The sequence below is a fragment of the Pantherophis guttatus genome, chromosome 3 (genome assembly GCF_059756535.1).
Source record: "Pantherophis guttatus breed Tessera chromosome 3, ASM5975653v1, whole genome shotgun sequence".
Classification (NCBI taxonomy): domain Eukaryota; kingdom Metazoa; phylum Chordata; class Lepidosauria; order Squamata; family Colubridae; genus Pantherophis; species Pantherophis guttatus.
This window is the reverse complement of record NC_142065.1, coordinates 55037161-55098108: the sequence shown is the minus strand read 5'-3', so window position 1 is coordinate 55098108 and position 60948 is coordinate 55037161. Positions and strand designations below refer to the sequence as shown.

General features: G+C 38.1%; 1 protein-coding gene across 11 annotated transcripts; it reads left to right on the top strand.

Annotated features, from left to right (window-relative positions):
* The first annotated feature begins 6191 nt into the window (after nucleotides 1-6191).
* Nucleotides 6192-40631, top strand: LOC117664069 (potassium voltage-gated channel subfamily A member 3). Of its 11 annotated transcripts, none has more exons than XM_034414813.3 (6): nucleotides 6192-11937; nucleotides 14781-14859; nucleotides 15252-15323; nucleotides 29930-29947; nucleotides 38000-38096; nucleotides 40222-40631. In XM_034414813.3, the coding sequence occupies exon 1, from the start codon at nucleotides 8421-8423 to the stop codon at nucleotides 10257-10259; it is 1839 nt and encodes a 612-aa protein (XP_034270704.2). In that variant the 5' UTR covers nucleotides 6192-8420; the 3' UTR covers nucleotides 10260-11937; nucleotides 14781-14859; nucleotides 15252-15323; nucleotides 29930-29947; nucleotides 38000-38096; nucleotides 40222-40631. The 11 variants fall into 11 exon arrangements, 9 of the variants coding, with proteins under 9 accessions (XP_034270704.2, XP_034270703.2, XP_087745737.1 ...); XM_034414812.3 differs by having other exon boundaries at nucleotides 29930-30016; XM_087889611.1 differs by lacking the exon at nucleotides 29930-29947.
* The last annotated feature ends 20317 nt before the right edge of the window (nucleotides 40632-60948 follow it).

The following is a 60948-nucleotide window of genomic DNA, read 5'->3' as shown; positions in this document are numbered from 1 at the left end:
TTGAAAGAGCTTGATACATGGAAGTAAAGTCATGGCACTTCCTGAGCCTTTCCAGATGAGCCAGTTTAAGGCAACAGAAGTGAATAAGCAGTTCTTGTCAATGTTTTTATGTTCCCTTAGCAATGGATGGAATTTGTTGTATCAACTTTAAATTGGTATGGGGAGAAGATCCAATCTTGGGGCTTCTCCAGCATTTATAGATGAAAGGAACACTTTGAATGCTCTTTGATGTTTATTTAGGCAAAAGCACAGTTAATGGGAGAGGAAATGAAGAGATCACAGATATTGAAAGTGCAAATAAGAACATTCTATTCTGTCTATTTGCCTTCATGTGTTATTGTGCTTCTTATCCTTATTGTTTTGCTTCTAATGCTATATTCAGCAAGGCAGTGACTGGACTCAATGTTTAATTACTTGATTCCACCTTGCATTGTGAAGCTAGGCTGCAAATGGCAGTGTGGAAAGAGCAACTATTTTCAGAATAAGGGTAGGAGCTAACATCTGTGCTTAAGACAATATGCATATGCACACACAGTTTGCTCAAATGAAAAAAAATGTAGAAACACATCATTGGCAATTAAAATACATGACTCTTATGTATTTAGTCTAGTCACCTCTAGCGTTCCATCTCAGCTGGTGGTGATGATTATGGGAATTGTAGTGATTGTGCCAGTTGAAGACAATGGGACTCACATTCTAATAGATTATAAAAGCAGCCGGCTAGGAAAGCCTGGATTAATGTAAGTACGAGTTTGTAACTTCAGAACATACATCATTAACATGACAACCTTTAGAAAAAGTTCACTTTGCTTTCTGATTCCATCTTTGTCAGCTGGTGACACAATAAGATTGAAACAAAGAAGACAGGATGGTGGATAGATCTAAGGAAGGGTGAGTGTTGGAAGATAATGATGGTTCAGAATGAATGTGACAGTGGCAAACTACTCTGATATATGTGCAAGAACTACAAGTAGTCCTTGACTTACTACCACTAAAGCAAAATGGTTGTTAAGTGAGTTTTGCCCATTTTACGACCTTGCTATAGTTAAGAGAATCACTGCAGTTAGGTTAGTAACACAATTGTTAAGTGAATCTGACTTCCACATTGCTTGTTAGAAGGTCACAAAAGATGATCATATGACATTGGCACACTGCAACTATTATAAATGAATGCCAGTTGCCAAGTGTCCGGAATTTGATCATGTGACCATGGGGATGCTGAATTGGTCATAAGTGTGAAAAATGGTTATAAGCCATTTTTTCAGTGCCGTTGTAACTTTGAATGGTCACTCAACAAATGATTGTAAGTCAAGGACTACCTGTATATGGACAAGAGTTGAACTTAAGTCAGGAAAATGTTTAGCTTTTTCATTAATATAAAAGAAAAATTTCCAGTGGATTGAAGAATATGACTTTTCTACTTTTGCAAATGAAATGGGGTTCCTGGCAAAAAGTCCTGCAGTCCTGGGCAAAAGCACTCTGCAAAAATTAAAAAGGAGTGAGAAGCATTTCCTGCAATCTAGGATTTCTCCATTTCTTTTATTCCTCTTGTCTCTCCAATCCTAGAATAGCTGTAATGGATTTTAGAACAAGGTGATTGTTCCTGAATGAATGTTCTGGTTGCTGGCTATTTGTGCAAAGTCCCCCTTTTTTTAAGTTTCCCAAAGGTCCATTTGTAGATTTATACAAATGTGTTGACTGAATAATGTAATCCCACGTTACATGAGGTGTCTTTTTTAGTTGGGTCTTAGATATTCTTAGTCTTAGTTAGGATTGTACTTGCCAAACACTGGAAAGAAAAAGAGATCCTGACTGTGGAAGAATGGATTTTGACATTGCCAGAATTAGCAGAGATGGTGACATTAACTACTTTGATTAGACAGCTTTATAAAAGACTGGAAACAGTTTGTGGACTTTCTATGTGCTAAACATAATAACAGATGTTTAACAGAGGGATTTGAAGTTTAGTGTTAGCTCAACCTGTTGACTGCTTTTTCTTCTTTTATATATACCTGTATATGTATTTGTAAAAGGGGCGGACAATTTATTGTCTTTTCTTTTCTTTCAGCATCCAGCCAGGGTTGATCCTACTTGTTAAATGTTAAATTTAATTGACCATTTTTTCCTCTTTTTTTGTACACTATGTTTTCTTTTTGTTATTGTTGTTGTTGAATATATGTTTTTGTTTTGTTTTTTCATTTTATTTGTTTTACTGTTTTGTATTTGTATTTTATTTTCTATTATAAATTTAAATGATATTTTTAGTCTGGTTTCAGGACTATCTATACCTGTGATCCTACCCTTCATTCTTTTTATTCAGTTGATTACTTCCCTAAATTTTCTAAGCATGCTGCATAATGCAAATCTCATTAGCAAAATAAATAAAAGCTTATTACCATTTTTTTTTAAATGTGAGAAAATCTTTCTAAAAACAAGGCACCGTTTTCTTTTGCTTCTCTTTGAAGAGAGGATAATTACATTTCAGAGTCATGCTCTATTTTTGTATGTCATCTGAATGCCCTTGGTGATGACATGAAGGATATTGAAGACACAATAAATCATTTGCTGTTGTGCACAATTGTCCAACTACAGATTGTATCAGGTTGTACACAAGAGAGGTGTTCATCTCACAAACTAGAATAAAGACAAAATAGTTATAGACAGGGAATATGAAAATAATAAGGTGTTATTCTCTCTTTTATTAATAGGTTATTCTCAAATACCTTGCATTCATACGACAATATCCTTTCTTTGTCTATGCACAGGAACAAACATTTTCCAAAGTGTTACAAGATGTATCAATATGGTTTAGACTTCTAAGTAAAAGTAAAATAATAAATATTTTAAAACAATTAGTAAATAACGTACTTATCAGTTATTTACACTATGGTTATAGTCCTTCCAGAACTGAGTGGGTTTCAAATCATCAAAAGAAAAGACATTGCAAATGAATGATTTCATATATCCAATTGGTGAATTTGTCATTTATCTGATCCTTTGCCAGAGTAACATCAACTTTCAATCTGAACATTGTAATAACAGCCTAAACATACTGAACAATATTTTGTCAATTTTATACTGTTGTGGTCACACTTGAGAATCATTCCAATAAACTTTAAAAATATTTGTCTGAACATTGTTTCAAGGTCAACATAATCATTATATGAAATGCTTTTACATTAGATTGAATGCATAAACTATGGCAAAGCTGTGGATTAGTGATTAAATTGCTTTGCAAACATGATATTTTATCTTATGATAAAATAATGGTATGTAACAGGAGCTTTGCAGATGGGTAACTGTGTATCTTTTGTTGCTATTGTAATAGTTCCTACAACATGATCTCTATTATGGCGGAATATGAATTAACATTGTTTGGCAAGCATAATCCCATGCTTTAATCATACTTTTAAAGTATTAAAATAGATCTTCTTGTACTGTGAGTTGCAACTTTCTACATATCTACAGGATGGTTAGGATTTAGCTAGATGCTTCATCAATGTCAGTGGAGTCATTTAGCTTGAATAACCCAATGTAATTTGAGAGGAGTAAGGGCTGATCCTGTTTAGATGCCAAATCTCATTGTTCAGTGGTAAAGTATTACATTTACTGTTATATTCTTAGGATGATCTTTCAAAGCATTATGAAAAGTAGTTGTTTTGCATTTAAAATACCAATTAAACTTTAAACTAAATGCTTCCAGTCTTTTAACCAGTTAAATGAATTTATTGTGCAATCTCTCTGACATAATAATAATGCTCATGCAGAGTGTATTTTGTATCTAATTAATATCAGTTTAATCCTATCCATATATATTCAGAAGTCCATTCTATGTATGTGTGTGTACACACACACACACACAAACACACAGAGGGAGGGAGGGAGGGAGGGAGAGGGGGAGAGAGGGAGAGAGGGAGGGGGGGAATCTACACCTGAAGGAGTTTCCATTGATTTCTGCCCTATTGAAGATGCCATTGAAAATAAACAAATAATTTTTGTTGACTATTATTAATGGACAGATTAAGAGATTTACTCTATATTGAAGTATTATAAATGCAGCTAGATCTTTGCATTGAAAGCAGAACAACTTGTACGTGTGCATGGTTGTTTAATAGACATAATGATAAATGATGCTTTTATTTTCAGTTCTCTTTCCCTTGGCTGGGAAGTTGTCTGCTGTGTGCAATCTATCACCCCATGTTGATGGAATGTCTATCTAGAAATGTCCACATATGTGGCTTCTAATGCCAATTACCTGCTTCTCCCCCCAGTAAATTGAGGGAGGCTTTTCCAGCCTCTTATTTCTTTTCTTCTGAATTTTAAACTCATTTTGATCCTTCCTTGTGTGCTTTCCATCAACTCTCTGCTCAGTGCAAAGTTTAGCTGTCCTAATGGATGGCCAAGGTCTGCTTGAAAATCTCCAAATAACAGAAGTCTCACTACTTTACTAGATACTTGATTGTAACTGTTAAGATTCCCCCCCCCCCGCCGCCATAATGTTCAGGAGAAATCTACCTGATTATTTATTTATTTATTTTATTCAATTTGTATACTGCCCTTCTCCTAGTGTACTCAGGGCGGTGCACAGCCAGAACTAAAACACATACCAATACAAAATTTAAAATTATTAAAAGAATTACATACTTTGGCCCAAATTTAAAACAATTTGAATTAAAACCCATTGACAGATTAAAAGCTAAAAAGCTAAAAAACTAAAAAGGTAAACTAAAAAGGGTTTTACCTTATAAAAACTTATAAGGTAAGACTACTAGAACTTCTGCTGCCCCTTTCTAATTACAGCTATTCAAGTCCCTGGACAGTGCTATCATGTTCTCTCTCAATCTTTTGATGTTGTCTAGTTTCTTCAATTTTTTCTTATGGCATTTATTCTCCATAGTTCTAATAATCTTTGTTCCTGTCTTGTCATTAAGTGAATCTGATTTTCCCATTGACTTTGCTTGATGGAAGCCAGATGAGAAGATCGCCAATGGGCCTTCACAGGATACTGCAAACATTGTAAATATGTGTTGGCTGCCAAGTGCCCAAATTTTGATCAAGTGAACCCAGGGATGCTGTCACAATGGTAAATGCAGAGGCTGGTCATAAGTCACTTTTTTTCAGTACCACAGTCGCTAAACAAATGGCTGTAAATTGAGGACTACCTTTATCCAAATTACATGACTCTATCTTTATTTACAAGTCTGCAGGTTAAATGGGAATTTAAGTGATACGAGACTGTTCCTGTCCATTATTTCTTATTTCCAGAATGTAATTCACTGAAAACAATGACCTTTTTATATATTAACTTGTTCTTGTAATCAGAGTTAAGAACCTAAGCTCGTGATGGCAAACCTATGGCACGCGTGTCACAGGTGGCACGTGGAGCCATATTTGTGAATGTTGCCCTAGCTCAGCTCCAGCACGCATGTATGCACCGGCCAGCTGATTTTTGGGCCTTTCAGGCCCACTGGAAGTCAAGAAACAGGCCATTTCCAGCCTCTGGAGGGCCTCCGGGGTGGGGTGGGGTGGAGAAGGCTGTTTTCACTCTCTCCAGGCTCCTAGAAAGCCTCTGGAGCCTGGGGAGGGCAAAAAGCAGACCTACCGGGCCCACTGTGCTATCATGTGCCAAAAGCAGGGGGAGGGGGTCATGCGTGCATGTACGGGGGGGCAGGGTGCATTGAATTATGGGTATGGGCACACACGGACGTGACCTTCCTGCGCTCCCCCCCACTTTTGGCACGTGGCGGCAAAAAGGTTAGCCATCATTGACCTAGGCTACAAAAAGAAGCTGGTATAATTCAGATGTATTGTTCATGGCAGTCATGGCAAGTACTTATTCTACAATACTATTAGAAAAATATAATATAACCTATGATAGAGATACCCAATGCTGATAGTCCTTGATTAGTTTGTGTGCAGCGAAGATGATCACACTTCCAGTCTTCTGATGGAGAAGAGGGTCATATCTTCTCAAACTAAGCCAAAGGAAGAAACTGATTGTGGGAGAGTTCTCACTGAAGAAATAGTATCATCTTGAATCAATACAATTTGACCTGAATCAATGCAATTCTTTTTTTTGTTTGTTTTACCTCTGTACTAAAGTTTAGATGATTCTGAGTGTGATATCAGTTTTTAAAAGGTAATTAGAATGGTTCCAGAAAATTACAGATTGGCACGCATACGGCTCGTTCTGAATTGCTATGACTGAAAAGTTTTATTAAAGACTGAATGATCAAACATACAGAAAAACAAATCTTATTGAAGAATCAACATGAATTTGCCAAGGTAAGACCTGCCCCAGTAGCCTTTTAGAGTTCTTTAAAATCCTAAGAAACAGAATAGCCTGTGATGATCCAATCCATTTTATTTATTTCAATTTTGATAACAGTATATCTGCTGGATAAAGTCTTCAGCATCTTCCCTCCAGCATTCTGTTGCCATGGGGGTCTAAAGGGCATCCACCAGTTGAACATAATTTCAATATTTCCTACCTACTCACAGTATATCAAGAGACCTTCAATTCTCATAATGGAGGTAATTTAGATTCATTCTGACCAATAGTAACTTCTAATCTTATTTGCCATGAATGTGTCTGATCCCCTCTTAAAAATAGCCCTGGTAGCAGCAATCATTATTATCTTGCAATAGGGATTTTTTCTGTTTAAGTAAAATTAAAATTGAATTAACATTGTTTTGAATTTGCTTTTCCCATTCTTCATATTTCAGTGTTATAAGAGAGAACCTTTCCTGATCCACTTCTCCACACTTTATATAATTTATCTTGTTTCTTCTTATCTACCTTTCCTTATTAAGCTAAAACATATCTGGTAGTCATGGATATCATAATTTTTCTCCATGCTCTCAAATTAATAGTTCTGCCAGGTGTATAAATTTTCTTTTATCAGCAAGTTCTCACCAATTATAGATTAATCTAAAAAAACAGGAGAGGCCAGTGGGTGCTTATTTTTACCCCAAACGTGGAGAAGATGTGAGGAAAACATTTATTACAAAAGCTTTAGGCAAAAACCTCACACTAAATGATAGTTTCTAGCTCACGTTGGCTGATAGCTAAAAGGATAAGGGTTAGATCTGATTAATACTTTCTTTGATGATTAAGAAAAGTAATCTGGAACAAGGCAATGGATTTTAAGACAGCTACATGGTTAGAAAAAATAGACCCTAAATTGGGGCAGTCTTTACCTTTAAGACAAGAGATGCACTTATTAATCATGAGTAAAATAGGATTCTGAATAGGCTGCCTTCCCATCACAACAATGTATTTTTAGCCTATCTACAATAGGGTAACACAGGCACTGTGTTTGGACCATAAATTACACACACAGCCTTGGTTCTTACAATAACAGGCTAGAATATCTTTGGCTGTTCTATTCTGATTCAATCCGCTGTGCAAACATAGCCAGACAGTCAGCCAACTCTGAGTCTTTTGAACCAATCCGTGTATCATTTAGAGATGATGGATCAGAGTCAGTAGCCCCACAAACCACGATGCTGATTGGAGGAAGCGTATTTTTTGTAACAGGTGGGGACGAAAGAGCAATGTGCTGGGAGAGAGCCTGCAGTGCAAGACGGGTCCCCCCCTCCCCTCCCCTCCTGGAGACTGTGTGACCTTGCAAGGGTCGTTGCCTGCCCATCCAGCTCTGACAAACCTTGCAAAGAAGCTGCCCCAAGGACAAACGCCTCATCGTCCTTGTCTCCAGCCAGATCCTATTGTGTTACAGCTGTTGGGCAACAAGCAGGCTTGGGCTAAGCTTCTTGTAGAAGACAACTCCGAGAAGGTGTGAACCGCTGTTCCTCAACCCGCCCGTTGTTTCCCACGTCCCCTAGATGGAAGGAAACACCCAAGCCGATGCGCGGGAAGGGGACGCTTTCCCCCTACGCGATCCTGCGCGCCTATATTTGGAGGCAATCCTTTCTGGGCACCGAGACCGAGAGGGGTTTACTGCAAAATAAGGATTACAATCGCAGTCGCCGCCCACGGGATGGACTCTTGCATTCTTCCCTCTTGCGCCTGCTCTCTCAGTAACGTGTTGCTCCTTTGCTTTGACCTGTATAGCAGCCAAGCGGGTGGCCGGGCCGGTTCTCCCTGTTGTTGCTAGCCCAGCAAGGCTGCTTGCTCGGGGCTCTCACGAAGGGAAAGAGACCCCTCCTTCGTTCCAGAACAGCGCGCTCCCCTCGCTCGTCTCCTTCTCCTCGCTCCTGACAGGAGGGCAACCGCGTGGGCGATGGCGGCGCCGACGGACTGACTGGAAAGGCGGGAGAGGCGGCATCCAGCCTGAGAGAGGATGTTTTGAGCCAGGCGGTGGCCGTGGAGCTGGGCGGGTCGCTCTGGCCGTCCGCCTGGGGTCTCGCTTGGTCAGCCGCCGGGGAAACGGGCTCCCCTCCGCGCTCTTGTCACATTTATGGACGAGCACCTGAGCCTTCTGCGCTCGCCGGCCACCCCGTCTTCCTGCAAGCATTCGAGGGGCGGCGGCAGCAGCAGCAGCGTCGGCGGCGTCGTGGGAAGCAGCCACCATAACTTGGGCTACAGCGAGCAGCTCTTCCCCGAAGGCGCGCTTTCCGCCCCTGAGGAAGGGCAGGAAAAAGAGGAGGGCGACGCCGGCGACGAGGAGGAGGAAGAAAAGGAAGAAGAAGACGAGGAGGACGGGGAGCTGGAGGGTGGCATGACTGTAGTGGGTGGAGAGGACCCTCTTATCGATGAAAACCAACATCCCCATGCCCTGCTGGGCGGGGAGCGCTATGACCACCCTCTTGCCCATACCCTGCCTCCCCACAGTCATCACCAAGTGGGCACCGGTGGAGAGGAGCATGAGTGTTGTGAGAGGGTCATGATCAACATCTCAGGTCTGCGCTTTGAGACCCAGCTCAAGACACTGGCCCAGTTCCCAGAGACGCTGCTGGGCGATCCCCGCAAGAGGATGCGCTACTTCGACCCTCTTCGCAACGAGTACTTTTTTGACCGCAATCGGCCCAGCTTTGATGCCATCCTTTACTATTACCAATCTGGAGGCCGTATCCGCCGCCCTGTTAATGTGCCCATTGATATCTTTTCGGAAGAAATACGTTTCTATCAGTTAGGTGAAGAGGCCATGGAAAAATTTCGGGAAGATGAAGGTTTCATCCGTGAGGAGCAGAGACCTCTGCCTGAGAAGGAGTTTCAGCGCCAGGTGTGGCTCCTTTTCGAGTACCCAGAGAGTTCCGGACCAGCTCGGGGCATTGCTATTGTGTCTGTTTTAGTCATCCTCATCTCCATTGTCATATTTTGTTTAGAAACCTTACCTGAGTTCAGAGATGACCGTGACTATGATAGTACTTCAGGAACGTTTGGTACTGGGAGTAGTCCTTTTGGGACTGATGTTTTCACCAATACTTCTTCCCCAGCTACATCTATGGTGTCATCCTTCACTGACCCTTTTTTTGTGGTGGAGACTCTGTGCATTATCTGGTTCTCCTTTGAGCTGCTTGTCCGCTTCTTTGCTTGTCCCAGCAAGCCCACCTTCTCTAAGAACATTATGAACATAATTGACATTGTGGCCATTATACCTTACTTCATCACCTTGGGCACTGAACTGGCCGAGAGGCAGGGGAATGGTCAACAAGCAATGTCTCTGGCTATTCTCAGAGTCATCCGGCTAGTTAGAGTCTTCCGTATCTTCAAGCTCTCTCGGCACTCCAAAGGGCTGCAGATTTTGGGGCAAACTCTGAAGGCCAGTATGAGGGAACTGGGCTTGCTCATTTTTTTCCTTTTCATCGGTGTTATCCTCTTTTCTAGTGCCGTCTATTTTGCAGAAGCTGATGATCCCACTTCAAGTTTCAGCAGTATCCCTGATGCCTTTTGGTGGGCTGTGGTAACCATGACCACTGTGGGTTATGGGGACATGCATCCTGTCACTATTGGAGGCAAAATAGTAGGATCTCTCTGTGCCATCGCTGGTGTGCTGACTATTGCCTTGCCTGTTCCAGTCATTGTCTCTAACTTCAACTACTTTTACCACCGGGAAACAGAAGGGGAAGAACAAGCCCAGTACATGCACGTAGGAAGCTGCCAGCACCTCTCCTCCACTGAGGAGCTGAAGAAAGCTCGTAGTAATTCCACTCTTAGCAAGTCAGAGTATATGGTGATAGAAGAGGGAGGCATCAGCAACAGTGCATTCAAACAGGCTGCATTTAAAACAAACAACTGCTCCGGCACAAACAATCCGAACTGCGTGACTATTAAAAAAATCTTTACGGATGTTTAAAAGACACTCTTTCGCAGAGATTGAAAGAAAATCACAGGAAGTCTGCGTAATCAGTATTTGTGAGGAACATGCATCATTGTCAGTCTTTGTGCTCTTGCTTAGTACATATACTTTTCTGGTCCTCCCTTCTGAAGATAGAATATTTTTTTAGAAGAACAAAGAACCAAGGAGATATTAAGAAAGAAGGTAGATAAGCTAAAGTGTTGCTGCTGCTCCCTTTGGAAACAGGTTTTTATTTTGCACAGGTTGTTGCAGGGCATTGGAATTTTAGTGAGAAACGTGTTTGTCTGATTTTATAAAGAGCAGCTACACTGTTGATTTGCTTTTCTTTTACGTATACACTTGTTGGATTGAAAGGAGCGGAATGTAAGGATAATGAATGTAACTGTGCTCCAGTGAATGAGAAATAAGGTGATATAAATGTCACAAACTATCTCACATTATAATAGGATGGCCACAATTGAAAATGTGATTACGAGGTTGCAATCTTGATTTTTTTAAAAAAAGGTTAGAGCCATGTGTATTCTGAATATGCCCATGACATACGCCGTATCACTTTAATACAACAAGGGAAACGCCTCCGTTGTGATTTTGGATTTCTTTGATCCCTGAATTCCCAAAGAATTGCAACTTTGAATCTGAAGTGCTACCTGGGTATTGTAGTATTACTTCTTCCTATACAGTGAGACTGAACAATTGACTGACTGACTCATCATATCCTGATGATCCGAATACGATGAATTATTTAGTTTTTAGTAAATTTCTAGCAGGCTTTTATTTTGACTGCAGCTTCAAAAAACAAAAAGCAAAAGAGGTATTTCCATAAATGTCCAATGCATGTAAGATAAGTGGTTGCATCTATCACAAGAAGATTAAAGTGACAAACACGCCTTGCAGCGGAAGTTACTAATTTGGACCTGAGTGGTACAGTTTCCATAGCAACTTTGGTTTCCTGGGAAACTCCCAAAGGTTGTCATAGCATCCGTTCTTTCTCTCCCTCAGTCTTCTGCTGTTTCTATAGTAACCATTCCAGATGGTTCTAACTTCTGTGGTTCCACAGAAAAGCTGCTGCTCTGATAAATCACACACATACACACACACACATACAAGCACACAAATGTACACCATTAATCCCTAAGAGATTTAGTTGTGGAAGTTAAGCATTATTCTGTATGTATCATTTTTAGATGGGCAAGATTTGAGATGGCTGCACATCATGAAGAAAAGAGTTAATATGGATTTTTAAAATAACTGTACTTCACATTATAATATAATTAAACACCAAAAGCAAAGAATTTCTCCCCTGCCAATCTTCCACATCTGTTGCAATTTGATACCTGGAATTAATTCTAAATGAGTTTCCTGAGTTACCTGTACAACTGCATAGAAGGTTTTAAAAGATGGCATTGCCCTCTACTTTTATCAGAATAAATCATATAATATTGATTTATAATAATTCTTTATTGCATATGACCTAGCATTATGCAAAAAAAACCTCTTTTCAAAGCATGTACTGCATTGAAGATCAAGACCAAAACTTTTATTACAAAAGGATGCAGATCTGGAAAATAATGGTGATGAAGTATTGGTTCAAAAATACTTAAAAGTCCTCTGGGAAGTGTATATCCATCTTCTCTCAAGTAAACATCTACGGCTATGGAATATCAGACAGACACAGGTGAGCTGTTTGCTAGTTCAAGGAGAATTGTTCTCCCTAAGATAATTTGTGAAGATGTCATCTTGTGATCAGTAAGGAAAAATAATGGAATTAAAACAAAAGCCTGTTGTGTGCCTTTTATAGATGACATATAGCTTTATTTAATTTTAAGGATTTTATTATAATACTTTCAATTGATTTATTTTAATATAAGTCTCTCACCTTTAATTTTAGAAACACAGAAAAATAATGTGTTGAAAGATAGTTCTACTGGTTTAAGCACAAATAGCTTCTGGTATATCTGATTTCAGAATATATAATTGGCTGTACATCTCTACTGAAGTGCAGTTTGATTTGCTATATTAGCCCCTGAAGATTCTTAATATTCCTTTCCATAATACTTTATGATATTTAATGTTAGTTATTAATACCATTTTGTAGAGTTAATTGCATGCTTTTGGAAGAAAATGGATTTTGTATGTGTTGGTCCCATGCAGTATTTATATCTACTTTCTTTTTTTTTTTTTTATAAAATTCAGTTCACTGCAAGAAATCACTTGGCCATATCCTCAGCTATCTGTGGCATTATATGGAGCTTTGTAATTTCTGCTAGATGATAATATCTGTAGGGTCAGAGGAAGAGGTCACTTTGCTTATGTGTCTTTGAATTTCATATTTTTATATATCAGGTTTGACAGGATAAATACAGTAAGGAATGACTATTTCATCATCATCAATCAAATTTATTAAATGTATACTATTAACACAACAAAATCTATTTGGGTAGGATCCATATTACACTAGCTGCATCCATACACATAGACACTTAATATGAGCTTTGACATTTTTCCGTTAACACCTTTCCCCACCATTCTGTTTCCTTTGTCCAAGTAAGTGTCCTGTTGCTTATTTAGCCAAAGTAGCATCATCAGTGAGGAAGAGATAGTCCATTTTAAAAAGCCCATAGTTAAGAGAACTAAAAAAAATACTTCAGGAAAAAACTATGGGGACAAATACCACAAATTCTAAGGAAGACGTAATGTGAGTGGTAATCTCAGCTGACTATTGGGATGATAAAGTAAGATAATGAGAGGGATGAACAATGTATTCTGGAAAAGATCGTTGTTTGCTGGTTAGAAACTTGAACAGAAACATTCCATGCTTCATTTTGTGATAGGTTTTATTCATCACAACCTAATTTGAAGTTCTCATCTCCAAAGAAGTTCATCAGGCAGCAGAAGATCTAATATTTAGCAGAATTATATAGCAGTGTTCTTTGAATCTAGTTCATTATAATGAATAGAAACTATCAGCTCAAGAAATGGATAATGTTCTGTATTTTGGTTTCTCCCCTTTATTCCAAAATATTGGGAGTGAGACTGCTTTGGTTTTTTTTTAATTATTATTATTACTAGGACACATGAATTGAATTCAGATAAAATGTAAGAACCGAGAACTGCTTTTATTGAAGGTTCTATCCACAAATGAAACAGAAAAAGGTCACTAAATAGCTCACTAAAATGGCTCCTCCTTCTGTTCTTTAGTAGCAATATCTTTACAAAGATTGTCAGGTTGTTCAAGACAGTTTCCTTTTTGGTTCAGGTCATGTCATTTTATTTTTAAATTCATATTTATCATGAATATTAATGTTTTGTCAATACAAATGTTTAAGCTATCAAAATAATAATATACATTTCAATGCTAAATAATGAATAGTGAACAATATGTCTGCTAATGGGAGGTTTTGTCAACTATTCCAACAGAATATTATCTGGATTCATTAGAATAGGATAGGGTTATCTTTATTCTGTTAAAATTGTGAAACCAAGTATTTAGTGAAGCGGTGAACTATTTTTTCTGAATTGATTGAGGCAGAGATTAGATTATTGGGGATGCTTTAATTTGGATTAAAGTTGACCTGAGACAGTGGTTGAACTTCATGTCCTAAATGCCCCCTAAATCATTCTGTTCTATTCAGTAATAAATCCATTATTTAAATTTCATTAGTGAAAGGTCAGATTGGCAATTACAAAAAAGAAAATCAAGGCAGAGACATTTCAACTGTTCAAGAGAGAAAATGAAGCATTTAGAAATAGGGGGAAGCAGACCTTAGAGTCAAACTAGAGTCAAAAGGATGGTATAATGCATTTTCTGCAGAGAAAATGCAAAACCTCTGTATTTATTAAATGGAAAAGCTCATATAATTGTCTTTTTTTCATGCTACCACAAAAGCCAATCATAGCATATAATTTAAAAAGTACAACTGAGGGTCATCCATATATTGCCAAGGGTACTAATGATTGTGTTTACCTCGTGTAATACTTTCCTTCCATTGTTAATGCTGCAGTAAGGAATTGTCAGTTGCTTTTAATCAACCATAGCAATAAATTTTCCAAAATGTATTAGTTGTACATCCTAAATCATCCCTGATGTTTATCTGAGAAAAGAGTAAGAAGGCAATTAGATATTTTCCCTCTCTTATTGCCATTCTAAAGAAATTAATAATCCCTTCTTATGAGTGCATTTCACAAAGAGTAGAAAATCTGTTTCAGCTGTGTCTACATTATGTGCAATTTGGAATATAGCCAGTAAATGTAACTTGCATATATCAAAACTGTAGCATGAAACATCATCACTTTGTTGCCATGTCTAGAAATCAAGGACAAATATTTTGTTTTTGTTTAAACTGTAAGCCACTTTGTAGACTAGTTTTAAGGCCTAAAAAGTGCCATAGAAATAATATTGTAATTAAATAAAAAGGAGATATTTCACTCATAGCATGCAGTGGACACTGTAAAAACAAAAAATACCCAACAATGAGAAAAAATAAGAAATTAAGGGCTGACAAACACTTTTTTTCTCAGAGCTCTTGCAGAGTTTCCCAGCCTCAAGTTTTAACTCTACCTTTGCAATTGGAATAGCAACGATAAAAAACTTCACAAGGTAAGCAAGATATGGGACTTCATCAGACACTTGTAAAGTATGCTTCACAATGTGACTCCTTCACCTCTTCCATCTTTCTTCTAATCAGTCTCCCCCAGGAAAATCCATGGCTATATGGAGCAATAGATGCCCTTGTTTCTCCTTGTCCTTGCCATACAGTACTTACAAACTAATAACCCCCCCATCCCTCTGCTTCACTCCACTCATGATGCCGGGACTCTGGAGACCAATGAACCACAGAGAGGAAAACTATATCTATTCTAGACAAACTCCTAGGATCTACTAGTGAAAGTAATGGAGACCACCACCTCTTTTCCTTGTAAAAATTAGCTATTTGATTTTCCCTGTTGTGACTGCTGACCAAACCTTCATTGTGTATTCCTTTGTATCAGATGAGAGCCAAAGTAAATGGAGCAGAACAAATTGAAACTGCAGACAACAGTTTCCTTCCTTACAGCAGATGGGTGAGTATCATTGTAATGACTACACTCTCAACCTCAACAGGGGGAGCTCTAAACATAAGGAGCATTGAACGGAAAGCCCATCTTTTTCTCACTTTGGTCATTCACACCTCATTCTCAGGAGTTGCTACTTGCTTCTGTTCCCTCTTATTCATCACCATCCTCTGGGTTTTTTTTTTTTTTTTAAATCTCCACAAGCTACCAGGCAGCCATTCAACATTCATAGAGGCATAATATTATGCAGACCACCAGTAAGATTAACAATCAGAAGTGGAAATTACCAATGGGGATTCAACTGTGTGCCTCTGTGGAGTTGTTGGCTTCACATTCCCAGTGTTCATGTTTCCAGACCAGTGTTTCTCAAATTTAGCAACCTTATTGTGTAGAGTTCAACTCCCAGAATTTCCCACGCTGGCTGAGGAATTCCGGGAGTTGAAGACCATACATTTTAAGATTATTAAGTTTGAGAAACATTGTTCTAGAATAATATAATAGGTACAATGTAGCCTAACATAGACATAACAGTTGTTACTATTACTTGTATGAATTGGAAAGACATATTAACCACAAGTTGGGCAATCCCAGCAATTGCTGACAAATGAATATTTATGTACACCAGTGGATTTGGTAAAATGAGAGATGGTGTGAATAATGTCTTAGATGCATATTTTGCTCTTCTGGGCCATTTCTGATCCAAGGGCCATGATTGAATCTGAGCTTTTTGGCCCTCTATGTCTTCGCTACTTCATATTGGCTTCATTCGGGAGTAGTACAGAATATGACACCTGTCCAAGAGCCCTCTCTTTGCTACAGATTATGGAATTTGTAATCATATACCTGGAGGGTAGAGGATAGGAAGAAATGATAGCTCTGGCTACTGACCTGGATACCTATTGTTTTCTGAAAGTAGTAGTTTCCTATTAGACCTCCAGAATCTAAGGTGTGGTTTATGGACACCTCTTTGTGAGATGATTTTAAACCTCATTTTGTGTTTCTCATTCCCCTACACACTGAACCAATGGACAGTTTACAGAAATTTCTGCTCTGCATTTTTTGTATTAACGTTCTCTATTTCTTATATGCATGTCCCTTCATCTATCCCTTGAAAAAGGATGGATTTCTTTCCAAAGAAATATGTTTCCTGAATATTGAATCATTTCTCTTTAGGCAACTTTTAAATACAGGTTTACAACATCATGGTGGCTTATGTAGGAAAAGGACCCTGTAATATCCTAATGTGTAAAGATTATACAGAGACTGAATGCAATATTTACAGCGATTATGCAATATTTGGCCAACTCTAGTTGCTGGTTTATTTCTGTTTGCAAATGCTCAGATTTAACTTCAGAAAGATTTAGCTTATTATAATATTTTGGGAAATTCATGTAGAAAAGGCATTTTATTGCTATTTTTCCATGCATTAATAATGTGGACCATTTTCCAATGCCATATATGTCTTTCAATGCTGGTATGTTTGTATCATTTTCTTTAATTATTGCTGTGTTTTTGGCTATGATGGTTGAACATAAGATGGAGGCAATGTTACCCTGAGTTTGTTGTGATATAGTAGCCATTTGATTCCTGTAATAAAGAATGGCCAATATCAATCATACCAATAGTATTTGAACTTTCTGGACAAACATGCAGATTCTGTACTATGCAAAGTATGCGTTGTTCAAAATTGCATGAACAATGCAATGCAGATATTAGCAAAGGGGCATATATTAGGAAAGTCTGTAAATACATTGAGGGAGAGATATATATGATGAATTTGTTGTGGAAAAGGTGTATTAACATATATATAAATTTTCATGCTTTAAAAAACAGTTTGCAGAGTAGTGTGGAAACTTGAAAGATCGAATATTTCATGTTTCATAATATTTTGTATATTACTGTGTGTATGTATATTTGTATATGTACTGACAAACGTACATATATACATATATATTTGTATGTATACATACGTACATTGGTGGGATTCAAGTAATTTAACAACCGGTTCTCTGCCCTAAGATTTCTTCCAACAACCAGTTTGCCAAACTGCTCAGAAAATTAACAACCGGTTCTCCCGAAGTGGTGCGAACTGGCTGAATCCCACCACTGCATATGTACATAAATAGTAACGCAGTGCTGTTATACAATAGTAAAGGTAGGACTTACTAGCATGAGGATTCGTCTAGTTTTAATTATGCTTTGCTTATGGGATAATTGCTATATGTAATATAGGTTAGTAGGAAAAAGAAATAGATATTGTGCTTTGCATTAAATACTGTATTTTTCTTACTGCCATGTTCTATAATAGCTATATGTTAAACAGTAAGTAAGTTTCTTGAACAACAGTCACTGCTTCATATATTTAGTTTATTTAATTTATATCTTAAATGCACTAAGTTGACAGCAAAACATTTTACAAACAAATATAAACTTTCATATGATCATAGTTAAGATACCCATGAAACCCCATGCTTTCATTAGCTCATATAAACATGCTTTTGGAAGATCCTCATGCCTTACAAAGTGCTTCTGGGGAAAGCTTTTATTGTATAATTAAATGCCTTCTTCACAACTTTTTATAGAGTTCAGATTAATTGTCTCCCATTTGTAACCTTTGTATTTTTCCTCATAATTTACGTTTTTTTTCCTTGTACATAAAAGCCTCTGAAATGAATAGAGAGACAGAATGCCTGCCAATGTCTTTTATATTAAAAGGACAAGGCACTGTGCTAGAAGTGTCCATGGTGCTAGATTGATGAGATTTCATGGACGTGGAGAATATGAGCACACATTTAATGCTCATCTGACTATTAAAAGACAGTAATTCTTAGAAATGACAATAGAAAACAGGAAATAGATGGACATTTAATAGTTTGTCCGAAACCTCTTAGACTTTTTGAAATGACCAGGTCTTTCATTTTGAATGGTACCTGGCATCGGTACATGCAGCAACTGCAAACTTTGTCACAAGGTTGACATACGCATTGCAATATCACAATGCATGCTCTGTCCTTTGTGTACTTATATGCAACATCATAATACAAATACAACAAAGTATGCACATTTTGCCATTAGCTTCTCCTGCTCCCCATGAATGCCTGTGGTGTCTGGACAACAATAAAAAGTTTGAACAGAGAATCTGGTACAATATGCCCTCCAGTGTTATTCCTGCTTTAATCAAATTTTACATTAGCTGAAATTTCTATGATTATAAAAGGTAGTTGAACCAAATTCTCTTGTAAAATATTATTTATTTATTCATTTTATTGAATTTCTATACCGCCCTACTCCCGAAGGACTCAGGGCGGTGAACAGCCATGAAATAAAACACATACATATACAAAATTTAAAATCGAATAAAATGAATTAAATAAATTTGGCTGAATTGATACCCATAATTTAAAATACCCATATTTTAAAATACAGTAAAAATTTAAAATTTACACTTAAAAGGGAGAAGATTTAGGCGAGGCCAGCTTGATGAAATAAAAGAGTCTTCAGCTTGCGGCGGAAGGTGCGCAGATCCGGAATCCTCCGTATCTCTGGGGGGAGCTCATTCCAGATCGTCGGTGCCCCCACAGAGAAGGCTCTCCCCCAGGGGCCGACAGCCGACATTGTTTGGCCGATGGCACCTGGAGGAGCCCCTCTCTGTGGGAGCGTACTGGTCGGTGGGAGGCTATTGATGGTAGTAGGCGGTCCCGTAAGTAACCAGGTCCTAAGCCATGGAGCGCTTTAAAGGTGGTAACCAGAACCTTGAAGCGGACCCGGAAGACCACCGGGAGCCAGTGCAGCTCGCGCAGGAGAGGTGTTACACGGGAGCTCCATGCTGCTCCCATAACCACCCACGCCGCCGCACTCTGCGCCAGTTGGAACCTCCGGGTGCACCTCAAGGGGAGTCCCATGTAGAGAGCATTACAATAGTCCAGACGAGAGGTGACGAGGGCATGAGTGACTGTGCGTAACGAGTCCCGATCTAGAAAGGGACGCAACTGGCGAATCAGGCGAACCTGATGAAAAATCCTCCCGGTCACGGCCGTCAAGTGCTCTTCTAAAGACAGTCGTGAATCCAGGAGGACGCCCAAGTTACGAGCCCTTTCTGTGGGGGCCAATGATTCGCCCCCAATAGCCAGCGATGGCGCCAGCTGACTATACCAAAAATTATAATGGCATGACTTTATAATGACTTTATAAGCAGGTGCCATGTTAATTTTCCACAGAAAGCACCACAATCTTATTGTCACCTACAATTGGATACGTTACACGATTTTAATGATCATGCTTAATGATTTTGTTGTATATAGGCAACAGAAATGAGTAGTATCAACCTTGTGACATAAAATAATATATCTCAAGAATGAGCAATGCAAAACTTATAGTACCATGACTATGAATTGAGATTATTGACTTACTAGTGTTTCAGATATCCTTGTCAAGTTACATAGGAATGCATCCAGAAATCAGATAATATCTAAAATAAAGGAAGATATAGACAAATTATTTACTTAATGACACTTTTGATCCAAAAGTGTATTGTTAAAAGTGGAATAGTTATGGGCTTGAGAATTTGCACTTAGGTCTTATTTGCTGAATTGGACTCAAACAGCTATAAACTGTATTCCATTTGCTCTATATATATAAAAAAAGTTTACTGTTTTCTGTTTTGTGTAATGGCTTCTTTCTTGTCCATTTAGTTTCTTTTCTGTTTCTTTTCTATACTAGATATTATTAACATTAGCTGTCTCTGTCTTGAGGGAGTGGGAACAAGCAAGACAGTCCTGTCTCCCTTCCATTTCTATTTATGACATGAACTGCAGATGGATTGAAAAATATTGTATGGGAATAAAATGTACAGGTAGTCCTCAGATCACAACAGTTCATTTAGTGACCGTACAAAGTTACAATGGCACTGAAAAATGTGACTTATGAGTGTTTTTCATAGTTACAACCTTTGCAGCATCCCCATGATCCTGTGATCAAAATTCAGATTCTTGGCAACTGGTTTATATGTATGACAATTGCAGTGTCTCAGATTCATGTGATCATGTTTTGCGATCTTCTGACAAGCAAAGTCAATGGGGAAGCCAGATTCACTTAACAACCAGGTTATTAACTTATCAACTACAGTAATTCACTTAACAACTGTGGAAAGAAAATTTGTAAAATGGGGCAAAACTCACTTAACAAATGTCTCATTTAACTATAAATTTTGGGCTCAATTGTGGTCATATGTAGAGGACTACCTATATTTCATTACTGAGATACCTCCTTGAGGGCCTGCTACAAATGATCACACTCTAAATATTGGGGCTGATAGCAGATGGCAGGGATTTGCACTAGTCCTCTTTCACCTCAACGTAGGTAGACAATTCCCAATTTTAATAAAATTTGAAAGTGACTCATTTCTTTTTTTTTAAAGTAAACCTCCCCACTCCAGGAATGAATATTAGCATCTGTTTAGAGCTCTTGGCTCTGCTTTCTTTTAATATAGTCTTCATTATTCTTTCTATGCAGATATTTGAGAGATAAAGTATTACATCTGTACTATTTGTCCGATTGGATCATCAACCTTCTTTGCATGTTCTCCATCTTCCAAGCTCCACCAGAAACTTAACAGACTAAAATGTATGGAATTTTTTTAGCCCTAGAACATTCTCAGAACATCAGATTGGAAAAAATGACCTGAGACATCAGATCAAATAACAAGCAACTCATGGGGTTCCTTGAGATCACATTAGTATGCCACCTGTTCCTATTGTATTTAGGCATGTTAGTATCAGCAGGTCATTAGAGAAGGAGGAGAAAATGGTATGAATAGTTAATGTGCTTCGGAACAGTGCAGACCACTCTACACTGTTTTGCATCCTATACTACTGTATAGTCATTTGTAAATGTACAATAAAGAGATGTGATATGGGTGTAGGAATAACAAAGAGAAACATCCGAGCTGCTTGCTCTTTTGAGTTAATCTTGCTCATTGTTAATTAGCCATTTTGATGCCAGGTTTCTACATCTCATTTTTTGTATCTTGTTTGTTTGTTTGTTGTTTGTTTATACCACACAACTCCAGTTGTGGGGAAATGGGGCAAAATAGATTCTGTAAGGTTGAAATACAGTTGATAGGCTGTTCAGTTGGTAAAAGTACATTCAGAACTGTACACCAGTCTTTCCAAACCACTTCTTTGCTAATTCCTTTTATTTCATGATGGTGGTACAAGGAGGTGAATATAAATCTTTGGTTCATTAGAGGAATATGTCAAAATTTATTCAGTACAAGATCAAAGCTCATTGTACATATTTTTCCCTTGCCAAATATTCAAGTATGAAAATCCCCTCCAGCCTTCAATTCATCTTTCTTTTTTTATGAATGGCGCCATACTTTAGTAAATGTACCTTGACTTGTAACAGATGGTGGGAAATTTTTGACTGAAGCATGCCAGTGTGGTTCAGATTGCCTATTTTTCTCATCTGTTCTTTCCTTCCTGTTTTGATCAGCAGGATCTAAAGATTGAATTGTTTGGAAAGTTGCAGAAAATAGAATAGGCTGTGCAACTCATTCTTTTTTTTTAATGAACCAATCTTATTTGTTTTTGACTTTACTGTTTTCCTGACTGGCTGAGTAACCACGTCATACTAAATTTTGATTTATTTATTTATTTTACTAACAGTGGTTTGTAATGTGACTTACAAATTACAATTGGATGAGTTTGCAACACATTAAGGCATTAAAGAATTCATTTCATTGTGCTTTAGGATTGTATCTTTCTGCCTATAATAAAAAAGGGATTTTTTTTAAAAAAAAATTTCCCAGGAAAATCAGGTTGCATATACAATATGGTTCCTCCTCCTGATATTTATTGTGTCCTATCAATGTTGTGAGAAAGAGCAGCCACAACCACATCCTCGCCTTACCCCAGTGTCAAGACCTGCTAATCATTTATCGAGGAACAATTATGCCCTTACAACAGATGCCAGCTTGCTGCTGAGGCAAACTGAAGCCAGGTCCAAGAAATCTGGCTAGAAATTACTGTTTTGCATCATCATAATTTGTGTGGATGAGAAGCATCAAAGACATTGGCAATCTTCAGGTCTTCAGTTGGCCTACTGCTGGATTATTTACTCCCATTTATCAAACCTGGTGGGTCTGTGCCTCCATGGACATTTTCGCCTTGGCTGTGAGAAAATAGAACTTTCCTTTCCTTTTCCTTTTCCTTTTCCTTTTCCTTTTCCTTTTCCTTTTCCTTTTCCTTTTCCTTTTCCTTTTCCTTTTCCTTCCCTTCCCTTCCCTTCCCTTTCTTTTCCCTTCCTTTCCTTTCCCTTCCCTTCCCTTTCCCTTTCCCTTTCTCTTTTCCTCTCCTCTCCTCTCCTCTCCTCTCCTCTCCCCAATCCTTTCCTCTCCCCTCCCCTCCCAGCAGCCTCCAACAGCTGCAGCCCCATTCTCATGCAAAGATAGTAACTTTCATCACCTTGTTTTGAGATGCAGCAAGAGGAATTCTGTAGAGACTGATTTTTTTTTGAGAAGGGAATTAAAAAAAACATTGCTGGGAAAGGAGAAAAGCTCAGAGATTCCTATAAAAGTTGTTGGATCAAATTCTTGGATCAAGAGCTTGGTTCAAGTGGTTTGAACTGAAGATAAAATATGTCTTTTGAGCATTTTCAGCGCAGAAGAAAAAATACTAGTTTCGTTTCCAAGCTTAAGATGAAATAGGGCTATTTTAAGCACTGTTGTTTCAAGTCTTCTGAGAATCTTAAATCCTGTAATAGGCTTTTTAAAAAACCAAGAAGCTGCAATGGGCTTAGTTTTTCAATTTTTCCATCCACATACCTACTAAAATAGCAAAGGAAATCTTCTTTTGCCAGGACTATAGGTCATGAGGGAGAAGGGCGGTATAGAAGTTTAATAAACTATAACTATAACTATGACTGCATGAAGGATGGGGATAGTGAAGAACAAGCTAGCATTATTTAAGTCCATGTTCAAAGGCAATGATGGCAATGGAAGCAATTATTGCCCTGCCTGCATTCAACAGATTGCTGCATTTGTATTCAGGTATGATTGTAGATCGCTGATTGTGAATGTAAAAATAGAGGGAGATTGCTATTCGATGGCTGCGTAATTGATAGATTTGATGCTTTTACATAGTTAGAATTCAGGGGTTGAGTAATGTGTGCAATGTATTCCCTGCTATGCTTTCTTTCCTAGCTCAGGCATATGCAAAGATGTGTGCATTGCACTGGGAGCTCTACACAAGTATTGTTAACAATGTTGATGAGATGTTCAAGAAATTGGAGTGCATTATGCAAAGATTATGTTCCTTTAATTTATTTGTTGAATGTGTGCATATTCTCAGTAATAAAACTTTCAGGCTGCCTGCTGAATGCAAATACTTTCTTCTTAAGTTTGTTGAGTGTCTTTGGCGGATTGCTAAGTGCAGCAATGTGCATTATGTTTATGGATCGACAAAAGGAGAGAAGCTATCTTTTTGCTATTATTGCTCTTGAGCTGGGCCAAATCGAATTATGCTGTGTGTTATTCTTGGATGAGTTTCTGTGACTTTTTATAAAATGACAGGGCAAATAAGTGTCTTAAAAGCATAGTCTTCATACGTAATTTAAAAGAAATCAGTACATTGACTCGGCTTTTTTGTAGATTAGGTGATAGGTAACAGTCAAAATACCACCTAATATACAGGGTAAAAAGCAAGGAACTTTTTTTCAGTTCTTCAAACCTGTTGATTTCACTAGTAATAAATATTAACAAGAACTGCAAAAGATATTTGAGCGTTCAAATTGCAGATAGAGAGGAAATTCATCTATGTTAGCCCATTGTATTTATTTCCAAATAAAAACTCATAGTATAAAACTCCTACCCCTACAACCTTATAACCCTATTTAAATTTTTATACACTTCACAATTATAATTGCAGAATAATAGAGAAACTTTTAAAGAGCTATTGCATAATCTCTCCAATGTTGTTTAATTTATTCATATATTTGGGATGAAGATTTATAACTTTAATTGTTCACTTTCTGAACAAAAAAATAATAATTAAATAACTCATTCACATATCCATATGCACAGCAACAAACACATCTATATATGCCTGAGTTCAAAATTCAGCTGCCCAGCCTAAATTTCAGGTCAGTTGAGGTGGGGAACCTATCACAAATAGTACTTCAGTTTATGTGATTGTTTTGAAGCATTGCAGTTTCCATCCTTTTTTAAAATTTCTTCAGCTTCTTTGTATTTTTTTTCTTGAGTGCAGATGCTTTATTCAGTTCACTTGGGAGCCCTCTCTTTTTAGGGAACCATCCCTAATTGAGTCTTAATCTTCATTCTGATCCTTTCCCACCTGCTGCATAAAATGAAGTCTGCCAGAATGAGCCATTCTACCTTTGCTTCTGGTTCTGTGTGGGTAATGTCCTTGATTCTTCATATATGTCTATTTTACTATAGCATAAATGTACATAATAACACTGATAACAATACAATGACAAAAACCCTGAAGATTTATTAAAGGCCTGCTATCTTTCTCTTAGATATATTGTTGGCTCTTCTAGATTAAAGCAATTCCAGGATACTGAAGACATACATAGTGTTCTGCTATATTTAAACAGAAACAGAATAACTGAGTTGGAAGGGACCTTGGAGGTCTTCTAGTCCAATCCCCTGCTCACGCAAGAGACCCTATATCATTTCCGACAAGTGGCTGTCCAGTCTCTTCTTAAAAGCCTCCAATAATGGGGCACTCACAACTTCTAAAGGCAAGCCATTCCAGTGGTTAATTGTTCTCACTGTTAGGAAATTTCTCTTTAGTCCTAGGTTGCTTCTCTCTTTGATTATTAATTTCCATCCATAGATTCTAGTCTTGCCTTCTGATACTTTGGGAAACAGGTTGACCCCTCCTCTCTTCTTTGTGGCAGCCCCTCAAATATTGGAACACTGCTATCATGTCACCCCTAGTCCTTCTTTTCACTAGACTAGCCATACCCAGTTCCTGAAACAGTTGTTCATATATTATGTTTCTCAGATTCTAGGGTAGTTCTAGACAACATGCAAAATAAATGGTAGAAGAAGTCTGCATTGATTAATAATCAAGAGTTTAACCAATAATTGAGCATGTAATCGTGATCCAGATCAGATCAGGTTTTCATGCATGTTTTTCTCTAGTGTAAAAGTGGCCAGTTTAGCAAAAGCTGAAAAGCGCATAAATAGTATGCCTCTAATGGGCAGATATTTTCCTACTTTTCAGGCAAAGGTATTTTCCAAAGTTATTTGGAGATGATGGACATTTTATGGTTAATATCATTTTAATATTTTTTACTTGTTTCTAAGGTATGTGTTTATAAACTTACAGAGTGTGCTGTATTTCACCTATACAAGATATATGCAAAGATGACATTGTCAGATTTGATGAAATATAGTGATAATGCAGGTCACCTGAATAAGTTGGAGTCCAGCTTGGAAACAAGTGCAATATGAAACAGTGCAGTAGCTATCTTTCTAAGAGGAGGGGATTATAGTTTTGCAAAGCAGCTTTGGAGGTGCTTCAGTTTATGCATCATCAAAATGAACCACCAGTTTGAAGCTTTGCATTATTTCGGTAGTTTTTGTTCTCTCAATCTCTTTCTATAGATCATCCACGTCTAACCGTGTGCAGTACAGTACTGGCAGTAAGAGAAAGAGACAGTTTCTTTATTCACTGATAGATGGTGCTATAACAATTTGTGCTGGTAATCTAATTTCAGACTGCAAGAAGAGGAAAGGAAAGCCAAAAAAGGGGGAAAGGAATTTATTCATTCTTTCTTTCTTTCTTTCTTTCTTTCTTTCTTTCTTTCTTTCTTTCTTTCTTTCTTTCTTTCTTTCTTTCTTTCTTCCATCATTCCTTTTCTTTCTTTCTTTCTTTCTTTCTTTCTTTCTTTCTTTCTTTCTTTCTTTCTTTCTTTCTTTCTTTCTTTCTTTCTTTTATTGTATTTGTATGATTTATATTTCATATATTTCATTTCATTTCATACATGACTGGGTGTCTTAACGCAGATTAAAACAGAAACCCTATCATATGTAACACCTGGTCTCTAAGAAGAAACAAAAAACCCCACTCTTTGAAAATATTACATTATAAACAACAGAACTCATCTACTCACCTGACATACCTGCTGGGAAAGCAGCCAGGTCTTTGGTGCTTTGCAAAAATCTAATTAGTGCAAGGAGGGAAAAGGATCCCTGGACACTGAGATGCTGTACTTTTTTGGATTTTTATGTTTTGAATAAATCAAAGGTTCAAAAGCAAATTAAAAGTGCTACAAAAGTGATGGTAGGAAGCGGAAAATATGAAGTAGGGAGAAGTAGGTAGGGATTGGAGCAAGACAGTTTGGGGAGGCTAGAAAGGATTAGGAAAAGTGGAGGAAGAAAAGGAAGGTAATGCTGGAAAGGCAGAAGGAGATTAGTGGGGAAGGGAAGTGCAGTGGAAAACAGGTGGGAAGTCTAGTGGTGGGTTGGCTAGCATGGAGAGGAGAAAACTTTAGGGGAATTGGGATTAGTTTTTGGGGCCATATCTAACATGCATTGGGCAGATGCACTTCTCCCCCAGAGAGAGCAGTGTCTTCAGAGGGGAACAAGGGAGATTAGGGTGACATAAACAATATTTTACTCTTGTGATACAAGCCCCATCCCTTATCTACATGAGTTGTGATGTCACAAAGCAGTAGGAGTTTGCAAAGTTCTGTTTTGTCATTCGACAAAAGTAGAAAGACCCTGTAGATGCCACTGCTCAGAGATCAGGATTAAATCTCTGCTGTAATGGACACCATTGTTTAGGCATATCTTGCAATGGAACCTTTTTATTAGAATGGGTTTTTCCCCTAGAGATCTTCAAGAGGAACATCTGAGCATTAAGAGGGGGATGTGTGCTCTAACTTTGGATTTCCCATGCTGATCTTAGTTAGATTGGATAGCCTGGAAAACACTTCTAGCTTAGATTCCATGAAGTGTTGCAGGTAATGCGGGGGAAAATACAAGACATATGCATTTTTTTAAAAAAAAATCCCAGGACTGTAATGTATGTGGCTCCCGGTGGTCTTCCGGGTGCGCTTCAAGGTGTTGGTCATCACCTTTAAAGTGCTCCATGGCATAGGGCCTAGTTATCTTCGAGACCGCCTGCTGCTACCGACGACCTCCCATCGACCTGTGCGCTCCCACAGAGAGGGCCTCCTCAGGGTGCCATCAGCCAAACAATGTAGGCTGGTGACCCCCAGGGGGAGGGCCTTCTCTGTGGGGGCACCTACCCTCTGGAATCAGTTGCCCCCAGAGATAAGGAGAATCCAAGACCTCAGTGCCTTCCGCCGTGCCCTTAAAACCCACTTTTTCCAGCAAGCCGGGCTGGTTTAAGAAGAAATTTTTAAATGTTTTAATTGGTTTGTGATTTTTAATTTTTGAGCCAAATTTATATATATTTTAATTGTTTTTTAATATTTGTATTTCATGTTCTTAATTTTGGCTGTACACCGCCCTGAGTCCTCAGGGAGAAGGGCGGTATATAAATTGGAAATAAAATAAAAATAAAATAAATAAATAAATGTGGACACTCAAATTTTGTTAGCAAAATGAATGAATGAATATGATACTTTATTTCTCCAAGTGTGATTAGACACACAAGGAATTTCTCTCTGTTGCAGAAGCTCTCACTTGTACATGCAAAGCAACAGAGCAATAATAATCATAATAATGATATCAATAAGGGAGTCGTAGAGGAAATGAGAAGGATAATAATAATAATACTACAGCCATACAACATGAATAAATATACTAAGACATAAGTCAATACTGTGAGGATTAGATGTTCAGAGGAGTAATGGCACAAAGGAAAAAAAATGGGCTAGTGTTTAGTTGTTTTGGCATGCAGTGCCCTATAGGGGCATCCTGAGGGGAGGAGTTGAAACACTATGTCCAGGATGTGAAGGATCTGCAGATATTTTCTCAGCCCTCTTTCTGAGCTGTACAATATACAGGTCTTCTATGGAAGACAGGCTGGTTGCAGTTGTTTTTTCTGCAGTTCTAACTATCTGTTGGAGTCCGTACCTGTCCTGTTTAATTGCTGTACCAAACCAGACAGTTTATAGAAGTACAGATGACAGACTCAATAATTCCTCTGTAGAACTCTATCCTGGGTCAGTCTGAACTTCCTAAGTTGATGCAGGAAGAACATTCTTTGTTGTGCCTTTTTAATGATGGCTCTAATGTTAGGTGTCCATTTTAAATCATGGGAGATTATAGAACCAAAGAACTTGAAGGACTGTATTGCTAATATTGTGCTGTTGGTTCTAGTTGACTTTCTTAAATGGAAGCATTACTGTGCATAGTAATCCTCTGTGTTCTCAGTCCTCTCTACAACATCTCATTTTCTTCTGGAATAAAGAGTGAGAATTGGCTTTCTGCATGGTTTTTCATTATAACTGACTTCATGTGGTAGCTCTGAGGAAATGAGCTACAGAAGAAGTTATGAGCAGCATATGAAATGTAGAGATCTACTGCTCTTTTGTAAATGCCAAACTTACTGATCCTGAAAGTTTACAGTCTTTTCTTTAGACTGATAGAGTTTAGCATGGGATAGTGCAAGCATTGATTTCCTTTCTTGATAGAAACTGGGCTATGTATAAGAATTAAGGGATCAATCAATATCAATGGAGAAAAAAGAAAAAAAATGATATTGAGTTTGTACAGGTTGCATTACTCTCCACATTCATTGCAGTTGTTGATTGTTCTGGATATGTAGGGTGCAGGGGGGGAAAAATCACACATGCAATCTAGTAATTCTGATGTTCATATGAAAAGATGCAGAAAACCGAGAGGTAATTTGTTTCACTTGATTGAAAATAATCAACCACAGATTTGATCTTGATCTACCACAATCTTGCTTAATAGTTCTGAAACATTTAGCTTATGTAAGAACACCGAAAAAACTACAAACAACATTACAAAACTCCTCCTTACACTTTAATTTTAAATGCTGCTTGAATTATGTTAGCAGGGTAACTTCTGCTTGATTGCAGCACATTTGGGAATGTTTTGCAATAACTCAGACCAGCCTACATCAACCTTTAGATGCATTAGCTAGATTTATCTCACTCCAGCCTCTCTGGCTGCTGGACTAACTTAGACAGTAAAATATATACAGAAAGGAAATAACATGCTAAGAATGCAGTCTGTTTGTGTATGAATTGACTTTTAAATGGCAGAAATTTGACCTTAGCATTTGTATCCCAAAATATTCCTGCTTTAAAAATTGATGGGGCTACAAAGCAAAGAAAAAAAATATTGTTTACTTGGGAGTCTGTAAAATATTTTCTGCATGCATAGTAAATATATTTGTGCCATTACAATTGATTGGCAGTAAAATGGTGTTAACATATGAATGGCACGTATTTCAAGATATTTGCATGAGTGACCTGCATCATATAGCATTGAATTTAGATGGACCCATTTTTATTTTAGAGAATGAAAATGTAATTATTCCTTATCACAATAATTATGCAAAGGGGATTTTGTTCTGCCTTTACAAATGTGTCATCGTTCACTGCTTGAATATATAATAAATGCTCTAATTTATTCTACTCAACAGATAACAGAAGATGGCTCAGTAAGTGCCACAGAACTCCATCAACCTTTAAACTATTTATAAAAAAAGAATCAAAGACATCAGGAAGAAGTAACTAATTATACTATAGCATCATGCACAGAACTGAAGGATGGTCTTCCCTCTTATGCTCACTATGTTAATATTTAGCTCTGACTTTCTGTGTGTTTTGACAAGAGTATTATACAGAAATGAACATCTTTTATATTGTAACAGAAACCAAATGCAATATTACAAATATGATCACAGCTAAGGAAAAGGTGTTCAATTGTTTGGATGGTATATCTGCCTTCTCATGCAAGCTTTGATAACTGGAACTTTACTACAGGTAGTCCTCGATTTACGACTACAATTGAGCCCAAAATTTCTGTTGTTAAGTGAGACATTTGTTAAGCGAATTTTGTCCCATTTTATGAAATTTCTGGCCACATTTGTTAAGTGAATAACTGCAGCTGATAAGTGAGTAACCTGGTTGTTAAGTGAATCTGTCTTCCCCTTTGACTTTTGCTTGTCAGAAGGTTGCAAAAGAAGATGATCACATGATCCCAGGACATGCATAAGCATGAACCAGTTGCCACGCAGACTGAATTTTGATCACGTGATATGGGGATGCTGCGAAGATTGTAACTGTGAAAAATGGTCATATGTCACTTTTTTCAGTGCTGTTGTAACTTTGAACAGTCACTAAATGGACTGCTGTAAGTCAAGGACTACCTGTTTACATTGAACAGCTAATAAGCATTCCATATGCATTGACTGTTTTATACCAATTTATTGTAGGCTATACAGTAATGTGAAATGAATCATCATTCTGTGTTATTTTTAATGAATTTTTGTTCATGTAAACTGTTATTTATAAAGTGATATATTTGTTATAAAAAGATATACCAATTATTTTAGTCTTTGTATACAAGGAGAAATCATAGTTAAATGAATCCCCAAAGGAATTTGAACAATAAGCTCAAAAATGTGTGCCTTGTTTTAAAGCCTTTATTTAAATAAGGAAACCAAAATCAACAGGCATGTATGTATTTATGACTAGACTTAGCTGGAATCACCTTTTTCTTATAAAATATGTATTTCTTCCTAAATAGTGTAGTGTCTATGCAGTTCACTGCATGTTTACAGAAAAATTAATCCTATTTTGTTCAATGGGAAAAAGGCCAGTTCTTCATTAATGACCTTCTGGAATCGCCTTTATTGAGGTAAAATAAAGCTTGTCCTTGTTCCAGTTATTTGACAAAATAATGGTTGGATAATTGTAGAAGATGCCATCCCTAGGTAGAAAAAGGCTCGGTAAGAACCTGAGAATTGCAGTGTATATAATTTTTTTTTTATTCCTGTAGAATGTTGTAATAAAAGAGAACCTGGGAATTGCTTAACCTCCATAGACTTATCATCAATTCAAGAAGGATCAGGGGCACTTTGTTAAATCACAGTCTAAATTTTAAGAGTGACTTTCAGGATTATATCTTACTGGTTGCTTTAATGAAAATGAACTCCATTACTAAATGTTTTCAGCGATAACATATGGCTACGGTCAGCTGAGCCGTAGTTGAACACATGCTTCATTGAAACAAGCGGAGCCTGGTGCCTTGCAGCTGCAAGGAGAGGGAGCAAAAGCCATAGAGATTTGTTTATCTTGCTGTAGCATTATTCAAGGCATAACTCTGTAACCTTTTATAGGTAGATGGGGTTTCTTATGCAAGGTATACTTTCTGAGGGATGGTTCTTGGCAATCCCGATCAAATAGTTGCAGTTATCTTTCCTCTGTAATCACTTTTCTCTAGCTAATTTTTTTTTTAAATGGAAAGGAGAAGGAAGACATGGGAGGAATATAAATGGCAGAGGATGTCATCAGGACTTCATAAAATGCCATAAATGAGATACTGTGACTATATAATGAGGTATTCACTCAAAAGCGCCATTTATTCTAGCCTGCAATGCTGATTTATAAGTGGAAGTAATAAGTTGTGCCATAGGAATATATTGAACAAGAAATAAGAGCAAAACACTACATGGTTGAAATGTTCCAATATCAGAATAGAGGTTGGAATTGGCATTTTGCACAGACAATTTATGAGTATATTTTTGGTACATTTAGAATAATTTGTATTAAGATTGGAATATTTAAGTCATGACATTTTTTTGCACATTTTTGTTTGTTAACTAGGGTGAAAGTAGCAGTAGCACTTAGACTTATATACCACTTCACAATGCTTTACAGCTCTAAGTGGTTTACAGAATCAGCATATTGCCCCAACAATCTGGGTCTGGCTAGAAAGTAGCAATTTAAGGAACTATTATAGTTGAGGGGAAGTGTATGTTCTATTTGTCTTTGGATCTTTCCAAATGATACTTTATCGGTAACCACTCAGCGTTCTCTTATCAAAGCCCAAAGTCCCCATATACCTGATGTCAAATAGATTAACCACCTTCCCATCATGGAATAGAAAAGGGGGGGGGTGGATTTACTGCACAGCAAGGTGCATAACCATTAAAATGGTCAGATATGTCTGCTATTAATGAGGCAATTCAGTAGAGGACAGAATCAAAAAAAAAGTGTGGAACATTTAAAGATCACAAAATCTAGGAGTCACAAAATACAGGTAGTCCTCAATTTACAACCAAAATTTATGTTGCAAAGTGAGAAATTTGTTAAGTGAGTTTTGCCCCATTTTACGACCTTTCTTGCCACAGTTGTTAAGTGAATCACTGCAGTTGTTAAGTTAGTGACACGGTTGTTAAGTGAATCTGGCTTCCCTATTGACTTTGTTTGTCGGAAGATCGCAAAAGGAGATCACACAACCCTGGGACACAGCAACGGTCATAAATATGAACCTGTTGCCAAGCGTCTGAAGTTTGATGCCATGGCGATGCTTCAAAGGTCATAACTGAAAAATGGTCATAAGTCACTGTTTTCAGTGCCATTGTAACTCTGAATGGTCGCTAAATGAACTGTTGTAAGCCAATGATTGTATGTTGAGGACTAACTCTATAAGAAATGTAATTATTCGGTCATTATTCCAATACGAATAATGACTGAGGCAAAATCTAGCATAGCATAACATTAACCACAACCACAATTTTGTAATACAGGCAGTCCTCAACATACAATCATTTGTTTAAAACCATTCAAAGTTACAATGACGTAAAGTGACATAATCAAAATTCAAGCGCTTGGCAACCAGCATGTACTGACAATGGTTGCAGTATCCTGAGGTCATGTGATTGTCATTTGTAACCTTCCCAGGAGGTAACAACCAAAGCAAATGGAGGAAGCAACATTGGCTTAATAACCATATGATTTGTTTAATGATCATAGCAAAAAAAAAAGATTGTAAAGTTAGGCATGACTTACAATGACCACATCACTTAGCAGCAGAAGTTCCAGTGATCGTTAAGTTGCGGACTACATGTAGTATCATTTTACTATGTAGAATTCGTATTATTAATAACATTGCTGTAAATATCAGCAGAAATAAATGACATCTTCAGCATTTTCTAAGTAAACAAATTATCCCATTGAAGTAATAACCAATCAATCATTAATCAAGTAAAGGAAGAAAACCTGTAAAGAAAGCAGCTGATAGAACATGGTGCGCAAACAGATTCTCAAGTCATTATTTCATTTATTAGAATATTTATGCAACTCTTCAGCAAATATCACTAAGGTATGTAACATCAAAGAAAACCAACTAAAGCCAAATATAACAAAAACTTTAAAACAATGAATATATTAAAGCGATGATTCTCAACCTTATCAAATTTAAGATATGTGGACGGTTCTGGAAGTTGAAGTCCACACATTTTAATGTTTTTGAGGTTCAGAACCACTATGCTAAAAAGCACTATTAAAACCACTACTAGCACTACTGGAAAGCCAAGAGAGTTGCGATGAATCATAGCATTCCACAATGCCTCAGGTAATGCAGAATAAAATAATTTCCCATGTTCCCAATAATCACAGCTTTGCCCAGAGGGCCTTTTTTTGCAGATCTTAACCAGGTAGGCGTTTAAAGGAAAGTCGATCCTTTAGCCAGCTTCTATGTCTTTAAAGTCAGAGTTGCTGCACCCAATTACAAAATTATTTTAAACTTTTTAAAGACTAAAATGTCAGAAGAACTAGTGGGGTTTTTTTTTTTACATAAGGTTGTATAAGATTTCAAATGACTGTACATGAAATCTGGTAAAAATGTGACTTTATATTATTCAATCTGTTGGGGAGCTTTAATTAATTTATGGTACCAGCACTGTCCATTGAAAATTGCTTGCATCATCACATAAAATTATACAAAAGTAATATTCACCCAAACTGAGACTGAACAATAAGTGTTTAACATCATGATCGTCATATTCAGTAAAAGCCCTAAGTAACATGTACAACAGTCTTGGTATGATTTTTAGTACTCCATCTTCCAATCTTGTATCAAAAGTAAAAATTCATGAGATAGATTAGGATGACTGCTGCATCCAAAGTTATCTAATGACATTTGGCAATTGACTATGGACTTAAATCAAGGTCTCCCTGCTCCTAACATGTATACGATGCTTAGTTACTCTTCTAAAAAGCATGGTAAAATGATAAATGAATCTGATTTATGAAACAGGCAACAGGTATTTGCTCATTTAGACTCCTTTTATATGTCAGTAGGACACACATGAAATCCTGATAACATTCAGTGGCACAGATATGCAAATCTTTCAGCTAATCTGAAAGAGGTGAATACTTTTTCGCAAACTTAGTAATGTTTCTCTTTCCTTTTTAAAATCTCTGCCTACCCCTTGTTTTTATTTCATTTTCAGCAGTTCATATATGATCACAGCCCACATTTCCTAACCAGAGGCATGGAAATTCTGTTTCTTTAAACTATAATTACTGCTTTCATCATTCTTGGCCACCAGGAATGCTGGTTGTAAATGATGAGCTTGTCTAGAAACCCTGGAAGACTAAGTTGGTTTATAGCATTCAATTTCAGTCCAACTTTTTTTTGAAGCCAAGTCTCCAGAACATATTCAAAATTGCACCTGTAAATAATGCTAGCAAGTATTTTTCACAAGTGTAAGATACAGACAGGAACTATTTAAATGCCTTCTAGAGATTATACTGCATTACATAAACCTTTCCATTGGTCTTACAACCATTTTACATCAGTTCTCAGGGCGAAAGTTCAAATGTAGATTGCATTTGTTAACAAATTTCAAAACTAGCTGCAAAACATACCTGAGCAACATCAGTAAATGCAGAGCAGGTACTATTTTGTTTTGTGGGAGTGGATGCCATCTGCTTTAGTTGAGAAATTTGTTTTGCCCTTGCTTGAATATGACTCCCATAATAATATGCCTATGACTTTGTTGGGGATTTGTGTAGCAAGAAATAATTATTTTTTTCTGGTCCCATTTCCAAGCATAGAGCCTAATTAAATGCTACAATTTGTACATTTGTATTTATTAATTTAAAATGCTACATAACAAAATAAGTATTGTTATGTATTTAAAAAGGAATTCTCAGACAAACATCTGCAAAATAGCCATGGATCATAGCAGACCTTAAATCAAAGCTTCCATACATACAGTATACTCTCTAACAGATCTATAAGGAGGCCATTATAAAAGACATTATAGATTTCATGAAAATAAATCTGATGTCTCTCAATTGTCCTTTTAATCTACCCACCTAAAAATAGAAATTAAAATAATATAGTTACAGAGAATAATTGATCTGCTGTACAATACTATCTTGTCTGCCACAATTCAGTTTTCAAGAGTTAATATCGTGATTGGTATTAATATGTAAGACTGGCACTTTTTAATGCTTCAGGAGAACCCATCTAGTATGCCTGTGCTAGACTCTCTTAAATATTTATTAGTTCATCACTACAGGCATAGTTATTCTGCTGCTATTTTCATATCTTTACAGTTCTCCCAGTCAGCATCATTTTGGGGTGTTGTAAGAAATGAAATTAGAGGATAGCGCTATCCATCTAGAATTGTTACCTCCAGTTAAGTCAACCAAGACAGGACAATGTGTTAATAATATTTTTAAAAATGCAGCTAGTCCTGCCTAAGATTAAATTTCTCAATGCAATGCAGAACTTTGTAATAGTTATTGAGCTATTATTGTTATAGGCCACCAATCACAATCACTGGCACTTCGTAATAATCCAGTTAAATATATATAGAGCTAAAATATATAAAAGTACAACTAATAAAATTGCAGCTACTTAGTGTTCCTCATCTGAGAACCATCTAAATAGTTACAGACTCTACAAAAAAGTTCACTTTTAATAGATCTCTAAATATCCTGAGAGAAAAGGGCTACTTATATTCCTGGAGGAAAGCTATTCAAGGTGCATGAAGTTAAGAAATAGGTTGGGATCATTGGATCCTGCCCCCCTCCCCTTCCCCCCCACCAAACTTCAGTATCCATACTCAGGCCATATAGACTGGGTAGATTTGACTTGAAAGAGATGGTCCTGGAGCTTCCTGAGTGCCTATCCTTGTAGAGTTTTAGAATGGCACTTTGAATTCTACACAGAAGTCTATCACTGTGCAGCACTGGTGTCATTTGATTATAATGGCTCTCATTTGCCAACAGGCAAGCTGTTGGATTGCATACCAGTTGTGGTCTTCAGAGGCAGCCCCATATAGAGAACATTGTAATAGTCTTTTCTATCATGCTGAGGGAGTGAGTTGTTGCTAGAAAATAAACATCTGGGGAGATCTGGAATACAAAAATCTGGTCAATCACTAAATGGCAGCGAAGAAATCCTGATAATTCTAACAAAATGTTGGCCCTACTAAATCTACAAGGGCCTCTCCATTCTGATATTGGCAGGCCCTCATTTTCACATCAGTGGGTGTACTTGTTTTGGTGTGACTGGCACGTTTGAGAAGCTGAGAAAATCTGTGGGTGAGAGTTGCATAAAAGGTCAGAGGCCTCTTTCTGGGAATGAAGAAAAAAGGGTGAGAACACAGTGCAGGCTGGAAAACAAAGCACAATGATGTTGCAAGTAATAATGAAATAAGGTACAAGATTGGGCTACATGCATCCTAGGATAGCCCTGTTCCCAGTCTTACATAAAAATTTGAGTGGTGGACAATTCCCCTACCTTCCCCTTCTGTCAAAAAATATTAAGAAAACTTGCACTGAATTTGATGCTGTGCTGATAATACAATTCCTGATGGGTCCAAGACAGGAGAATTGATAGATTCAAATTTGAGGTCGCCATCCAACAAATACTAATGGAATGATCAACACCTTTCCTTTTTATTGAAAACTGCATAAATACATGACCAACTACCGTGTTTCCCCGAAAATAAGACCCTGTCTTATATTTTTTTGAACCCTGAAATAAGTGCTTGGCCTTATTGCCATGCGCTCAAAAGCCCGATTGGGCTTATTATCAGGGGATGTCTTATTTTGGGGAAAACAGGGTAGTAGCAGAGCAAAGTGACTTTCACAGATTTCTCCCTGCTTTCTAATGCAGAGACAGATTGAATAAAATTAAAGGCACATCCAGGGGATGTAAATTAAACCTGGCAGGGGTAGGATGGAATCTGTGCCACTACAGGCATTAAAAACAGATGCTGTATATAATGCGACCAATACTAGAAATCTAAGCTTAGCTGTATAAGAAGCTTCTTAATGGCTGGATTTCCAAATCACACTAAGTCATAATAAGTTCAATTTACTTTTGATTGAATGGAATGTGTGGGGTCTACGATAACTTGCCATGGCCAACTCACCACAGCCACGGTCAACTTGCCATCACTAACTTGCCATGGCCAACTCACCATGGTCAACTCGCCACCACCAACTTGTCATGGCCAACTCACTGCAGTCAACTTGCTGCAGCCAATTTTCCTTGGCCAGCTTGCCGCAGGACAGCTTGCCATGAGACATGAGTTACACTAACATTGACGAAATAATGGAATAGGATCGTTAAGGAAAGGATGTCAAAGGAAGGGCAAAATGAAATGTGAATGACAAAAATTACAATCTTTTAAAAATTATTTTAAATAATTAAATTGAATTGTTGAATTATCCCACAGCGAGCTGTCCTGTGGCGAGTTGACCATGGCAAGTTGTCCCGCGGTGAGATGGCTGTGGTGAGTTGGCCGTGGTGTATTGGCCATGGTGAATTAACTGGTGAGTTTTCCCATTCCAAATGTGTGATTTCAGCCATTGTGGTCTGTTATGTTTTGTGATTCAGTATGATATTTAAACTTAGCTATGGTGACTTGTTCAATAAACTGTCGTTACAGCAAATAATAGCTTTAGTGTAATATGTGAACCCAACCATTATCAAAACTAGCTGTTAGGAAATCTGAGAAATTAGGGATAAAAGAGTCTAGAAATGGACTTTATCAGGGTTTAAACTTCATTAAATACTTTCCACATAATGGTGAAAGCTTAGCCTTGCCTTCCATTGCTCTCTGGAATGTAATAAAATCCCTACACTGTAAGCTGTATTGTAGCAAGTCATATTTTTTCCAGCCCTGCCTGGAAATAAGAAATGAAGGCTGTGACTTTATAGCCAATTGTGTCATTTTCCCATCCTGATCACAAGTGCTCTACAGTATCACAGAATACAATCCAAGGGGAAAACAAGGAATTTTTTTCCCCTGACCAGTTCAAAACTACACTCAGCCATAGAGGTTTACTGGGTGATTTGGGGTTTATTTGTTTAAGCTCTACCTAGTCTAATGTTTACTGATGTAGACAAGAATTGGCAGAAGGACTACTGTATATGGAAAGTTGAGTTCCTAAGGGGAAAAAACAGGATAGAAATGAAATAAATTAATCAATGAACTTAATCATCTTTGAAAACTTTAAGGCATTGAAGAATATGACTGAGTTTATACAACATGTGCCTTGTGGTACTGCGTAAATCGAAACTTTGTGGTTAAACATGTGTAAACCTAGAAAATTAAGCTAATTGCATAAATTATAATTAATTTAATTGTGGACAACTTTATTGTCAAAATAAAGTTACTGAGAAAATTTACTTCTCAAGTACTCTGATAGGTCTTTTACCCCATTCCTTCTCTTCTACTGGACATTTTTGTAACAGCAGGAAGGTGCTTTATATTAGGTAGATTGAACAAGACCCATCTATTTAAAAAGATTCATAGCAAATGATTTACATGAATATTCTACATATTGAGTATTTGACTAAGTGGTTAATCAGCTGCTCATTAAAAATGTTGCACCATTAATCTTTAAAAATGTAAACATATAAACATCAAAACTGTTTCACTTCTAATCTTGTGTTAGCCACGAATCAAAATTTATACTTTTAAGACATAAAAGCCATAATAGAATTTGCTTGTGGCTTAATATGTGGTGTGAATTCCACCGGTTCAGTTTGTAAAGCTTTATTGCTTTGGTTATATCCATAACCCAATCAAGATATGCTTTATTGGTAGATCAAAGCTGAAGAAACCGCAACCTATTGTATCAACACAGCCTTTAAAAAGTAGGTTATGGACATACGATCCTCTGTCTGATCAGGCTGAAGAGCCACTTATTCCCTTCTGTACTGTAGGGTCATGCATAAGTTTCTTTTAAGAAATATTTCCAGAAAGAGCAGAGAAAGCAAAGAGAGGAGGCAACCAGTATATGTCAATATGTAATGTGTAGTTTATCTGTCTGGCTTCTCAGGTTCTAACACTTCTAGTGACATGCTACTTCTGGTTTTCTTGTGAAAGTACAGTATAATTGTTGTATGTTGAGGTCAATTTAATTCTTCCTCTATGAGCAATGTTTCCTTGGTGTCTATCAGGCAGAAAGCTTTGTTACCATAACTACATGTAGTGCTTGTGGACAGAGTGGCCCAAATTGGCATGTTACCATTGGCATTCTGGAGCATAGTGTGGGATCTTTTCAATCAAAAACTTGCTTCTTTCCTTGTATATCCTAGTTAAGCTGAAAAGGTACTTCAGCTCTGGAACAAATATGCTTATTTTAGCTCTCTTTTATGTCAATGGAAGAGATATATTTTTAAAGAGTCCAAATATGCTTTTTTTTATCATAACCACTATCATTTGTGCTTAAAAGGGGACACTTTCTCTACCACAGAAGTTCCTACTACCACTATTACTTTGGAACTGCTCTGCTCAGTAAAACCCATTTCAGTAGGAAAAAGAGCTATATGTATCTTCTGCTTGTATAAACTATATTAAAGGATGTAAATAACATGGAATTGCAAATTTTATCTCATAATTAGAATATTAATGTTATATTTATGAGAACATGCTCTTCTATTGCACAGTGGCTTTCTGAAGATCTGCAACTAATAGAGGAGAAAACTGTTCATGGCAAAATACCAACAAAACGTTTTGGAAGATTATTATTGGGATTACAGTGTAAAATTAAACGTTTCCTGGTGTGTGCTCTTGTACAACATCTTCCATTTTGGCACTGTGGGTTAAATCTGTATTTCCAATGTTATATGAAAATAAAATGTGACATAATGCTCTATTTATCTGTACATACTGTTTTCCTGTAAATTCCATAGTGATATGGTCATTGGTTAAATTACAGTAAATGCAAGTGAATTTTGGGGTTGTGCAATTTTTTTTAAACTCTAACATTGAATTTATTTTTTTAATGTTTTGCATTGAAATTTTAAATTGTCAAATAATTTCATATACAAAGCTCAATAAAAAAAGTCTTAACATGCATCCTGTTCATTCATATGGTTAACTTTATTCTGTAAGTAGTTTCTAGGAAGAAAATTCAAGATAGGTAAAACATCAGATTTCATGTGATAATCATACCAAGTAAAACGGCAGCAATGGTTGTATTGGAGACACACAAGAGCAAGGAACAGAGAATATTCCCATGACCCCACAACAGACTACAGTATGTAGCTGTATTGCCAACAAACCTTTTACTGGGGAAAATATTTGAGTCTGAAGCAGTCAATCATTTCTCTGTGCCTTTGAGCTGAGCCAGAGCAAATCAATATCAATGATCCGTAAGCTTAAGTTGATTCATTATTCATTATTTATTTATGATTAAATAAAATAAGACTGCCTATCTATCTAATGACACTCTGGGTTGCTAATATACCATCTAAAACATCAACAGCAATACATTTTCACAGAGGGAGAAAGATTACTAATACAGGAAGGAAGTCCTATGTCTGATGGCAATGTAGATATGTGTACCTTGGTCTTTACTATTTTCATGCCCCTCAAATATATTAGGACCCATTCCCAAATTTTCCATTTGGCATATTCATTAGGAATTTATTAAGGTGATCGAGATTTATGAAACATGGATAATTGTAGAAATCACTAGTGAAAAACTGGCCTTTGCTAAAAAGGCATAAATTGTATGTTTGTAATATGATTAAACTCAGATGGGTATAGCAGTATCTATTTTCCTATATCTGACTCTGCTTATCTTTTTGAGACCAGATACTTTCATCTAGAAAAGTGTTTCTCAACCTCAGCAACTATAAGATGTGTGAACTTCAATTCCCAAAGTTTTGGGAGTTGAAGTCCACACATCTTAAAAGTTGCCTAGGTTGTGAAACACTGTCTAGGTGAAAGTGTCTGGCCTCAAAAAGATAAGCAAGGTCAGACTTAGGAAAATAAATGGCTCTCAGCAAAACTGGGAATTTGAAAAAAACATCCCCAAAGAAGTAGTGACAAATCATTTCTGTATTGTTGCCAAGAAAAATACAGGGTTGTGTCCATGAAAACGATCAAGAATTGATTGGATTTGAAACAGATTTTATAAGAGAGCAAAATTTTCTTAATTGAAAAACAACTTTTGAAGTTGTACCTCAGGATCAAAGAGCCAACAGGTTACTCAACTATTTTTTTTTAAAAAAAGAAAAGTCTGAAGGAAGAGAATGTGGGATATTTTTCTCTACAAGTTGAAATCTGCTTTGGAATGTGACTTTGAGGAGACAGAAAAGGAAAGAATGATGGGTACCTTGAATGGAGAAGAAGGGGGGATGAAGGCAGAGTTGCTGCCAATGGAAAAACCAGACTATCTATAAACCCAGTACTTCAACCACTGGAAACAAAAAACACTACTAGCTTTGCTGCAAATACTTTGTAGCTGATCCAAAAATAAATTAGTTCAAGCCTCATACATTGCTGATGTTATTAGATGAACAGCTACTTTCAAATTTGCACCGAACCTTCTTACAGAGATACATTTAATCCCAAGGGTGTAGTAATCCAAATGCCAGATTGAAGATACATAGGATAAGCATGAATGGAATAGAAAACAAAAAACCTCTGCCCCTAAATTTCGAGTTGGGGGTGAGAGATGGAAGGCATGAAGATGGAACAAAGCAAATACGACAAGTTGCAACAGTCAAGGTGAGGCTTAAAAGGGATGAACTGAAGTGAAGCATGTAGAGCAATGTTTCTGGAATTCTTCCCAACTCCTTAGCAGAATCCTGGCAGACTCTAGGTCAGTAGACCAAGAGGGAGCAGGATTGGGGGATTAGATTGGACCTGTCAGTCCCACTATAGGTGGACCAGACAGGAAATCAATTCCACAAGAAAGCTAAAATTGCTTTTTTTTTTTTTTGATTGGCTATAATAACAGAATATTGCAAGTCTCATTTCTATACTCTATATTTACCTCAGTCACTTTCAAATGTTATCTGGCTGTTGTAGACTTTGGTATTTTTGCCCAGGCAACAGCTCCTTTCAAGGTCATCTTCTTTACTTTCTAAAATAGCATTCCAGGCCTTTGCCATCCCCCCCCATATGGATGCATTGGGGAACATTTTAGTGAAATGTTTTTCTCTAAAAGCTCAAGACAGATTCAGATCTTTTTTAATCTTACTGTTACCCACTTTTTCCACCATAACAAATTTGGTTCTATTCCCTTTTTGGAAAGTTATCCTTATGGATATGGACAGTTATAGACACTTAGATGGCATTCTCTTTCCTTGAACAGCTATGGTGATGCAGTGATTAGAATGCAGTATTGGAGGCTAACTCTGCTGACTGCCAGCAGTTCAATTCTAATCAGCCCAAAGTTGATTCAGCCTTCCATCCTTCTGAAGTCAGTAAAATGAGGACACAGATTGTTGGGGGCAATATGTTGACAATGTAAACAGCTTAGAGAGGGTGGTAAACAGAGGTAGTATTCATTAGGTTCTGACCAGTTCTGAAGAACCGGTAGCAGAAATTTTGAGTAGTTCGGAGAACCAGTAAATACCACTTCTGACTACCCATCTATTTTCTGCCTCCTGAGTCCCAGCTGATCGGGAGGAAATGGGGAGTTTGCAGTAACCTTCCCCTGGAGTGGGGTGAGAACTGCATTTCCTGAGATGGAAGGTTCAGTGTGTAATAATAAAAATCAATTGAATGGACACAGTAGAAAATAATATTATCATATAACAAAACTGGAACAGAAGCATGTCACAACTGCAATCCAATTGTTAAACAGTGGTATGCCCCTAGGTCAGTGATGGCTAACCTTTTAGCCATCACATGCGAAAAGCGGGGGGGGGGCAGCGTGGAGGGGTTGCGCGCATGCGTGCCCAATTCAATGCGCCCCTCTCTCCCATGCATGCATGTGCAACTTCCCCTGCGCTCCCCCCGCTTTTGGCATGCGATGGCACAGTGGGCACCATAGGCCTGTTTTTTTGCCCTCCCCAGGCTCCAGAGGCTTTCTAGGAGCCTGAGGAGGGCGAAAACGGCTTTCCCCACTCCCCCAGAGTCCCTCCGAGGCCGGAAACGGCCCGTTTGCCAACTTCCGATGGGACCAGAAGGCTCGTTTTTCATTCTCCCCAGGTTCCTAGTAAGAGCCATAGGTTCCCCATCATGGCCCTAGGTCATATTAGAAAGAACTAGGTAAAATATTAAAACAAAAAGTAAAACATGAAGCACTTGAGGCACCAAATGCTTATTAAAATAAAGGAAAACATTTGGCATTCTACAAATTAACAGGTTTTTGGGGGGCATTTTCTGCATAACCATTCAGTTCAACATGTGGCAAAAGTTTATGTCAGTCTTCCCAAGTTATGTGCCTTCAAAATAATTTGGATGAAATTCTCAGGATTCATAGCCAAGAAGATATTTTATGATGATAATTTAGGTCCAACTACACAACTATGTTAGCCTTTAATATGTCATAAGATCTCTTTTTTTCTGTCACAGAACAATGTATTACATTAGTCATCTTTTAAACTTGACTCATCATTTCAAAGTTACAGTTAGCTTACTTAAAGAATGGTAAACAAATTTTTAAATTTCCAAATAAAAAAAGTTCAAAGAAGACATACCAGATTCACGGAGATTCATATTAATAAGTATTATGTGTGCTATCAAAAACAGACAGAAAGGATACCCGGAAAATCAGAATCATACATTTTAAAATCCATTTCTGAACATCAATAAAATTCAACAAGAAATCTATAAATTATAACAATACACTTGCTAATATAAAGCAAATGTAATGGTGTCTTGGAGCCTGTAAACATGAACTCTTGGCTGAGTCTTTAGTCTCTAAAAGAATCAGATCTGCTACAAAACTAGAATGGACCCATAAAGTAATGTAGGCATTTGCCTACAATGACATGCTGAGCAGAGACAGAGCAATATGCAGAAGTGGACTGTTCCCCAGCAGCCAATTAATTGCGGCAAGGAAAGAAAGAACAAATTCATGCTTTTTGCTGCCATCTAGCAGGTCTCTAGATTTTTCAGCCCAATTCTGCTAACCATAATACTGACACAACTTGCTGTCTGTGTTCTGCCTCTGAAGCAGTTCCCGTGCCCAAGCAACTTTTGGTGTGCAATCTCCAGATATTGGAAAAACTCTGAACCTTTAAATTTAGTCATTAGCTTTTTAACTGACAATTAATGTTTGGATGGGAGCTCCAGCTGAACGATTCACCTAAGAATGTGGACACACCTATCTAAGGGCCCATAACAATCCATCCCACACAGCAAAAGTGCAATGTTTATATATTTCATAGTTCAGTGAGAAGCCTATTTATATGGACCATTTCATGGCAACATAACCTTTCAGCTAGGATGGTGCAACATGAAAGGCTTTTTTGTTCACATCCATGAGGTAGAGAGGGCTAAGCTTCCTGGCCTCAAAAGAAGGTAGTGTGGGTACAGCTGTCTGAAAGTCAGTAGTGTACCTATTCTAATTTGTAACAGAAAGTACTAATTTCATAAAAAAGGGGCATACATTGTGGCATGCAAGAAAGGTGTATGCACATAGTGGAAAAAGTTCTAGCGTACACTTAGGAAGCTCACTGAGTGACTTGGGGGCAGTTACTCTCACAATATTGTTATGGCAAAAAATTGGAAGAAGGACTGCAGTGTTGACTTCCAGAAGGACAGCAGGCTATCAGTCAAACAAATAATAATTAAGTAATAAACAACAGATGAAAAACTTAAGAATTTAAAAATACCTTCATCTGAAAGATCCATGCACAGTGATGAATTTTCTTCAGTGCCCTTTTGGTTGTCTATTTTTAATCTGAAAATAAAACTGAAAGTTTTTCAAAAGGCTTTTCTTTTCCCCTTAAGAAATGTAAGACCTTTCCCCTTCGTAGAAATGTTCCCTGGCCACATCTTTTACTCTGCCAGGTTCCTATAATGTTGCCCTCATCTTGTTACTCAGCCCGTGGGTGAGGTAATCTTAAATTGCCCTTAGCCATGCCAGTCATGATTTTTTTCTGAAGCTGACAGCTTCAGCTTCAAAGTGTGTCAAATCTGATATGCTTCATTCTCTATGCTGTTGGCAGTCCAGTCAGGTGACCCATTAGAGATAGTAATGGCCTGGTTCCAGTGGTGAAATCCTCTGCAGATTGCCACCGGTTTGCTGCCCGTGCATGTGTGGTGCCCGCCAAATGCGTGCTGTGCGCGTGCATGCACAATGCACACCAAAAGCATGCTGTGTGCACGTCCATGCATAGTGCGCACCAAAAGCACACTGCATGTGCATGCACTGTGCACGCCAAATGCACACTGTGCGCACGCATACACAGTGTGCACCAAATGCGTGCTTCGCGTGAAAAAAGGAGGCTTAACAAGGTAAGTAGAACAGCGAGAGGGGGGAACAGCTGTGCTGCGTGATTTAGATTTGCTGGATATAGGTTTGCTGGATTTAGATTTGCAAATATAAATCGTGTGGCACAGCTGATCATCGGAAATACCGGTTCGCCTGAACCGGTAGCTTTTATCACTACCGGTTCATCTGTTCTGCTCCCCAGAAAGTGCTGGGTAGATGTTGAACTGTGAAGGGTGTTCTTCTGAAAGCAGGGCTGTTTCAAAACCTCGAATCATGGAAAACCCACTAAATAGTTTGCTCAGCAAACTTGCAAGATGGAGTTGAGATGGAGATGGAATAGGGAAGGCACTAGACATTTCACTTAATGAATAGAGAATGGAGGTCTTGCACACCCTTTAATTGTGCAAAAATGAAATGACTGCAGAAAAAGATCCTCACCTAAGACCCCACAAAACTAGGGGAAATTGACATATATGTACTTTATCCATTTAATTAATGGAGTTTGCATGTATGATTCTGCTCTTTTTCCCAGTGCTTGGTTTTCATTTATCTGGAAAAAGAGTACAGGTAGTCCTTGAGTTATGGCTAAAATTGAGCCCAAAATTTCTATTGCTAAGTGAGAAATTTGTTAAGTGAGTTTTGCCCCATTTCATGACTTTTCTTGCCACATTTGTTAAGTGAATCACTGCAGTTCTTAAATTAGTAACATTTGTTAAGTGAATCCGATTTCCCCATTTTGACTTTGCTTGTTAGAAGGTCGCAAAAAGGGATCACGTGACTCCAGGATGCTGCAAACAGTTATAAATATGAGTACATTGTCAATCATCCAAATGTAAATTACATGACCATGCAAATAAATCTGAAAAATGGTCATACGTCACTTTTTTTCAGCGCTGTTGTAACTTTGAATGGTAACTAAGTGAACTATTTTAAGTTGAGGGCTATCTGTACAGAAGTTGAAAGATATTAGGCCATGCACCATCACCGGATTGATTGGTGGATCAATCTTTTTTTGGTGAGGGAACCGGTCTGAAGAAATCCTTTTACTTAATATGCCCTGCAAATGTTAAGTCAATGAACCATCGCTTAGCAATACTCAGAACAGAGACTGTATAGGATCAGTAATGGGGACAACAAGGTTGAATTAGAATGTTTTATGCCAGAGGTCTTCAAACTTGGCAGCTTTAAGACGTGTGGACTTCAACTCCCAGAATTCTCCAGCCATCATACCTTAGCTGGCTGGAGAATTCTGGGAGTTGAAGTCCACAAGTCTTAAAGCTGCCAAGTTTGAAGACCTCTGTTTTATGCTGACTCAAGGATGGGTGGAGAGCACTTTAAGTCAGCTGTGGGAAAGCCCTATCTCATCTGGGAAGTAGATGAATAATATTTCAGACAGTGAACCTGAGATAAGCTGACAGTTCATCTCACTCATATGAGTGCAGTTAATCCTAAAAATGAATGGCAAATACTTCTAAGCTGCAGCAGCCCTGGATTTCAGAATTCTCTGCACATTATAAATATAAATAAGAAGCTAAACCACTGGCTCCTTTCACAATGATATTCTTAATTTCTCCTTATACCTATTAAATCATCTTGAAGATTCATCAAAACCAAATTTGGAATGATTGGGTATTAATGTAAAGCTCGACTTTCTAAAAGTAGCTGGTGAATGGTGGAAAAACCCTGTACTTGGCACTTATTATTATTATCACTGCAGAGCGGATTTAATGAGAAATGATGTAACTATATATAGATAAGCCCTCAAAGAAATATATGAAAACATCTGGGCCAAGGGGGGAGGGAGGGAGAAGGAGGTTACCATGACAATGAACATTTCTCCCATTGAGAGTAAGAAGGGAAAAAAGACAGTCATAATGCCGTGAAAATGAAATGAGAAAATATTAGAGCAAGATGAAGCTGGAAGAATCCTCAATTTTGTGTAGCTCAAGGGTTCCTGTGTATACTATCTACCGAGACCTGGCATAATAGATTTAAGCCATTTACACTGACTTATAGGAAAGCAGAACTGCAGGTATAGTAACCATCTGTCCTAATTTTCAGAGAACAGTCTGTCAGTAGAGTTTCCAACTCATCTGTTTTAAAGATGACAAACCATAAAAAGAAAATAGCAGGAGCCTTGAAATTGCCTTCTGGGCAGATCTTCAAAACAAGAATCGACTCATCTAATGACAAAATGCCCACCTCTCAATCAGGACTGTGTCAAAACACTGGAGTGAGAGGAAAAAACCTCATGCTGCTCTAGTGGTTGATTTATTTTATTAGACTTACAGTATGTACCTCTGTAATGCAGGTATGGAAAAGGTCTAACACCTGAAAAATTTAGAGTAGTAGAATAATAGTAATCGTAATAATACTACGACCAAAGGAGAGTTGTAGTTCTAAAACATCTAATAGGCATTGTCAGTAAAAGGGAATGTAGGGGTTCAAATATGCAACCTTTCTCTCATTGCCTTGTTCACAGATTGGTTTTTAATCTACCAATTCATTTTTGTTTCAAGGAAGGCAGTCATTTCACTGCTTTGCTGTTGCAGCTTTCCAAGACTGCTCTACAACCTATATTTCCTTTTATTCCAATGAATTTTGAAGAGAGCTTAATTAATTATGCCCATGTGAAGTCACTGATATTAATGAAAATTAAACAACAGCACAATTACTCACTCATTACACTCACTAATTCACTTATACCAGGGTGTCAAACTCGTGGCCCATGACCGGATGTGTCACATGCTGGCCACGCCCAGCCCAATTTTAGCAAAGGGGGGAAAGTCGCAATACATCACATGACAACAATGTGATGACGCAAATTTGACACCCCTGACTTACACTTTGCATTTTAGTATTCAAAATCTTTCTCTTGTCATGTGCAGACTGAAACATACGTCTAATACATTTTTTGGATCTGGGCTCAATATTATAGCCAAGTATTTAAACAAATACAGGCTTTTATTCTCATTTAGACTTCTGGTTTAATTCCACATCGTGTTTTTACAGATTGCTGAGGAAAAAAACCACAGTGTTTCCTGCTAAAAATAAATAGGTTTTGCTATTTTTATCATTTGTTTATGAAGTTGGTGAAAATAAATTTTAAAAAAGTTTTGTATATGAAAACCATCTGCTGTATGCTCAAATAAATAGGAATGTTCCCCAATTCTGACTAACAAAAGAAGCCTTTAATAATTTAGGTATCTCTTGTTAATCAGAACCCAAGACACATTGCAGATGTTTTAATTTGGATACCCAGGCTTCAAAGTTCATCTTATGTCTTTTTTGTTGTGACCCAGGCCCAAGTAGATATTATCTGATGCAATCAATTCTAAACAAACAGATTTTATTAGAACAGCTGAGAATTAACTAATTCTCAGTGTAGTCCAAACTAATTCAAAACAAATTCTTCATAATACAATTCTTCAGCCTTATCACCAACCTTGGTCTACTTTGGCAAACTGCCAAAGGCTATTCTTGGCAAAAGTTCAGAAGCAGAAGACGCTGACAAGAAATAAATGCAGCAAGACAAGAAACAAATCTATCAATGTTGTTTTCCGACAAAGAGCCCAAGAGCCGTTGCTGGTCTTTTAAGCCTTATGGGAGGGGCCAATCATCTCTTGGCCTTACTCCCGAGTCATTCTTTTTGCTTTAGCTGCTCTTGCTTCTGGCAGCTCTTCTCATGCATGCACTAGGAACAGGCTCCTCCTGTTCCTCGGCCTCTCTGCTGTCAGCCTCTGGAGGCTCCGGAGTCTGCACATCACTCCCAGATGGCCCTGGCCCCATCTCTGCTTTAGACGCAGAGTCCTCATCCGGGCCTTCTCCAGCCTCCAGGACTGGCCCATGTTCTTCCTCAGTCTCCTCACTGTCCAATTCCACTGCCAGCTCCATAGGCTGCTTGCGGACCACAACACTTTCCAGGCCAGCAAGTCAGTATAAGTACCATATGTTAAAAATGACCTCTGCCAAAAGTCCTGCCAGTTAAAATTTGTAGCACTGAGGAAGTCGGAGGAATAATCTGGTCTGGTACAGTGCAGCATCCTAATATTGTTATTGTTTTCTTTCAGTGCAAAAACAACAACCAAGATTTGCTGTTAGATGAAATAGGGATCACTTAATGACTACAGTTGGGATTGACAATTGTGCTGCTAAACTATGTGGCTGTGAAGTGAAACGTCATGCAAATATGCCCGATTTACAACATCTGTTCTGCTGTAGTCATTAAGGAAGTCATGATGGTTGTTAAAAGTAATGTCATGTGACTGTGAATTGTGACTTCTTGCCAGATTCCCCATTGACTTTGGTTGTTGAAATGACAAATGGTTCACAAATAACAATCATGTGACTATGGAATGCTGCAACTGTCATAAATGCATGCCAATGGCCAAGCACCCTAATCAAGATTATGTGACCAGGAGGACATTGCGACCATTTTAAGTTTGAGGATCGGTTGTAAATCTACTTTTTCAGCACTGTTATAAGTTCACACAGCCACTAAACAGAGCAGTTGTTAAGCAACTGTGGGGTACCACAGGGGTCGGTTCTCTTCCCCCTGCTCTTTAACATCTATATGAAGCTGCTGGGTGAGATCATTCATAGTTTCGGGGTGAGGTATCATCAGTATGCTGATGATACCCAACTGTATATCTCCACCCCAGACCAACCCAGGGATGCCCTTTCCATGATGTCTAAGTGCCTGGAGGCGGTACGGGTCTAGATGGGTAGAAACAGGCTCAGACTCAACCCCTCCAAGACCGAGTGGCTGTGGATCCTGGCATCGCCTGATCTAGTTACCCCATCACTTTTGATGGGAGGGGAGTTATTACTCCCTCTGAAAAGGCTTGCAATCTTGGCGTCCTCCTTGATTCACAGCTGTCCCTGGTGGATCATCTAACGGCCATGACAAGGGGGGCCTTTGCACAGGTTCGCCTAGTGTGCCAGTTGCGGCTTTTCCTAGACAGGGATGCCCTCCGTACAGTCACCCAAGCTCTCATTGTCTCTCGGTTGGATTACTGCAATGCCCTCTATATGGGGCTGCACCCGGAGGCTCCAGCTGGTCCAGAATGCAGCCGCGCAGGTTGTTACGGGAGCTTCCCGTTACTCCCGTGCAACACCTCTCCTGCACGAGCTACACTGGCTGCCGGTGGCCTTCCGGATCCACTTCAAGGTGCTGGTATTGACCTATAAAGCCCTACATGGCATGGGCCCGGGATACTTGCAGGACCACCTCCTACCAGCCTCCCACCACCCAGTGTGTTCACATAGAGCTGCCCTCCTCTGGGTGCCGTCGGCCAGACAATGTTGGCTGGAGACCCCTAGGATGAGGGCGTTCTCTGTGGCCGCACCGACCCTCTAGAATGGGTTACCCACTGAGCTCCGGATGGCTCCCAATCTTCGCACTTTCCGTGCTGGCCTGAAGACATGGCTGTTCCAGCAAACTCCCTGATCAATTACGAGGTTTTAATTTTGGGGATTTTAATTTTCATATTGGTTTTAGGTGTTATTATTGTTGTTTTATTTGTGTGAGCCATCCCGAGTCTTTCAGGAGAAGGGCGGCATATGAATTTTAATAATAAATAAATAAATAAATAAATAAATAAATAAATAAATAAATAAATAAATAAATAAAACTACCTGTATTTCTTTGTCCATCTTCTATACAAATAGCCCACCTTTGGGTTATTGTAGAAGGTTATATTTTCTTTCTTCCAAGAACCTCATGATAGCATGTTATATGATATCTTTTGTCTCTGATAACCTTAAGCTAGTTCTGGATGGGAACAAATTGTTCTATTTGCTGAAGCAGCATATGATTTTGTATCATTCAGTAATTTTGATGTGGACCCATGGGGCATTTATTTATTGTTTAATTTGTCCCACAGCAGGTCAACCAGATTCTTATTGGTGATCATTTATACTATCTTCAAAGTTTGGGAGAAATGGTTTCATCAAGCATTTGTTTCTGCAGTTCATATTTCCCATAACTAAACATTCATTTACAAAATATAAAAGAATAAACCATCCAGAAACAAAATGTTTTCAAAAATAATATTGTGTCAGCTTTTCATGAGGGAGGAAAAACACTGAGAGAAAATCTCTTACTCCATCTTTTAATCTGAGGTATCTAATGAAATGTATAGTTTGGATTTTTCCTTTATCCTCTTGCTGTGCAATATATGCCTGTAAGCATCTCTTGGCTCTTTCTTCTGCTTTATCACAGATAAATCTAATCTCAAAGTAAGTACATAATTTGGAAAAATTAAAACCAGCCTATATTTTTACTTATGAATGTACAAATTAGTAACAATATTTTCATTTGACAACCAAAATTGCAGGAAACTGATAGACATTAGAAAATTCCATTAACAGTGGCTAAGAAGGGGAAGCTGAGTTTCTATAAAACACTCAGAAACAATATAAATGTGTCAGAAAGGCCAAATCCAACACCTGTCCTATCACTTTATATAGAAAAAGGAATACAGTAGTACCTCAGTACTCATCATTAATTGGTTCCAGGAGGCATAATGAGGCATAATGAGTACCAATAACGATGAGTACCAAACAATTTTCCCCACATAATGAATAATGTAGTGAGTCACAAGGCAGCCGACACTGACCAGTTCTAGCTTGTGCATTGAGTACCAAACGATGAGCACCGGGACAAAATGTTTGTATCAAAATATGTTGAGTAAGAAAATTGATCAGTTTCAAAGCAGTTGAGTATCAAGGCATCACTGTAAATAGAATGCTAAATTCATTCATTCATTCATTCATTCATTCATTCATTCATTCATTCATTCATTCTTTCAGTTTCTATAGCCTCCCAACTCAACCAAGTGAGTTATAATTCTAAAACTATAAAACAATTAAAAAACACCAAAACAATTAAAAACCCACAAAATAAATAAGTACAAACAGCATCCATGATGATTAATCCACTAACAATAACCGATAGAAAAGAGTATTTGTAGCTCAGGGCTGAACTGTGGGGTTCTTAGTGCTCTCTGAGCTTGGTTATTTTCTTGCAGCTGTTTCATTACCAAATTAGGTAACATCATCGGTGTATTCATTATCTGTTTGGTAATGAAACATCTGCAAAAAAAACAACCAGGCTCAAAGAGCACTAAGGACCCCACAATTAATAGTAAAGCCAAATAATGGTGTCCTTAACACATTCCAAGCCCCAGGCCTGGGTACATAGCCGAGTTTTCAAAGCTTTGCGAAAAGCCAATAGGGTTGGGGCTATTCTAATTGTGGATTGGAAAACATTTCATAAGGCAGGGGCTATAGTAGAAAAACCTGCTCAGTCCAATGCTTTGGTACCAAGACCTCTTAAAAGCTTTTAAATCATAGAAGTGGTGTTCAGCTAATCAGATTGCTTAACAATGATTCCAGGAACTCAGGATAATCTCTTTTAAAATAACAACATTTAAGACATGGAAAATTGTCATTTTATAAAAAATCATGCTCCTTATTCAGAGAGAGTGTTGATAACCTGAGCAAAAAACTCCAAATATGTACACCAGAATGGTTGGAGATAACTTGGAGATTCTTTAATTTGCTTCCCTTAAAATGTGTGGAAGTAACTTTCATAATTTCATGAATGAGCAAGGTTTGAAGCAGATGGCCTGGGACTAGACAATTGTGTTACAATAACAATGCACAGATGGCAACCACTTCTCCCGCAGAGAAATAACCAGCTCCTGGTCCATTGGGAAACACAGGTGGGGGATGATTTTAACCTTGGGACTTTTATATACATATACATACAGGTAGTCCTTGCCTTACAACCACAATTGAGCCCAACATTTCTGTTGCTAAGTGAGACATTTGTTACGTGAGTTTTGCCCCATTTTAAAATCTTTCTTGCCACCGTTGTTAAACGAATCACTACAATTGCTAAGATAGTAATGCAATTGATAAGTGAATCTGGCTTCCCCGTTGACCTTGCTTGTCAGAAGGTCGCAAAAGGGGATAACCCTGACCCTGGGACACTGCAACCATCAGAATTATGACAAGGTGACAAGTGTCTTAATTTTGATCATGTGTCCTTGGGGATGCTGCAATGGTCGTAAGTGTGAAAAACGGTCATAAGTCACAGATGATTTACCATATTTTTCGGAGTATAAGACGCACCTTTTTCCCCCAAAAAAGAGGATGAAAATCTGGGTGCGTCTTATACTCCGAATGTAGCCCCGCCCAGCCTCGCAAATGGAGATTTCAGAGACTGAAAGAAGCCTCTGAAAGAAGCTTCAGAAAAAAGCCTCTGAAAGGCTTTTATCTAAAATAATATGGCAAGCAACAAAAGAAGAATCAGTAAAGGTTCTAACCAAACTATGCTAACAAATCTGGAGAATGACACAATAACCAACAGATCAGAAGAGGTTAATCTACATACCAATACCAAAGAAAGGAGATTGAACAAAGTACAGATAGTCCTTCAGAATAAAAGCCTCTGAAAGAAGCTTCAGAAAAAAAGTCTCCAAACATAGCTTCAGAAAAAAAAGCCTTTTTTCTGAAGCTCTGTTTCGGAGGCTTTCAGAGGCAGAAAAAAAAAGTTTTTTCTGGAACAGAGTTTCAGAAGTTTCAGAGGCTGAAAAAAAAGCAAGGCACAGAGCTCACAACCCACGAACCTGTTCCTAAAATTCACCTCTGGGAACAGCTAATTGGGGGTATTCCGGAAGGCCGATCCACCCACCAATCAGCTTTTTTCTTATTTTCCTCCCCAAAAACTAAAGTTTTTGCACTGGCTCCCAGTGGTCTTCTGGCTGCGCTTCAAGGTTTTGGTTACCACCTTTAGAGCGCTCCATGGCTTAGGACCAGGGTACTTACGAGACCGCCTTCTGCTACCAGTAGCCTCTCACCGACCAGTACGCTCCCATAGAGAGGGTCTTCTCAGGGTGCCATTGGTCAAACAATGTCGACGGGCGGTCCCCAGGGGAAGAGCTTCTCTGTGGGGGCACCTGCCATCTGGAACGAGCTGCCCCCAGAGATACAGAGGATCCCGGATTTGCGCACTTTTCACCGTGCCCTCAAAACATTCTTATTCCAGCAGGCTGGTCTGGCCTAACCTCCCTTTTAATTGCTTTTAAATTTGTTTTATAAATTGGGGTGTTTTAAATTTGTTTTGGGCGAAAGTATGTATTTTTAAATGTATTTTTAAATGGTTTTTTTAACGTTTGTGCTATGTGTATTTTATCTTTTGGCTGCTCACCGCCCTGAGTCCTTCGGGAGTAGGGCGGTATATAAATTTAATAAATAAATAAATAAATAAATAAATAAATAAAATGCATCTTATACTCCAAAAAATATGGTAATTCTACTTTATTGTAAGGTTAGATTAACAGAGTGTTGCAAGGCTGAAAGTACACTTCTCCCCTGTTGCCTTTACAGCCCAGGAAACTAGAGAAGGTCCCTTCTGGGATGTTTGCCATGCCCACATACCTTCTGCAGGCTAAGCCACCTCTTTCTTGACTAGTCACTTGGCTGTGGCTCTTCCCTATCTCTTACGAACATACTTACATACCATGAGACATGGCTCCATAATTTACCTAAATCCTATCCCTGGACTTCAAGTGAGAAAAACTTCACTTTGTTCTTACTTGCATTGATGTTAAAGCACACCAGCAGTGCCCACAAGAGGTGGTGAGCTAGAGAAAGCAGAATGGTGAAACAATTTTGTGGAATTATGACCCAAGCTCCACCTCTTTGATACTTGCATTGCACTGTCCTATGGGTGTACCGATGGGGAAGATCTTGTAGCATGATACTATTAAGCTCATGCGGTTACTATTAGATTCCTCCCTCTTTCCAATACTGTCCAAGGATAGTCTGATGTTAGACTGTTGCAGGGTGGATTTGATTTAAATCGAGTTGATTTAAATCACAATTTAAATCATGATTTAAATCACTAGTAAAAAGGCTTGATTTAAATCAACTCGATTTAAATCATAATTTTTAAAGAGCATCTGTCATCTCTGCTACTCCTTTGACCCACTGTTGACTCACCGATAGTCCCAGTGTTGCAGAATATACAGCCTCATGCCACATAACTAAGCTCCATTTCATGCTGAATAAACTAAATTATTTATGTATCTTAAATAGAAAACTATCTTACGATAGATTTTTCCCCCAAAAGTTTTTTATTAAAATAAATTTGATAAAAATCAAAAAAATCCGATTCAAATAAAAAAACTGATTTTTTTGATTTTTTAAAAAAAATCATTGATTTTTATCCACCCTGGATTGTTGCATATGTCTTGGAGGAAAGTCAGGCGGCATTCAAGATTTGGGAACACAGCATGATGGGCAAGATGTGGCCTTGGTAGTACAGTGGTCTAAGGCACCCTGTTATTAAGCTGGTTATTAAGACCAGCTGCCTGCAATTACTGCAGGTTCGAATCTCGCCAAGGCTCAAGGTTGACTCAGCCTTCCATCCTTTCTAAGGAAGGTAAATTGAGGACCCAGTTGTGGGGGCAATAAGCTGACTTTGTATAAATATACAAAAGGATGAAGGCTATTGCTGAGCACATTGTAAGCCTCCCTGAGTCTCCGGAGAAGGGCGGCATATAAATCAAATAAAAAAAAAAATAGAGATAGGAGTCCTTGTGCTGCTACAGATTTCTGTCAACTGAAGGGTAGAAGGATAGCTCATCAATTCAACTTCAGAATTCGCAGGAGGCCAATTATTTTTATTGTTCTTAAAGACTGCAATGTCAGATGGCCTCTTGCTACCCAGCATATGAATAATCTGAAATACCGAAAGTGATTGAGTGTAAAAGAGCAAAAGGCATTCCAGAAAAAAAAAAAAAAGGTGGCAATTTTGAACACGAAAGGAAAGAAACCTCCTTTTCTTTGCTTGGCACATTTAGCAACTGAGGTATGACCAGAGATACTTGTTTCCATGGGAATCTGCCCCTTAGCACTCTGGTGGATGTAAAGCCTTGAACAACACTAAAAAAAAAACTGACAGAGATAAGGTTTGATTGCTATCATCCAGGAGAAGAAGGTTGCTATTATAACTGTAAATACTGCACTGGCAAATCCAGAAAGAGATGCGTGGTGTAATTTTCTTTTCACCAGGTCATTACATTCCACAAGGGGGCAGCAAGACACGCTATCCTAAGCCTGGCAAGAATCTCCAGGTTAATTATTCACATGATGTTTTTGAATTCATTCACATGAACCTTGCAGCCAATGGCAGATGCATTTGAAAGTTAGCACTTTCCCCATCGCTTTCTGAATCATATCTTACATTATCTCCTGTAAGCAACTCTAAATCTGGACTGAAAAAGAGAGAAAAATAACATCTAAATGGCTTGGGAAGCCAGGCTAACAGAAGGAGTGCAAATGACTACAAACAATGCTGAGGTTTATATGGCAATTAACCAGCACTGACAACCTTACTTTTCTCCTTCAGAGGTCTCTATGGCCCAGTTCAAATAAACACAAACAATCTAATTTTTTTGAATAGTAGTTTTCTCATTTATGACAAAAACAACCTATATTTTTGTGCTCATCTTTTCTCTGGCTAAATAATGAGACTGTTTTCCAATTTTAAACAATATTTTAATGGGGAGAGTCTGATCCTGAGACATATACATTAAGGGTATAATATCTTTACTGCATAGCCTGTCCTTCCAATTATGCCAACCATTCCTGCAAGTGAGCTATCGGTCGGTCTTTTAAGGAAGGCACCAAGGATTATGTCCTATTTTACAGCAATGGGGTCATCACACATTAAAGAATATATGACACCCAAAAGAGCATTATTCAGGGTCAAAACACAGGTCACATGTTAGAGGTGGTATAATACTGATGTTTTAATTTGGGTGACTCCAGATCCTGATCTAAGGGTCTGCCACAAAGAAGAGGGGTCAACCTATTCTCCAAAGCACCTGATGGCAGGATAAGGAGCAATCGATGGAAACTAATCAAGGAGAAAACCAACCTAGAAGTAAGAAGAAATTCCCTAACAGTGAGAACTATTAGTCAGTGGAACAGCTTGCCTTCAGAAAATGTGGGTGCTCCATCACTGGAGGTGATATCTTCTTAAAGAGATTGGACAGCCATTTGTCTGGAATGATATAAGGTATCCTATTTGAGCAGAGGGTTGGATTAAAAGACCTCCAATGTCCTTTCCAACTCTGTTATTCTGTTAGATGCATTAGTTGGGGAGGCTTGCATGTTTCTTCTGATTTCATTTTAATATCCTATTCCCCCACTGTATGTGGGGTTAAAATAAACTGGCAGACAGATAGAAAGCAATCTCCAGTGGCTTTGGAATTGAAGAAGGCTAGTGGGCAGGGGGGTGGGTATTAACTGATTTCTTCATTAGGTGGGAAGAGGCAGATCTTTCTTACTCCAGGAGCTTCAGGCACTTGGGGGGCATGGCACTGATTGCAGAATGCTTTCTATTGCTGGCTGGCTGAAGAGAACACGACTTCCACATGCTGTTCCTCACCTGCTCTTGGCATCTTGAGTTTGGCAAGAATGGAGAGGATTGTGCAACTCATTTAGAAATCAATTGAAAGACTGAGGAGTAGAAATGGTGACATGTGGGTATACTCTAACATGGACCAAGATGGAAAGGGTCAATGGCTCTGCTACTATTTATTCAGCGCCACATATGCTTTGTCTCTCAGAAATCAGTGAGCAAACATTTCTGGCTGATAAAATAAGCTTTTAATGACATTAAGGTTGTCACTGTTGAACAAAAGGACTTCAAGGGCAAAGCTATAGAGGTCATCTTGCAGCAGAACTACAGGGCACAGATTTCAAAGTAAGGACATTGCCCATCAAACACACCTGCAGAGTGTCATCTCTTGACAAAACAGGCATGGGTGCACAGTGCAAAATGAATTGTCATTTCCCTGGAGACCCTCTAGGCCAGTGTTTCTCAACCTTGGCAACTTTAAGACATGTGGACTTAAACTCCCAGAATTGGTAGCTAGCTGGGAATCACTATTTGTTTTTTTTTTCATCTTATTACACACACACACTCACAAAGCTATTAATTTAGGAGTAAACATTATATGTATGACAAAGGAGATAAATGAATACCATATTTACAAGTCTTTACATGATCAGAAAACTCGTTTTGGTTTTCAGTGAAACAGATCAACATGACAATCCTAGAATGGATCAAGAATCTTTTTTTCTAAAAGATAATTGATGGTGTTCATGGTACTTAAAGTCAACATGATTGGAATGCCTGGAAATAGCAATCTATTGATTAGTGTGGTACCAAGAATGTCAACATTACTGGCCATTTATTTGGAGAGGAAATTATAGTGTGGAGCTCTAGTACCAGTGGTAGAGCTCTAGCACCAGTATTCTAGATCTGGAATACTGCATTTAATATTCCGTTCAGAGCTATAGTTTCCATCCAGAGATGTTTCTAGGATCTGGCAGCTGTTGGAAAATAAAACAATATAGAAATCTTCTACAATTCAAGGCATTCTTTAAAAAAAGAACTCCTCAGACATTTATAGCCATTTTAATTAAGATAAATACCCCAACATTTAATTTTGAAAAATTATTTTATACATTGTAATTCATAATTAAAATAGTTGTATCCACATATGCAATTATTTCATATGAGGGGTTTCCAAGAATAATTGTATTGTTATTTGTGTTTATTCCAAAACTCTTGCAAGTAAGCAACCTGAGTTTAATAAGCACAAATGTTAAGGTAGAAGACTTTAGTACAGGTAAGCAATAAGAGAGGATCAGGTTGCAATGAATTTCAATTGCAGCTCCATTTTAGTTCTGTCTCTCAGTTCTTTATTATATATTATATATGAATATTATGAATTGTCAGAAATGTCTTACTCTAGAGTTACCAGCACAGAGTTGCAAAAACTGGCCACAACTTTACAACAAAGTTTTTGAATTTGTTCTGTTTCTTTGCTGCCACATTGTGGTTTCTCAATAAAAATGCCTTAAAATGCTGCTGTGTTGATGACTTTGTGTGGAATTTGATAGTAGCTATTCAACAAACTGGACCAGAAAAGTAAATAAGAGGATGCATTGGTAAGCAATGTACCACTATCAAATGCAAGATGGACAAGAGACCTAAGGAGATGTTTAGAGAAGTTGCAGCAGTTTTGAGTTAAGAAAAAAATCTTAAAATGGAATTACAGCACCTGTGAGTAAGATGTCTTGCTGTATCAGAATTCTGTTTGAATTCTGTATCCATAATTTTTAAACAAGTGGGGTTACAAACTGCAGTTGCTGAAGCCACATCTTTGGATCACCCACTACCACCTACTGCCTATTGAATTTATGTGTTGGCAATGTCAATGGCAAGTAGTAACCCTGATCAGGGATGGGCTGTTGGGGGTTCGCGAGAACCTCTAGCTAAGATTCTGTGCAGTTTGGAGAATCCCCAAATCCCACTCCTGGCTGGCCCCACCCTGCCTCTCCCCTTCCAGGAGTTCCCACGCGGCCCATTTTGAATGCAGGTAAGTGCAGGGTGTGCGCGGAGGCTTGGGGAGGGCGAAAAACGGGCCTACTGGAAGTTTGGGAAGGCTGGAAATGGATCAGCCTCCAGAGGGCCTCCGGAGCCTGGGGAGGTTGTTTTCGCCTTCCCGGAGGCTCACAAAAAGCCTTCGGAGCCCAGGGAAGACAAAAACACCACCACCCCCGCCATGGTGCAGAAGGCCAACTAGGCCATGCCCACCATGGCCACGCCCACCCAGCAACTGGGTAGAGAACCCCTTGCTAAAATTTTTGAAGCCCACCCCTAACTCGCAGTTTACTTATTTCCTTACTGAAGTGATTATAATATCACTAGCTACTGGAATCCTTTTACAGTTTAGAATAAAACATATTTGGTTTTAATGTATTAATTAACAAATAAGAATTGCTTTTAAAACCCTTTAAAAAAAAAACAAGTGTCCTTTTCGTATGAATGGGCAATTCGGGTTTGGAAGTAATCACATCACTTTAGCGAATTGATTGAACTAGGCCTAGTTCAGACGTAAAC

Bases quoted from the DNA above. Each gene is read 5' to 3' on its own strand.
- LOC117664069 (XM_060689863.2), top strand. From the start codon at position 8,421: ATGGACGAGCACCTGAGCCTTCTGCGCTCGCCGGCCACCCCGTCTTCC.